We start from the raw sequence: 52,930 nt of genomic DNA, 5'->3' as shown, positions 1-52,930 counted from the left end.
CACCCTAGACTATAAGCTCAATGTGGGCAGGGGATGTATCTGTTTATTATTATATTGTACTGTCCCAAGTGCTTAGAACAGTGCTTTGCACACAGTAAGCGCTAAATAAAAATGATTGGATTGAATTGAACTGTTATAGTGTACTCTCCCAAGTGATTAGTACAATGCTCTGCACACCGTAAGCACTCAATAAGTAATGGTGTTGTTAAGGTCATCTCTGGTTTTGTGAAGATCAGAAATTATGATGTTTGGCCAGAGATGCTAAGAGTGTTTCTATGCTTAAGAATAAAGGAAGTAGAAGTAAAAAGACACAGAAGCTATTACTGCAAAGCAAAAGTTCATATCTTAAAAGAGAAAGAATTTGTCAAGAATGCAAAGAAAGTGGAAGAAAGCAGAGGAGAAACTAGAGAGAGAACTGCTGGAAGCAGGAGCGTCGGAGAGTGCAGGGAAGAAACTGAAAGTGCACACAGAGACATTGAATATGGTGTTCTTAACTTTCTTCCGAATAATGAAGAAGGCCCAGAAATCAGCTCTCCTCCCAACACTGCTAGTAGCTCTTGCTAAGCAAGGGCTCTGGAGTTTCTGTCTTTAAAAAAAAAATCCCAAAACTTAGACATTTGGGAGTGTGTTCAGTTGTTGACATCATCACTGTGACCAGGTATCAGTGATTGGGCAGGTGGCTAAAAAGTGTGCCCCACTCCTTGGGCAGAGCCTTATGCCCACTAAGCTACCAGCACCTGCCTGTTACAGAGGGACTGGGATTTCCAACTTTAGCTAGTCAGCTGGTGTCCATGGGTCCAAACATCACAAATCTCCACTATACCTTAGACCCATTAAATCACATAAGTAGAAGGAGTTTTTATGCAGCACTGGCTATGTGCAAAGCACTGTACTGGCACTAGGAAAAACTTACACAGATGAAAAATAGACCTCAAGGTGTTCACAATCTAAGAATAAATAGGATGGTTGATCACAGACACTCAAGGAGCATAAAAACAGAAAATAGCATACAACAGCAAAGACAAGAATGAATAGAGTATAGGCCTCAAGACTGTAAGCTCATTGTGGGCAGCTTGTTGTGTTCGTTTGTTATACTGTTTTATTTTATTTTATTTTGTTAATATATTTTGTTTTGTTGTCTGCCTCTTCCTTCTAATAATAATAATAATAATAATGGCATTTATTAAGCACTTACTATGTGCAAAGCACTGTTCTACGCACTGGGGAGGTTACAATGTGATCAGGTTGTCCCACGGAGGCTCACAGTCTTAATTTCCATTTTACAGATGAGGTAACTGAGGCACAGAGAAGTGAAATGACTTGCCCAAAGTCACACAGCTGACAATTGGTGGAGCTGGGATTTGAACCCATGACCTCTGACTCCAAAGCCCATGCTCTTTCCACTGAACCACGCTGCTTCTAGACTGTGAGCCCGTTGTTGGGTAGGGACCATCTCTATATGTTGCCAACTTGTATTTCCCAAGAACTTAGTACAGTGCTCTGCACACAGTAAGCGCTCAATAAATACGATTGAATGAATGAATGAATAATGATTGATTGAGACCGTAAACTCATGGGCAGGGAACATGTCTGCTACCTCTGTTGCACTGTACTCTCCCAAGCACTTAGTACAGTGCCCTGCACGTTGCAAGTGCTCAATAAATACCATTGATGATGATGCTGTATGACCTTGGACAAGTCACTTCACTTCTCTGTGCCTCAGTTGCCTTATCTGTAAAATAAGGATGAAGACTGTGAGGCCCATGTGGGACATGGACTGTGTCCAACCTGATTAGCTTGCATCTTGTCTTATGTTGTTGTGTCGTCTCCGCCCTGTAGCGATGCCATGGACATATCTCTCCCAGAGCACCCCACCTCTATCTGCAATCATTTTGGTGGTGTACTTATAGAGTTTTCTACCCCAGCCCTTAGTACGGTGTCCGGCACATAGTAAGTGATTAAACAAATGCCATAAAGAAAAAAAAATTCACCAGCAAAGGGTTTAGAGGAGAGGAGACATGAGGTCAGAGAGTCGCTCCAGGAGTAGGATTCCTGCAGCTCAGTCCTTCCGTATTGCATCACTGGAGATTGATTTGGAAGTTTCAATGTATACATTGTATCCATGGCCACCACAACTCTTGAGCCATCCACCCAGTACTTACATACACAACTTTAAACTCAATTGCTTCCTCCTTACTGGAATTCACTTTAGTGGCCAACTCCTCACCTGGACAGTAGGGCAGAGATCACATCTTTTTTTAAAAAAAGTATTTGTTAAGTGCTTACCTATGCCAGCCACTGTACTAAGTGCTGGGCAGATATAGGCTAATCAAGTTAGGTGTCAGGGGTCCAGGAGACCAGAATACGGAATTGATGGAGAAAGTGGGGAAAAAGGAGAAAGGAAAGAAATGTCGAAGGTTGGAAAGGAGAAAAACAGAGTTCCATATCCCCCCAAATCCCACATGTACCTCCAAAGCCCAAGTAAAAAAAAAACAAAGGTGAAAATAATATCTTTATTATAATAAATACACTAATATTTGGTATCCTTAATCACCCCACCCTCAGCCCTGCAGCACTTATCAGTTAAACAGTTAATGGTATTTATTGAATGTTTGCTATGTGCAGAGCATTGTACTGATTATGTACATATCCCTAATTAAAGTATTTATATTAATGCCTGCCTCTATTTCTAGACTGTGAGTTCTTTGCGGGCAAGGAAAACGTCTGTTTTATTGTACTCTTAGAAGTGGTTAGTACAGTACTCTGCACACAGAAAGTGCTCTATACAATTGATTGATTGATTGATGATCTGCTGATTCTGATGAGATGGAGATGGTGACGATGATAGCGACCATCAGGGACGATGACTGTACTGTTCATGCTGGAGGTGTTCTCCGTATCCTAGCAACCCACCAGTTGGCTCTTCAACGACAGTCAGCTCTCGAAAGAGGAGAAATCACTTGGAAAAGATAATAATAATAATAATAATAGAATTTGTTAAGCACTTACTATATGCCAAGCACTGTTCTAAGCACTGGGGTAGATACAAGTTAATCAGGTTGGACACAGTCCCTGTCCCACATGGGGCTCACACTCACACTCTTAATCTTCTTATAGAGAAGCAGCATGATGTAGTGGATAGAGCACGGGCTTGGGAGTCAGAAGGTCATGGGTTCTAATCCCGTCTTCACAACTTGTCTGCTGTGTGACCTTGGGCAAGTCACTTCACTTGTCTTGGGCCTCAGTTACCTCAACTGTAAAATGGGGATAAAGACTGTGAGCCCCACGTGGGACAGGGACGGTGTCCAACCTTATTTGCTTATATACATCCCACTCACTTAGTACAGTGCCTGACACATAGTTAAGCGCTTAAAATGCAATAATAATAATAATAATCATTATTATTATTAATCCCCACTTCACAGATGAGGTCACTGAGGCCCAGAGAAGTGAAGTGACTTGCCCAAGGTCACACAGCGGACACACGGGGGAGTTGCGATTAGAACCCAGGTCCTTCTGACTCCCAGGCCCATTCTCTCTCCACTAAACTGAGAAGCTCCAAGAAGCAGTGTGGCTCAGTGGAAAGAGCACAGGCTTGAGAGCCAGAGGTCGTGGGTTCTAATCCCAGCTCTGCCACTTGTCAGCTGTGTGACTTGGGCCAGTCAGTTCACTTCTCTGTGCCTCAGTTACCTCATCTGTAAAATGGGGATTAAGACTGTGAGCCCCATGTGAGACAAACTGATTACCTTGTATCTACCCAAGTGCTTAGAACAGTGCTTGGCACATAATAAGCACTTAACAAATACTATTATTATTATTGTTATTAAGCCATCCTGCTTCTCTGGATAATGATCAAGAATGACAAAACAAGGGGAAATTCAACAGCTCCACTGACCATCAGATAAAAATGACAGCTTTGCTGTCAGGTAATGCAGAGAGGTCAAGCCCATCCCCATTCCCTGACATATTTTGACATATTTTGTTAATATGTTTTGTTTTGTTCTATGTCTCCCCCTTCTAGACTGTGAACCCACTGTTGGGTAGGGACCGTCTCTATATGTTGCCAACTTGTAATTCCAAAGCGCTTAGTACAGTGCTCTGCACACAGTAAGTGCTCAATAAATACGATTGATTGATTGATTGATTGACTGATTGACCCACGTGTCTGCCTGCCACCGACTTGGGAGGGGGGCAAGGAAGGAGGCCGTTGCCTTCAGGTGTCTGGGAATTATTGATAGCGTGGCTTAGTGGATAGAGCACAGGCCTGGAAGTCAGAAGGTCATGGGTTCGAATCCAGACTCCACCACCTGTCTGCTGTGCGACCTTGGGCAAGTGACTTCACTTCTTTGTGCCTCAGTTACCTTATCTGTAAAATGGAGATCGAGACTGTGTGAGAGGTAATGTGTTCAACCCGATTTGCTTGTATTCACCCCAGCGCTCAGGACAGTGCTTGGCACAGAGTAATCACTTATTCATTCATTCCTTCATTCATTCTACCATATTTATTGAACTCTTACTATGTGCAAACATTGTATTAAGTGCTTGGGAGAGTACAATACAACAACAAACATACATATTTTCTTTCCACAATGAGTTCACAGTCTTAACAAATACCGCAATTATTATTATTATTATTATTATTATTATTATTATTATTATTATTATTGTTATTATTATTGCCTCCCCTCCTCTTTCTATAGGACTGTGACTCCTTCCCTGGTCCTTTACCTTACATCTTTTTTTCCACAAAATTGATTTTTCCTCCAGAAGTTTCTAGATGAAGTAGACGATCAAACCAGCCACCAGGCCCAGGACAGGCAGGAAGGCGCAAAAGAAGCAGAAGACTGCAGCTGAAAGAGAAGAGAAGTAGCATGACTTAGTGGAGAGAGCTCGGACCTGGGAGTCAGAGGACCTGGGTTCTAATCCCAACTCTGCTACTTGTCTGTTGTGTGACCCTGGACAAGTCACTTTTTTATGTTATCTGTTAAGTACTTACTATGCCAGGAACTGTTCTGCTGGAGCAGATACAAGCTAATCAGGTTGGGTACAGTCCATGTCCTATATAGGGCCCAGTCTTAATCTTCACTTTACAGATGAGGTAACTGAGACCCAGAGAAGTGACTTGCCCAGGGTCACACAGCAGAGGAAGTGGCGGAGCCGGAACTAGAACCCAGGTCCTTACGACTCCCAGGTCTATGCATTGTCCACTAAGCCATGCTGGTTCTTCACTTCTCTGTGTCTCAGTTTCCTCATCTGTATAATGGGAATTAAGCCTCTGAGTCTCATGTAGATCACGGACTGTGTCCAGTCTGATTAGCTTGTTTCTACCCCAGCATTTATTACAGTGCCTGGCAAATAGTGAGCGCTTAACAAATACTATCTCCCATCCAGACCAGGATTCTGTCTCCATGGCAACCAGACTTTTCCCAGGTCGTGTGTGTGTGTGTGTGTGTGTGTGTGTGTGTGTGTGTGTGTGTGTGTTGCAGCTGTCAAGGGAGAGACAGGAAAGGTTGTCCCTAGGTCTCTGCACCTGGGGGTCTCTCTCCCAGATCACCCAGCCCCCGACTGTAACAACCATCCATCTGCTCTCAGTCCTGGCCTTGACCATCCCTGATATACACACACAGGTGGACAAATTGGGACCATTTTCTCCCTCATCTCAGGGTCAAAATCCCAAGGAAATCCAAAACCTTTCTCCGCCAAAGCTTGGGTGGGCTTGTCCGACTCAGTCTGAGCCAGCAGCTTGGAAATGAAAGGGAGGACCTGAGGAGAAGTATGGCCTAGTGGCAAGAGCACAGGTTCTAATCCTGATTCAACCACTTTGCCTCCTGGAGCACTGCATCACATAGGTGCTCAATGAATACTGCTCTTACTATTAATACATATGTACATGTACATAATTTGTTTCCTTATAATATTAACAATAATAATAATGACATTTGTTAAGCACTTACTATGTGCAAAGCACTAAGTCCCTTATAATACTTATTTATTATTTTAATAATTTGCCTAAATTTATACTTATATGTAATTTATTGAATCAATAAGAATTTTATCTAAATAATTATTTTCATTCATTGAAATAATAGTTTATTTATTTATTTATATTAATAACTGTCTCCCCCTCTAGACTACAAGCTCACTGTGGGCAGGGAATGTATCTACACACTACAGTGTTCTGCAGACAGTAAGCACTCAAATACAATTGATTGATTATACTGTATTCTCCCAAGTGCTTACATTCATTGAAATAATTGTTTATTTATTTATATTAATAACTGTCTCCCCCTCTAGACTGTAAGCTTGCGGTGGGCAGAGAATGTATCTACACACTACAGTGTTCTGCAGACAGTAAGCACTCAAATACAATTGATTGATTATACTGTATTCTCCCAAGTGCTTACTACATTGCTCTGCACTGATTGATCAATAGTACCACTGCTCAGGACTGAACTAAGTGCTTGGGAGACTAAGCAAACTCAATCCCTGCACTCAAGGAGTTTACAATCAACCAATACACTATACTAAGCACTTGGGAAGTGTATAAGAATATAACACAGCTGGTAGACAAATTCCCTGCCACAGTAAGCTTATGGTCTACAGTGGTAGAGAGACCCAGAAATACTGGAATTCCCCACAACTGCCCTTTTGCTTATTTACCGTTCAGCTTCTCGATGAGATAAAAGAGAGAGGTCACAACCATCAGCACAGACAGAATCACGTTTGTAGGTGACACCAACCAATTGTCTTCTTTCCTCGGGAAGAAGGGATTTGAAATAAACGTCCTCGTGAGTTACAAGCTAGCGATAACTGAGGCCCACCCCAGCCCTTTCCCCTTTCCCTGTGCTGTTTGAGCTCTCGGAGGAGGGGCTGGTAGGTGGATTCCTGAGACCCCTCACCCAGCCCATGAGACCCTGCCCTCTCCAAAAGGAACTAAATATCTGGGCATGGAAGAAATGACAAGCAGCGTAACCTAGTGGAAATAGCCTGGGCCTGGGTGTCAGAGGACCTGGGTTCTGACACCAGCTCTGCTAAATTCTTACTGTCTTACTGGACAAGGCACTTAACTTCTTGGTGCCTCAGTTTTCTCATCTGTAAAATGGGCATTAAGGCTGTGAGCCCCATGTGGAACAGGGACATAGCTTGTATCTACCCCAGCATTTAGTACAGTGCCTGGCACATAATAAGCACTTAACAAATACCATAAAAAAAATTAAAAAGCCTGTTGTCCCTCCTACTCAGACTGTGAGCCCCAAATGGGACAGGGACTGTGTCCAGCCTAATTGACTCATACCTACTCCAGCACTTAGAAAGGTGCTTGAGACATAGTAAGCAGATAATAATAATAATAATAATAATAATAATAATAATAAATGGTTAAACCAGACAGAGTAGGTCCAAGGTGGCTCCATCCTTTGGAAGGGGGGATGGGGACAGAGGGGAAGATAAGGCAAAATAGAGTGACAGTCAACATCTCTCTCCCAGTCAAAATACAGGAGCCCCACAGACCTCCCGCACCAAGTTGGGGGAGCGGCCAGAACGGCAGTCCTTGCCTCTAGCCTCAGTTTCCTGCTCCCTGCATCTACAATTCCATACACTCTGGGCTTTGCTCGGTTCTTCCAAACTTGAATCCACAATGAACAAAGAAAGGGCCACTTCCCCTCTACCTCTCCTGGGCCATGTCTACACTGGCAGAGACCTCCCACCGTTAAGAAATCTCCACTTGTGGGTCTGGGAGTGGGGAGTGACACTGACCTGTCATGGAAATCGCTGACACCTTTCGCCCCCAGAGGAGGGGGTTCCGGACGGAGCAGGACATCTGGCTCACGAAGTGGAACGGGACTGCCACAGACGCGGCCACAATGTACAGGCCATCTCCGGCTCGGAGTCGGCGCAGAGATTGCGACGGGATGACCCTCCCCCTGTCGTCTCTCCACTCCAGCTCAGGCTCTGGGTACCATCCGGACGACTCACACTCCAGAACGAGCACTTGGTCCGTGTGCCCCTTAACGTGGAGCCGAGGCCCAGTGCCCTCAACTGGGGAGGGAGAGTTGACAGTCAATTGTATTTATTGAACGCTTACTGTGTGCAGAGCACTGTACTGAGCTCTTGGGAGAGGACAATGTAACAATGTAACAGATACGTTCCCTGCCAAAATGAGCTTACAGTCTAGAGGGGGAGACAAACACTCACATAAATAAATACAATTACAGATATGGACATAAGTGCTGTGGGGCTGGGAGGGGAGAGGAATAAAAGGAGCAAATTAGGGCAATGCAGAAGGGAGTGGGGGAAGGGGAAAGGAGAGCTTAGTCAGGAAGACCTCTTTTCATCCATTCATTTATTCATTTAATCGTGTTTATTGAGGACTTACCATGTGCAAAGCACTGTACTCAGAGCTTGGGAGAGCATAATATAACAATAAACAGACACATTCCCTGCCCACAATGAGCTTGTAGTCTATAGGGGGAGACAGACATTAATATGAATAAATGAATAAATAAACAGATGACAGATATGGACATGTGCCATGGGGCTGGGAGAGGGGATGAATAAAGGGAGCAAGTCAGGACAATGCAGAAGGGAGTGGGAGAAAACGAAAGAAGGGCTTAATACGGGAAGGCCTCGTGGAGGCGATGTGCCTTCAATGAGGCTTTGAAGGAGAGGAGAGTAATTGTCTGTTGGATAGAGATCTTTCTGAGTCCTCCAAACTCTGCCCTGAGGGGGTCCCTGTGACTGTGGGGTCCAGAGAAGAGCAGGATACCCCCAACCCGAATAGGATTGGGCTGGTGGGGAAATGCAAGACAGCTTGAGAGAGGGTCAGGGCCAAGCCTGGAGGCAGGGGGAATGGAAGCGAAGGGGGAGATTTGAAGGCAGCACCATCTGGTATGATGGGATGTTTCTGTTTTAAAAGAGGAGGAGCAGCAGAGAAACAACAGAGGACAAGGGTCATGAGTCGATTCTTCTGGCCTATGGGACGTCGTTCTTTGGATGTTCTGTTTGCCCCAACCGTCTTCAGATCCTCTTGACTGGAAGCTTGTTGTGGGCAGGGACTGTGTCTATCAACTCTATTGTATTGGATTCTCCCAAGCGCTTAGTAATGTGCTCTGCACACAAACACTCAATCCATACCATTGATGAAATTGAAACAGGCCTTCTCATCCACTCTCCTCTTCCTGCCCTTCCCATTAGTCACTAACACCCTGGTCCTCCCCGTCCACTAGCACCCAGCCAGGGTATCACCAATGAGGTCATCATGGATGACATCATCATCATCAATGACATCACCCACTCATCTCACAGATACAGTCCAACTGGGGCCTCCCTGTTCTTTCCCCAGGATCTTTCACTGAACTTGCCCTTCTCTCTGGACCCCTTAACCCCCATCCTGATATAACCCTGATATAACCCATCATCTCCCGGCTGGATTAAAACACAATCTCTTTCCTGGCCTCTCTGCCTCCAGCCTCTCCTCTCTGTCTATCGCATGTCATACAGGGAGCACATTTTCTCCTTCTGAATATGCCCCAAGGGCCAGAGGAATTGCTCAGGACTCAGTAAATGTTCCACCAATCCTGGTGATTATTGCAAAGGTTTAAAACTTCCCAGGTTCTGGCTTAATACCATCCACATTAACAGCACTTCCCTGCATTTGAGCATTGACACTCAGGATCACTCTAGAAAAATAATGAAACAGATCTGCTGTGTGACCTCGGGCAAGTCACAACTTCTCTGTGCCTCAGTTATCTTTAAAATAGGAATTCAAACTGTGAACCCCATGTGGGTCCTGGACTGTGTCCAACCTGATTAACTTGTATTATCCCCAGGGCTTGGTACAGTGCTTGCACATAGTGAGTCTTAACAAATATTAAAAAAAAAAAGACCAGGGTTGAAAGGGACCCCCTGAGACAGTTTCCCAGAAAACCCTGCCCCAAGGAAGGCTGCTCATGGTCCAGGGTGGGACCCCAGGCCAGAAGAGTGGATGGTGTGCATATTCCAGAGCAGAAGAGGATTCTGAGTAGGGCCCAGACCATCTGCTTTGCTGCCTGAGAGAAACAACACCAATTGGTCTCAGCGAGAAACGGTCACAGGACAGAAACAGACACTCACCTGCCACCTGCAGCTCCACGGTGGCTTCATCGTGCATTCGGCCATCTCGGAAAAAGCAGCGATATCTTCCCTCATCAGACACTCTGATGTCATATAGTCTCAGAGTCACATGGCCATAGTCTCTCACTAAGTCCGTCCTTTCTCGATACTCCTTCATCTGTTCTCTGTTCTGGTCCTGGCCATCTTGATAAACGTGCACAGCCTGGGAGAATTTGGATCGGAACCACCTCACCTCCATGTGCTCAGTGCTTTTCTTGGGGACTAGGTGACAGGGTAACTCGATGTCTTCCCCCACCAGGGCCACTATGGGCTTATCAGGTCCAATCACGGTAAACTGAGCTAGAACAAAGGGAGACATACTACGTGTTTGGGAGAGTAAAATATAACATAATTAGCAGACAAGTTCCATGTCTGGAGGGGGAGACAGACATTAATATAAATAAATAAGTTATATTATATAATTTAAAGATATATACATCAGTAGTGTGGGTTTGGGGGTGAGATGAATATCAAATGTCCAAAGATTCCAGATCCAAGGTATATAGATGATGGAGAAGGAGAGGATAGCTGAAGAAAATTGGGCTTAATCAGGGAAGGCCTCATGGAGGAGATGTGACCTTAATGATTTGAAGGTGGAGAGAGTGGTGGTCTGGCATATTTGGAGGGGGAAGGAGTTCCAGACTAGGGGGAGGACGTGGGAAAGAGGTTGGCAGCAATATAGATGATACTGGGGCGCAGTGAGTAAGTTGGCGTAGAGGAGTGGAGTGTGTGTGCTGGGCTGTAGAAGGAGATTAGAGAGGTGAAGTAGGAAGGGGCAAGCTGGTTGAGTGCTTTAAAGCCAATGATAAGGAGTTTCTGTTTGATATGGAGGTAGATAGGCAACCACTGGAGATTCTTGAGGAGTGGGGAGACATAGACTGAATATTTTCGTTGATAAATGTTGATAAACCCTAGTGCTTAGTACAGTGACTGGCATGTAATAAACACTTAACAAATGCCACAAAAAAATGGTTAAACTGGCCAGAGGGGGTGACTCCATCCCTCAGAAGGGTGGACGGACACTGGAGGGAAGGTGGAGGGGGGGGAATGGGGAGAGGAGTGGGATGGTCTCTTCTCTTTCCGAGTCACAAATGCAGCACTCCCCCACAGACCCAAACACATGGCTGAATGATTCCTCTTGGCCCTCCCTGGGAGGTGTCTTAATAATAATGGCATTTGTTAATCACTTACTATGTGCAAAGCACTGTTCTAAGTGCTTTGTGCTTGTTAATTGTTATATCATACTCTCCCAAGTTCTTAGTACAGTGCTCTGCACATGGTAAGTGCTCAATAACTCTGAGTGATTGATTGATTGACTGACCAGCTCCCCAACCCCTTCACCTGCCACAAACCAAAACCAACCTCCTCTTCCTCCCTCCTCCACTCCCTCCTCTTCCTGCCTTTCCCATCACCTTCACTAACATTCCAGTCCCTCCCACGTACCAGCACTCAGGCTGATGACATCATCATAGATGACATCATCGATGACACATCCATTCATTCATCACATTCAGCCCAGCTGGGGCCTCCCCGTTCTTCCTCAGGTATCTTTCCCAGAACTTTCCCTTCCCTCTGAATCCCTAAACTCCCATCCCATTATAAATCCTCATCACCTCCCGGCTGGATTCGTACACAGACTCCTTCTTGGGCTCTCTGTCTCCAGGTTCTCCTCTCATATTTCAGGTAAGGAACACATTTTCTTCTTCCAAATGTGCCCCAAGGGCCAGGGAAATTGCTCAGGACTCAATAGGCGTTCTATGAATACTGGTGATTATTTCCAGTATCTGAATGATGGCAAATTCTGGCTTAGTGCTCTCCACATTAACAGTGCTTCCCCGTACATTTTCATTGACCCGCAGGATCGTTTTAGAAGAGCAACAAGGAAACAGACCCGAGATGAAGGGGATCCACTTATTTTTTTCTTTCCTTTTCCCTTATCCATCTCCCTATGTTCTGTCACTAAGTGTAAGCTTTTTCAGGTTACACACATGCTTATTTTTTAATGTCTCTAAAGACTGGGGAAGCAGCATGGCTTAGAGGAAGGAACACGGACCTGAGAATCAGAAGATCTGGGTTCTAATCCGAATCTGTCATTTACCTGCTATGTGACCTTGAGTAAGCCACTTCACTTCTCTGTGTCTGTTTTCCAGTTCTCCCTCCTGCTTAAACTGTGGTCCCAAGTGAGACAGGGACCGTGTCCCGACCTAATTAGCTTGCATCTACCCCAGCACTTAGAACAGTGTTTGACACATAGCAAGCGCTTAACAAATACCATTAAAAAAAATGAGAAGGTTTCCCAGGAAACACTGGTCCAAGAAAGGGCAGAAAGGACAGTTGGGTGGGCCCAAGTTGGAAAACTCAGTACTGCCACAGAGCCAAAGGGGATTCTGGGTAGAGCCCAGAGTCTGCAATACTGCCTGAGACTGGGAGAGCAACGACACAGTGAGGAATAGGGCAGAAGCGACTACTCACCTGCCACTTTCAGTTCCAGGGTGGCTTGAGAGAAATGTTCTGGGCTTCTAATGAAGCAGAGGTACTGTCCCTCATCAGACTTACGGACATTGTATAGTCTCAGAATCACACGTCCATCAGTGATGGAATCTCTCACCAGCATCGTTCTACCTTGATACTCCTCCATCTGCTCTCCATCCTGGTCCTCCCCTTCATCGTATAGGTGCACGACATTAAAATACTCAGACCGGGACCACCTCACCTCCATGTGCTCTGCATTCATTTCGGGGTCCAGGTAACAGGGTAAATCAGCATATTCCCCAACCAGAACCACAATTGGCTCAGCTGGTCCAGTTTCGGCCAACTGAGCTGTAACAAAAGGAAGCAGTCAGAGAATAGCTGGCTCTGAGGCCCTGGTGGGAGGGGGGAGACACCCATTCCTATGAGATGGGGACCCTCCTCTCCACCCTGAGAAGAGAGAGGATAGGTATTTCCCTCAATTCTGCTCTCTGGAGAGAAATAGTCCCACTGAGGACAGTTTTCTTCCTCTGAGAAATCCCCGTGGAGCCCACAAGAGTGAGAAGTTACCCTTACCTGAAGACCGGGGGGACAGCTGGAGGAAGATGAAAAAGGAGATGAGGCTGCCAGGCCCAGAGCATTCTGGGAACCTCACCATCTCCGTCACTGCTTGGAGCAAACTCGTGGGAACACCAGGCTGGAATGGTGATCTAGGAGCCAAGCAGGAAGGAGCCTGAGGGAGAAGGCATCCATAGTAACTGCTCTACAAAACCCTTCAGGGGCTGATGTCCTGTGCTGGTCACCACTCCAAGCTGAACTCCCACAACCCGGAGCCACAGAAAGTGACCCTCTGACAGTGCTGATTTCCAGGTCAGAGAGTCCTTCAGGGCTGAAAGAACCTCATGTCCCCCAGGATTGTGGCAAGGCCAGGGGGCAAGGGAAGAAACAAGACCCAGCCCTGCGCTGGGCCACCCTTAGGGGAAGACAGGGAGGAACAATTAACCTAGGCCTCTCTCCCAAAGGCCCTGCCCTTCCCTAAGGAACCAAATTTTCCTGGAACTACAGATTCCTAGAACTTGTTCCCCCGGAGGTAGGGGTTGAGCGATGGAACTAATTGCTGCAGTGCCCACAGGTATTCTGCTCAACCACCCTGACTCTGCTCCCCCAGGGCCAGCCTGAATGGGGCTGAGAAACAGCAGGATACTCCCACTCAAGGGGGTCTCCGCTCAGCCAGGGGCTGCCTGTCTGTCTGTCTGTTGGGCTGTTCGATCCAAAAGGCCTTCCCAGACTTCCAAGAGGCCTTCCCAGACTGAGCCCCCTCCTTCCTCTCCCTCTCCCCATCTCCCCCGCCCTACCTCCTTCCCCTCCCCACAGCACCTATATATATGTTTGTACAGATTTATTACTCTATTTATTTTACTTGTACATATTTACTATTCTATTTATTTTGTTAATGGTGCGCATATAGCTTTAATTCTATTTATTCTGACGACTTGACACCTGTCCACATGTTTTGTTCTGTTGTCCGTCTCCCCCTTCTAGACTGTGAGCCCATTGTTGGGTAGGGACTGTCTCTATATGTCACCAACTTGTACTTCCCAAGTGCTTAGTACAGTGCTCTGCACACAGTAAGTGCTCAATAAATATGATTGAATGAATGGATAAATACAGACCAGCACACTGCCTTCCAGATGAATCATACATGCGCGGTTCAGGCCCGGTGGAACCTCTGAATCCATCCCTTCCCCTGCCAGAGCCTCCATCACCCCCAAGGACAGAGGAGAATTTATTGAGCATTTACTGTGTGCAGAGCACAGATGCCTCCATCCATCTGTCTCCTCACAGACCCACTCCCAGGGCCTCCCCTCAGCTTCCCTCCAAGATACTCACGTTTCTGTGCCTCAGGAAGATGACCCGGGGGTCCGATCTACCCCGCTCCAATGAGCTGAATACAAATGACCTGAAGGAAGTGGATTGCCAGAGGGGTAGAGGGTCTGGGGACCAGGGTCCACAGAAGGTGGGAAATGTTCCAGAACTCCCCAAACCTGGGCTTCTGTTCCTCTCTCCCGCTCCTCCAGTCTGAGGAATGACAGGAGTCTGAGGCAGAAATTGGACTCTGGACTGAATACCCACCACATCCTTCTATGATACGGAAGGAAGAATAATTCTAAAAAGAAAGTAACAAAGTCCTTTGGTTACTCTGACTCAAACTCAAACTCAGCTCTGAGTCACGGAGGGGCCCTTTTGCTGACCTGCCTGATGCTGGGAGAAGGGGAAGCAGAAAAAAAAACTGCACCTTCCTTCTCTTCTCTCCACCCACTCCTAATGATTATTGCACTTAGATTTGTACCCTTTTATTCACCCCACTCTCAGCCCCAACAGCACATATGTCAATATCCTCAGTTTATTTTAAAGTCTCCCTCCCCCTGTGGACTCTAAGTTCCTTGTAGGCAGAGAACAGATCTACCTACTATTAGACTGTACTCTTCCAAGCGCTTAATACATTGTTCTGTACACAGTAAGCGCTCAATAAATATGATCGATGATTGCAATTTTCCTGTACCAACTGAGATGCAGGATGGGCTAGTGGAAAGAGCATAGGATGGGGTATAGGAGACCTGGGTTTTAATTCCGGCTTGGACTCTTTCCTACAGGTGGATTTTGGACTAGTCACTTAACCTACCTGTTATATGACTGGATTAATCACTTAAACACTCTGGGCCTCAATTTCCACATCTGTAAAATGGGGATAAATACATGTTCTCCCTCTTATCTAGACTGGGAACCCCATGCGGAACAGAGACTGCATCCAATCTGCTTATTTTATATCCCCCTCAATCTCAGCACGTAAACATTTATTCAATGTCAGTTGTACTTATTGAGCACTTACTGGCTTAGTGGCAAGAGCATGGGCTTGGGAGTCAGAGATTGTGGGTTCTAATCCTGACTCTGCTACTTGTCTGCTGGGTGACCTTGGGGAAGTCACTTAACTTCTCTGTGCCTCATTTACCTCATCTGTAAAATGGGGATGAAGGTTGTGGGCCCCAAGTAGGATAACCCGATTACCTTCTATCTACCCCAGTGCTTAGACCACTGCTTGGCACATAGTAAGTGCTTAACAAATACCATTATTATTATTATTATTATTACTGTACATAGAGCACTGTACTAAGCGCTTGTGAGAGTACAATATAACAGGCTGGTAAATGTGTTCCCTACCCACAACAAATTTACAGTCTAAAGACTTCTTAAGTATTATCAGAAAGAGAAAAAAAAAACCAATAGCAAGAATCAAACACTCACTGAAAGTTGGGAACCAACCAGGTAAACAAATGCAGTGGAAATAAAACATAACTGGGAATGACACTTTGTACTCCATTCCTTTTTCCTGGATCAGAGGCTGAGAAGGTTAAAACTAATATAAGCTGTTCCCCTGGAACCTAGTGAGCACTCAATAAATACTACTGCCTGGTTGGTTTCATTGATCGTTTGGAAGTTAATACTCTCCTATAGCAGATGATATAATTGCCAGATACGAAAACAGCCCTTTGTTGGAACAGAGGAGACACTAAGTGGAAGTTTCTGGCTATTGCAGTGCACATAGGCCTGGCCTGAGGAATGGATTCCCTGAGTTTGTGTCCATCATCAGAGGGAACAGAAGGAGGAGGAAGAGGAGGAGGAGAGAGAAAGAGTGGAGGGGGAAGAGGAGACGGAGAATCAATCAATCTGTGGTATTTTAGACTTTTAGATTTTAGATTTTAGACTAAAATCAATCTTTTAGACTGTGAGCCCACTCTTTTAGACTGTGAGCCCACTGTTGGGTAGGGACTGTCTCTATGTGTTGCCAACTTGGACTTCCCAAGCGCTTAGTACAGTGCTCTGCACACAGTAAGTGCTCAATAAATACGATTAATTGATTGAGTGAGTGAGTGCTTACTATGTGCAGAGCACTGCACTAAGCGCTTGGGAGAGTACAATAAAACAGAATTAGCAAACAGAGTCCCTGCCAATAATGAGTTAGGAGAAGGGAGAGGAGAAGGAGAAAAGGAGAAGGGAGAGAAGGAGGAGTCTAAATAGGCGGGAGATACCACTCATTAATTCATTGATTACTACTAGTACTATTATTATTCCTGTTACTCCTTAGTACAATGTTTGGCACATAGTAATAATAATAGTAATGATGATGGCATTTATTAAGCACTTACTATGTGCAAAGCACTGTTTTAAGCACTGGGGAGGTTACAAGGTAATCAGATTGTCCCACAGGGGGCTCACAGTCTTAATCCCCATTTTACAGATGAGGTAACTGAGGTGCAGAGAAGTGAAGTGACTTGCCCAAAGACACACAGCTGACAATTGGAGGAGCTGGGATTTGAACCCATGACCTCTGACTCCAAAACCTACGCTCTTTCCACTGAGCCACACTGCTTCTCTATCCCTCTCTATGCTTCTCTGTGCTTGACGTGACTCAATCAATCAATCAGTGGTATTTATTGAGCACTTGCTGTGTATAGTGCACTGTACTAAGTGCTTGGGAGGTACAATATAACAGTCAGTAGACTCATTCTTTCATTCAATCATATTTATTGAGCGCTTCCTGTGTGTAGAGCACTGTACTAAGCTCTTGGGAGAATAGAATATAACAATAAACGGACACATTCCCAAAATACGATCAAATCTCTCAGAGTGGTCGAGCAGATCCTGCCTCGGATATCCCCATGTAGCGCTTTTCCGATTCTCGGACAGGATGAGTTGGGGATGAGCCGTGTCTGGATCCAGAGTGACATCCACTGCAGAGAGAGTTCAAGGGTCAGTGCTGAGGGCTCAGCATGACTTGGGGTCAGTGACTGTGGGACCCCCTAGAGCCTGTTCCCTTGTTTCCAAGGGAAGGACTGCAGGCCCAAGACCTTGAGTGAGGAGCCCGCAACACCGTCTTTGTCTTCCCCCTCCCTCATAGAGTGAGCCAAGATGGTGGCCCCAAGCACCTCTCCCAGGCCTCTCCCCATGGGTGGAGCAGTGCATACTGGGCGTGGCCATTTAGGACTGGGGAGAGAGGGAAAGTGAGCATGTCTAACAGACACATGGCCTGGTGTTCCAGGCTGATCCCTCCCGCTGACTCCGGAGATGGAGACAGGAAAGGTGTCGAGGTCTCTTGGGGAGGGTGGGATCAGAGCCTGCGCATGGTCAGCAGGACCACTTACCCTTATGTGCCTTGGCCCGTCTCCAGGCTGGAAGGAAACAAACAGAGTGGTGAGTTTTATCCCTGCATTCGGCCCCGCTGTGGCTCTCCCCTCGCTGTGACCTCATCCCAACACCGAGGTTCTGCCTTTCTACCCCTCCCCCCACCCTCAAAATCCTCCACCCCCAGTCTCGCCCAAACCTGCAAGGCCTTAGTTAGAGGTGTCTGTACTCCCTCTCACTGTCTCCTTCCCCAGCCCTGCCTCAGCCCACCAGTGAAGGAGACCCAACCCCACTGACCAGCACATGGCAGCCCCACACCAGTCAGCACCCAGGGTTCAAGAACTCAAACTGGACCAACCTTCAGGAGGACACCAAGGGAGTCCAATTATATTGCCCCATGTCCCCCCGCCTCCATTCCCCAGCCCTGAAGCCCTCTGGACTTACAGCCCAAGTCAGTAACTACACCCACCAACCCCAACCAGACTGTCCACACTCCCACTTGGGAACCGGTGAAAACACAGAACTTACTGAGCTCAACAAGCGATGACTCTGAAAAGGGAACAGATAGAAACCGGTTATCCAAACAGAATGGGGGAAGCATCAGAGCCTGGGGTCAGACAAGGTGGCCAGCCCTGCCTCTTAAACAGCCCCGCTTCTAAAGGAGTGCTCCAAAATTCAAAATGACAGCCTTTGTCCCAATAAGCTCCAACAAGTCTTTCTGGGTTGGTTATCAGGGAGTGTCTCCCTGAATCCAGAGTTCCATCCTCCAGGGAAAGTGGAGTCACGTTTTGTGACTGCTTCGAGGAGCAGGGAGGATGAAGGAAGGTTGTGCTTGAATGGAATGAGGGAACTGGGGCTCCAAATTCTGAGTTTGTCCTATTCACCGCCCTCCCCTACATTCAGTCTGGTCTCCAGCGGGGACTGGGATTGGATTGCCCTGCCTCTCCTCCTTTACCTTTCAACATGCATTTGGCTCTCTTATTCTCTATGCAGTTTCCAGATGAAATAACCAGCACAGACGATGAATGGTACGAGGAGAAACACAATCACACACAGCATCACCACCACCCAGGTAGAGACTCGTAGGTAGAAGGGAACTGAAACATGGTAACCAAAACACACCTTTAATGAGAAAAATGGGCAAACCCAGACTGTGTGGAATGAGATGGTGGGTTCCTAAGTCCCTTGGTCTCTCCCCCAGCCCACTCAATCCCAGTTCCTCCAGAGGAAATGGAGAATCTGAAGTGTCACTAAGGGAAAGATGGGAAGGAAATGTTTACATTGGCCAGACTGGGCCCAGAGTTGACTCCATCCCTTGGAATAATGGATGGAGACTGGGAGAAAGATGGGGCAGAGGATGGGGACAATTCTTTCTCTCTCTAAGTCACAATACAGGATCCCATACACCCAACTCTGTTGTATCTTACTCTTCCAAGCCCTTTGTACAGTGCTCTGCACAAAGTAAGTGCTAAACAAATATCATTGATGATGACCCAACACATGGAGCTGGAGGACGGGACAGATGATCAGGGCTCTATCTGGACTCAGTTTCTCTCTCCCATCTATAATTCCACACCCTGTGGACTTGACTAGATTCTTCCAACCCACAATTCACAGGGAACCAGGAAATCACTGCTTCTGCTCAGCTTCCCTGGGCTTCCCTGCCATAAATCTCCATTTCTGAATTTGGGTTTGGGAGTGGCACTGACCTGCTATGGAAATCTCTGCCTTCTTCTCCTGTTGTAGGAGAGGGTTCTGTATGGAGCAGGACACAGTCCCCTCGGAGCCTTCTTGAACCAACGCGGATGTCTCCACAGCAAACAGGTCGTTCGAATCTGGGGATCGGGACTCAGACAGGAGTGGGACCGTCTCTCCCCTGGCATCTGTCCACCGCACCTGGGGCTCTGGGTACCATCCAGTCGACGTGCACCCCAGCCGGATCCCTCTGATCTCGTGCCCCTCCAGGTGGATTTGGGGTTCAGAGCCCACAGCTGGGGAGGGAGAGATCTGGGTGGGCACTCCAGCCCCTGCTCTTTTGGGGGCTCCATGGATGTAATAATGATAATAATAACAATAATAATAGTAATAATGGTATTTGTTCAGCGCTTACTATGTGCCAGTTACAGTACTAAGCTCTGGGGTAGCTACAAGACATTCAAGTTGGACCCAGTACCTGTTCCATACAGGTCTCCAAATCTCAATCCCCATTTTGCAGAAGAGGTAAATGAGACATAGAGAAGTGAAGTGATTTGCTCAAGGTCGCACAACAGATGAGTGGTGGAGCCAGGATTAAAACCTTAGGTCTTTCTGACTCCCAAGCCTGTACTCTACCCAGTAGGCCTCGCTGGGGTCCCAAATAGTGAGATGAATGGAAGAGAAGGATCCCTATTGTATTGGTTGGGGAAACTGAGAACCCAGAAGAGGTCCCAGGCTTATTAGCTTGTTGTGGGCAGAGAATGTATGTGAACAGTGCTTGGCACATAGTAAGCGCTTAACAAATACCATCATCATTATATTATTATATTGTACTCTCCCAAGTGCTTAGTACAGTTCTCTGCACATAGTAAGTGCTCAATAAATAAGACTGACTAACTGAATACCTCTAGTGGGATAGAATACAAGGGAAAGTCCAGGCTTCTAGCTATTTTTTTAAGGCATTTGTTAGGTGTCTACTATGGGCCAGGCAATGTACTAAGAAGTAGCGTGGCTTGAGAAGCAGCGTGGCTCAGTGGAAAGAGCCTGGGCTTTGGAATCAGAGGTCATGGGTTCAAATCCCGGCTCCGCCAATTGTCAGCTGTGTGACTTTGGGCAAGTCACTTAACTTCTCTGGGCCTCAGTTACCTCATCTGTAAAAATGGAAATTAAGATTGTGAGCCCCACCGTGGGACAGCCTGATCACTTTGTAACCTCCCCAGCGCTTAGAACAGTGCTTTGCACATAGTAAGTGCTTAATAAATGCCATTATTATTATTATTATTATTAAGAGCTGGAATAGAAATAAGTTAATCAGGTCAGACACAGTCCCTGTCCCACATGGGACTCACAGCCTTAATCCCCATTTTACAGATGAGGTCACTGAGGCCCAGAGAAGTGAAGTGACTTGCCCAAGGTCACACAGCAGACAAGTGGCAGAGCCAGAATTAGAACCCAGGGCTCCATCCAGTAGACCCTATTACTTCACCCAGCTGGAATGACGGGGCAGGGAGAGTTCAGAGACTCAGACATCCAAGTTGAAAAGGGAAAATATGGAAGCAGAATTCAGGCCAGATAAGACAAGATTTTGTCAAAATAAGTGGATGAGGGGTGAGAGATTGAGGTATGTGGCAGTGGAAGTGGGAAAGGTGGTAGGTAGAAAGAGTTAACTGCAGGTAGCTAGAGAGAGTTAACTGCAGGAAGGGCTATGAGAGGTTGGGGTTTTCCCAGCTGGCTTTCCCCCTGGCATTTTGGCTGTCAAGGGGACAATAAGAAGGAGCGTGACCTAGTGGAAAGAGCACAGACCTGAGTCAGAGAACCTGGGTTCTAATCCCGGCTCAGCCATTTGTCTACTGTATGACCTTGGGTGAGTCACTTCACTTTTCTGAGCCTCAGTTACCTCATCTTGAAAATGAAGAATAAATCCTCCTCCCTCCGACTTGGACTGTAAGCCCTATGTGGGACAGAGACTGTGCAACCTGATTTCCTCGTAGCTAGATCAAGTGCTTAGAACAGTGTTTGACACATAGTAAGTGCTTCTTGTCTTGCCTTATGTTGTTGAGATATCTCTGACCCACAGCAACTCGATGGACATATCTCTCCCACAATGCCCCACCTCCATCTGCAATCATTCTGGTAGTGTATCCATAGACTTTTCTTGGTAAACTTACAGAAGTTGTTTACCCTTGCCTTCTTCCACACAGTAAACTTGAGTCTCTGTCCTCGACTCTCCTATGCTACTGCTGCCCAGGACAGGGGAGTTTTGACCTGTTGCAGATTGCCTTCCACTAGCTAGTCACTGCCCAATCCAGGAATGGAATGGGATAGAGTACTGGAAACTCTCCAGGTGTGATCCTGAGAGGGACAGTAAGTGCTTAACAAATGCCATAAAAAGAAATGGGGCAGATACAGAAGGAACCCCATAGCACAAAGTAAAATTGGATTTTCTGATGGAGGACAGCTTCACTCATGGTGTTTAACGATCACCTGACCAGAACACTGAACTAGGCTCTCAGGAGAGTACAACAGAAGCAAAATATTTGTGTGAGTAAATATTTTTCTGCTTTAGATCCAAATCTTCCCACATTTATTAAGTGGGAATTAGAGCCCAAGTAGCTTTTTTTAGCAGAAAAGCAGCGTGGCTCAGTGGAAAGAGCATGGGCTTTGGAGTCAGAGGTCATGGGTTCCAATCCCAGCTTTGCCAATTGTCAGCTGTGTGACTTTGGGTGAGTCACTTAACTTCTCTGTGCCTCAGTTCCCTCATCTGTAAAATGGGGATTAAGACTGTGAGCCCCCTGTGGGACAACCTGATCTCCCTCCCCAGTGCTTAGAACAGTGCTTTGCACAAAGTAAGGGCTTAATAAATGCCATCATTATTATTATTATTTTCTCCAGTCACCTCCATCTGCACTTTAATCTTAACTTGTCTGAAACTGAACCTGAATCCTCCAAAAGCTCTCTCCTTTTTATCCCCATTCTCATCAAAGTCTCCATCCTTCCTACTATACCGACTGACAATTTGGCAACCATCTTTGATAACTCTCTCACAATTCCTCCCTCCCTCACTCTCGAAATCCCATGAGTTCTTCTACAGTAACATTCCCCAGATCCTCTAGATCTTCACAATTAGCGACTGAAATATTCTCCCAGCTGGAACAGCCTCCTGACAGGTCTCCCTGTCTCCAGCCTCTCCCCTCTTTGGTACCCACCAAGGGCAGAAATCACATCCCATATCTTTCTGAAGTTCCTTATGCCCCTAATTCACAGCGCTTTCCAGGCAGAGGATATTCAGTGCCTCTGGTAATGGTGCCTGAGTTGTCACAAAATCTGGGTTATTTGGGTCCCAATTGATGAAGTTTTGTTTTGGGGAAGCAGCTTAGCTGTGTGAAAAGAGCACTAATCTGCAAGTCAGAAGACCTGGGTTCTAATCCTTGCTCTGCCACTTGTCTTGTGTATGACCTTGGGCAAATGACTTATGACCTCTCCTCCAAGAGACCTTACCTGAATAAGCCGTCCTTTCCTTTTCTCCCAGTCTCTTCTGCATCACCCTGACTTGCTCCCTTTTTCATACCCCCCCCCACATCCCAGCCCCATGGCACTTGTGTTCGTAGCTGTAATTTATTTATTTATCTACCTATTTATTTATTCATTTATTTATTTATTCAAATGGTCTGTCTCCCCATCTGAACTGTAAGCTCATTGTGGGCAGGGAATATGCCTGTTTATAGTTGCATTATACTCTCCAGAATGGTTAGTACAGTGCTTTGCACACAGAAAGTGCTCAATAAATATGATTGACTGAATGAATGAATGCACTTAGAAAAGCAGCGTGGCTTAGTGACAAGAGCACGGGTTGGGAATCAGAGGATATGTGTTCTAACCTTGGCTCTGCCACTTTTTGGGGTGTATATTTAGTACTTGTTAAGCACTTACTATGTGCCAAGCACTGTTCTAAGTGCTAGAGTAAATACAAGCTAATCATGTTGGACACAATTCCTGTCCCACATGGGGCTCACAGTCTCAATCCCCATTTTCCAGATGAGGGAACTGAGAAACCGGGAAGTGAAGTGACTTGCCTTGGGTCACACAGCAGACAAGTGGTGAAGCAGGGATTAGAACCCATGGCCTTCTTACTCCCAGGCCCGTGCTCTGTCCACTATGTTATGCTGCTTCTCACCTGTCTGCTGCGTGACATTGAGCAAGTCACTTAACTTCTCTTTGCCTCAGTTACCTCATCTGTAAAATAGGGATTAAGGCTTTGAGCCCCACATGGGACAACCTGATTACCTTTGTATCTACCCCAGGACTTAGAATGGTGCTTGGCACATAGTAAGCAATTTAAAAATACCATTATTATTATTATTACCTTCTCTGTGCCTCTTATCTCATCTGTAAAATAGGAATTCAATCCTACTCCCTCTACTTAGACTGTGATCCCCATGTGGGACAGAGACTATGTCCAATCTGAATATCTTGTATCTACCCCAGCAATTAGTACGGTGCTTGGCATATAGTAAGTACTTACCAAATCCCATATTTTGGTATGCATAAAGCATGTTTGAAGGACCTGGACTTCATCTAAATGATGGGATTTTGAGCTTCCTGGACAAAGTAATCCTGGATACAGTCACAAGATGAGAAAGACCTAGTGAAATGGTTTCCAAGGAAACACTGTTTGTCATTGTACTCTCCTAAGTGCTTAGTACAGTGTTCTGCATGTAGGAAGCACTCACTAATGATAATAATAATAATAATTGTAGTAGCTGTTAAGCACTTACTATATGCCAGGCACCTTAAGGTTGGCTTGAGGTTGTCAAGCCAAGAAGGGTCACAAGGTCAAACCAGCCATTCACCTGTCACCTGCAGCTGCAGGGTTGCATCATCACTATCTTCCCCATCTTGGAAAATGCAGCGATACTTTCCATCATCGGAGACTCTGACATGGCTTATTCTCAGAGTCAAGTTCCCATCAGTGATGGTGTCTTTCAACAGCTCTGTTCTCCCTTGATACTCCTTCATCTGCTCTCCGGCCTGGTCCTGCCCATCCTGATACACGTGCACGGCCGGGGATAACTGGGATCGTAACCACCTCACCTCCATGTTCTGAGCATTCATCTTGGGTTCCAGGTGACAGGTTAATTCAGCGTCATCCCCCAATTGGACCACGATGGGCGAATGAGGTCCAATCACTTTCATTTGATCTGTAACTAAAGGATACAGTTAAAGAGGGGGTCCTGGTGGGAGGATAGGATCTCCCATACCAAGAAGGACAAAGTCACCCCTTGCTATCTCTCTCAAGGACCCAGGACATCCTGGTAGAGGGAATGAACATTTTTCTCATCAATTCTCTTTGAAGAGAGACATGCTGAGAAAGACATGAGGTGCCCTTGGGGGACCAGAAAAGGTCTTACCTGAGTTCTCCAAGGGTAGCTGGAGAAGAAAAAGGGAGAAGATGCAGCAAGGCAGAGAGGATGCTGGGAAACTCCCCATCTCTGTCACTGCTGGGGCCTGAAACACCTGGGGAGAATCGGACAGAGATTAGGATCCTGAAGGAAAGGCAGGAAGGTGTCTGGGCCAGAGAGGAGATATTCAGGGCAACTGCAGTAAATCCTTTTTTTTTTTTGGAACAGTGACTGTTAAATGCTGCTCCTTGCCAAGACCACTGGTGGCTATCAGCTGGATGGGGGTGCTACAGCCCAGTGTCGGCTCTGTGCTGCGGTCACTTTGTCCATCAGCGGGGTCTGAACCCTCCTCCCCATGCTACCCTCCTCTCATCCACTCGCTCAGCAGGAATAGGCAGGAACAAGACAGCATAAGCAGTACTGACCAAGCACCCAGCTCTGGGACTGCTCTGAAAAGCAGTGTTGCCTAATGGATAGGCACAGGGCTGGGAGTCAGAAGGACCTGGGTTCTAATCCCAGATCTGCCGTGTGTCTGTTGTGTGACCTTGGGCGAGTCACTTCACTGGGCCTCAGTTCCCTCATCTGTAAAACGGGGATTAAGACTGTGAGCCCCATGTGGGACAAGGACTGTGTTCACCTGATTAGCTTGTATCTACTCCAGAGCTTAATATAGTGTCTAAAGCATAGTAAGCACTTAACAAAACCATTACTATTAGTATTATCATTATTATTCCCCCAAGCAAGTCCTTGGTCCTGGAGCCTCAGGGCTAGGGCTGGTCTGCCCTTCTCAGTGGGAGACCCCATCCTGTACCATGGGCCACGCACAAGGAGATTTGGGTCCTGACACGGGGGCAGATTCCCTGCTGCCACCAGCCACCAACGGCCCACCCAAACCCCCGCCCCCCAAAGCCACAGATATCAACCCTTTGGTTAAACCCACACTCCTCTGCATCACCTTTGCATTTGTATTTGCACACTTTATTCACTCCACCCTCAGTCCCACACCACTTATGTCCCCGTCCGCAATTTACTTGTTTATATTTACTTATTTATATTTATTTTATTTATATGTCTAAGCTGTAAACTCACTGTCGGCAGGGAATGCGAATTACACTGTTATAGTTTACTCTCCCAAGTGCTTAGTTCAGAGGTCTGCACCCAGTAAGCGCTCAATAAATACGATTAATTGACTGATCCTTGGTTTTTCCTCACATCGGCCCAAGGTTCTCATGCCAAATATCTTCTCCCATAATGCTCCTGGATCACTCCCTCTCCTGCCCCCGGATCCAACCCAATTCCTGAGCCACGACTGGCTCAGCTCTGGCGATGGACTGGGGGGCGGGGGGTGGAGCGCTCCTCCTTGGTCCATTTTCCCCCAAGGCGGCAAACGGCTGCCGTGAATGTGCCAAGGCCAACCCATGGCCGCGCACCGGTTAGTTATCTCAAGAGCCAGCTGGAACAGGGCTGGGCGGGAGGGTGCAGGGGTGGGGTTCTCCCCGGAGATATTGGGGAGAGGGGCGGGTGGTTAGAGGCCTTCTCCCTGCCCCTGTGCCCCAGGGTGAGAGTTGGGCCACCACCCTGAAACAACCATAGGATTCAAGCAGTTTAAATGGAAGGAGAAAGTGAAGGATGTTGACATCCCCTATCCCTCCTTCCCTCTTTGACCACTTGTCACTCCTGGCCCCACCCAGCATTGACCCCCTCTGTTGCCCAGCTTGGAAGCTTGCAAACATGGACAGCGTCCAACTTCTAGACTGTAAGCTCATTGTGGACAGCAAACGTGTCTGCTTATTGTTGCATTGTACTGTGCCCAGTGCTGAGTACAACGCTCTATACAAAGTAAGTGCTTAATAGATATGATTGAATAAATGAATAAACCTTATTAGCTTGTACCTACCCCAGCACAGCACAGTGCCTGGCACACTGTGAGCAATTAATAAATAGCATTAAAAAAGGGGGGAGGAACATAAAGGGGAACTGAGTCTGCCAGGGCCCCAGGAGTCTGAGCCCAGGCTGATCCAGAAGCCCCCGCCCCTACCCCACATCTCTGTGGAATAGCCAGGCCCCCTGTGTCTGCTTGATGTCTGCCCGAGTCTTCCTGCCTCTGCTTTCAGGTACCTGTAGTTTCCCCAATCAATCAATCAATCAATCAATCAATCATTGGTATTTCTTAAGCACATACTATGTGCAGAGCACTGCACTAAATGATGGGAGCATAATACTAATAAAGGTATTTGTTAAACATTTACTGTGTGTCAGGCATTGTACTAAGCAGTGGGATGAATACAAGCAAGTCAGATTGGACACTACCAGAGAATACTACACAGAAAAATTAGCAGATACATTCCTTGTCCATAACGAGCTTACAGAAGAGCTTAGGTTGGGGAGGTGGAGGGAGTGAGAGGAAAGGACAAAACCAGGACCAAAGGGAGACAGAGAAGCAGGACCATCCCCTAACACACCCCTGAAGACCCCAGACTCATCCCTGTGGCCTCCACCACCCAGCTGCCAAGCCACCTCCGCCTGGCCCCAAACCATCTAACTCACCTCACCCTGATCGTCCACGAGGAGATTCTGTCTGGGCACCAGGAGGTGGGGTTCAATGTGACCTGGGGAAAAGATGAAAGGAAAAGTGAGGATGCCCAGGGGGAGAGAAAGGAAGAATGGGAGGTGGGGAAGAGGAGGCAGAGGAGACTGTGGGGGAGGAGCTGGGCTGAGTCTGGGATTAAACCCTAGTTGGGGGTGGGGGGAGGCCTCTGGTGACATCATCCATATCTACACTGGGGATTGACTAGGCAGTCCAAGGAGGTGGGAGTGGGATGGGGTGTGAGATCTGAAGACAACTATCTGTCTGGGCAGAGCAGGTGTGTGGTGAAGGAAGCGTTCCTCTCACCTCAGGAAGCAGCCCCATCTTGCCTGTTTTGAGTGGGTTTGAAAGGCAAAAACAAGAAGTAGTAGGAGTAATAGTTGTAATAATAGTAGCAGTAGTGGTAGTAGTAATAGTAGCATCAGCAGTCGTAGTAGTAGTAGTAGCAGCAGTAGCAGTAGTACCAGTTTTAGTAATAGCAGTAGTAATAACAGTAGCAGGCAAGGAATGTGTCTGTTTATTGTTGTAGTGTACTCCCCAAGTGCTTAGTACAGTGCTCTGCACACCGTAAGCACTCAATAAATATGACTGACTGAATGAATGAATAGTAGCAGTAGCAGTAATAGTGGTAGTAGCCGTTTTAGAAATAGCAATGGTAGCAGTTTTAGAAGTAGCAGTAGTAGTATCTGTAATAGTAGCAGTAGTGGTGGTAGTTGTTGTAACCAACAGGGAAGCTAGCTGTGTTTGCAGAAAGGGGGCATCTGAGTGTTCAACTCCCCCCAAATAGCATGGTCTAGTGGGTAGAGCATGGGACTGAGAATAAGTACCTGCGTTCTAATCCCAGCTCTGCCACTTTTCATTCATTCATTCAATTGTATTTACTGAGCGCTTACTGTGTGCAGAGCACTCTACGAAGTGCTTGGAAAGTACAATTCGGCAACATAAAGTGACAGTCCCTACCCAACAATGGGCTCACAGTCGAGGGGAGACAGACAGCAAAACAGAACAAGTAGACAGCTGTCAATACTTTCAAACTAAATAGAATTATAGATCTGTACATATCATTAATAAATACACTTGTCGGCTATGTGACCTTGGGCAAGTCTCATCGCTTCTCTGTGCCTCCGTTTCCTCACCTGTAACATGGGAATTAAGACTGTGAGCCCCATGTAGAATAGGGACTGCATCCAACCTGGTTAAGTTGTACCTCCCCAGTGCTTAGTACAGTGCATGGCACATAGTAAGCACTTAACAAACACCATTAAAAAAATAAATCCAAATTCCCATGCAGTCAGAAACCGCACTGGTAGGGGAAGAGAATAAAAGAAGCCAGTGGATGTCTTGCAGCTCAAACAGCTTTGATGGACATGGAGCCTTCCCTTTTCTCCCTCCGATGGAACCCCGAGATGATGAAATTGATTAATCAATTGATCAATGGTATTTATTGAGCATTTACTATGTGCAGAGCACTATATTAAGCATTTGGAAGGGTACAATATAACAGATTCGGTAGACAAATTCCCTGCCCACAGTGAGCTTACAGTCTAGAGGGGGAAACAGATGTTAATATAAACATTCTGCTTCCGGGTCCTCTTTGCATTGACACAAGCCCCTTCTTTGTCCTGCTCAAGGCTTGCTGTGCCTCATTCGCAGTTTCCGTCGCTCTCATGTCCCATCTGAAGCACAAATCAGTGCCTGTCTGTTCTGTGCAGAGAAGTTGGGGGTGGGGGGTGAATCTGCATTCTTGAGTGATAAGGGGAGCATTCTTGTGGCATCATCACTGTTGTGCAAAAGTGCTTTCCCTTCAGCCAGGGTGGCTCCCCTTTTCACCTCTTCCTGCTCATTCCTAATACATACGCACCCTGGATAATTTTCCTGCACCCAATCCTAAATCAATCATCAACAGCTATATCACTTCTAGGAGACAGGAAGAAAAGTGGTGCCATCTCCAGTGATGGGAAAGTCAGGGGGAGGACAGGGAAGCTCAGGGTGGGAATGGGATGTTGGTGGGGGTCCTTTTAGAGGTAACATTTTGACCTAGGCTTATCCCCCTCTAGGGCGTAAGCCCCCCTCTAGACCATAAGCTTGTGGGCAGGGAATGTGCTGTTTATTGTTCTCTCCCAAGCACTTAGTACAGTGCTCTGCACCCAGTAAGTGCTCAATAAATACGAGTATTCCTGTTCTCTCCTCTGTTGGCTCTGTACAATCCTTCCTGGTCCTCAATTCCAGTTTCCAAAAGTCCAAATGACCTATGGTCCTGAGCTCCTGGTTCTCAGCTATACTGCATGTCCCCTTAGCCTCCCCTGCTTCGGAGATCAGCAAGAGCGTCCCCGTGTCCCCACTCCTCTCTGCTCCCTCCATGGTGGGGACCCTTCACCAGAGACCCCCCCCCCCCTGCCCCCCGGGCTGGGCCTGCCCCGAGTGGGCAGCAGAGGAGGCGGGGACACAGGTAGCTGTTGCCCTGGGAGGGTATGGAGAGCTGCAAGGAGCAGAGTGCAGAGTACAGAGAGCAGGTGGGTGGCTCCCTAAGGGGCAAGAGGTACCCTGGGGCTGGACTTGGTGGGGAGCAATGGGGCATTGGTCCCAAGTAGGGGATCCCCATCCTCAGAGCCTGAGGCTGCTCCTACCCCTGGTGGTGTCACTGTGGTCTTCTAAGAGGGGCCAGTGGCAGGATTGAGTCCCCCTCAGCCACTCTGGGCACAGAGCAGATGGTCAGGGGGGTTGGGTCTTCGATCCAAAGATGGAAGAGAGGCCGGAGGATCCCAGAGAAGGTGGCATGGGAGAAAGTGTAGATGTGGGATCCATCAGTCCCACTGTAGAATGAGACATATCCATCCTCATAGTCCAGGTAAACCCCAACTCGGCGAAGGGGCTGAGATAGGAAGAGAGAAGTCTTGGGATAGGTGAGGGCCCAGTATTCTTCTGCATAAAAACCCACAACCCAAAATTTTTGCACAGACGATGATGTAATCATCCCCTTTCTACTCAAATTTTCCGTAGTAACACCCAGACCCCAACCAGTGTTCAGTCCCACTTCCACCTCCCAATAATGTCTCCCAGAAGCGAAGCCTTCACGACCCAGCACACAGGAAATACGATCAAATCTCTCAAGGTTATCAGGCAGATCCTGCTGTGTGTCTCCCCATGCTACACTTTTCCGATCCTCGGACACGATGAGTTGGGGATGAGCCGTGTCCGGGTCCAGAGTGATGTCCACTGCAGAGAGATTCCCGGGGTCAACCCTGAGGGCTCAGAGTCACCGGAGTCAGTGACTGTGGGACCCCCAGAACCTGTTCCCTTGTTTCCAGGGGAGGGGCTGTAGACTGAAGGATTCCCCAAGACCCTGAGAGAGGAGTCCACACACTGTCTTTCCCCTCCTTCATAGAATCAGACTAGACTGCAGCCCCAACCTCCTCTCCCAAGCCTCTCCCATAGGTTGAGTAGAGCATGCTGGGAAAATCCATGTTTGGATTATGGGAAGATATAAAAAGAGAGGGTACATGAGTGAGCCCAGCACACATTGGGCCTCTTTCTTCCACTGACTCCAGAAATGGAGACAAGAAAGGGGTTGAAGCCCCTAGGGGTCAGACCCCTGGGACAGGCAACAGGACTACTTACCCATATATGATCGGGCCTGTCTCCAAGCTGGAAAGAAAAAGACACAGAGATGAGGTTTGTCCCTGCACTTGGGCCTGGGTTGGCTCTCCCCTACCTGTAACCTCACCTCTACCCTGAGGCTCTGCCTTTCTACCCTCCCCAGCCCAGTCCTTGAAGTCATCCACCTCCCTAATTCTGTGCTCTACCCAGTTCCCCACCCAAACCTGCAGGGCCTTAGTTAGGGGTGTCTATATTCCCTCTCACTGTCTCTCTGTCTCCCCCCGACCCCACCCTCAGCCCCCCAGTGATGGGGACCCAACCGCCCAGCACCCAGCAGTTCCACACCAGCCAGCACCCAGGGCTCGAGACTCAAACTGGAGAAATCTTCTGGATGAAATCAAGGGAGTCCAGTTATATTGACCCATATTTCTACCCCCACCCCTCAGCTTAAAGCCCCTTGGGCTTCCAGCCTAGGTCAGCATCCATCCCCACCAATCCCCAAATGGACTGTCCACACTCCCAAGTGGAGACTGGAGAAAATGGAACTTACTGATCTTGGCAAGGAACGACTCTGAAAAGGGAACAGAAAGAAACCAGTTATCCTGACAGAATGGGGAGACATTCAGGTCTGGGATTGGACAAGGTGGCTGCCCTAGCTGTAAGTATCCCCACTTGTAAGGGAGTGCTCCATAAGTCAAAATGGCAGCCATTGTCCTAGGAAGCGCCATCAGGTCTCCCTGGGTTGGTTATCAGTGAGTGTCTCCCTGAATCCAAAGCTCCCTCCTCCAGGGGAAGTAGTGTTTGGTGACTTTCTGGTACAGCAGGGAGGCAGATGAGAGGTTGAGCTTGATGCAGAATGAGGGAGCTGGGACTCGAGTTCTGAGTTTGATTCACCACCCTCCTCCACAAGCACCCTGGTACCCAGCAGGGACTGGGATTGGATGGCCCTTTCCCTCTACCTTACCATTCAACATGCGTTCTTTCTCTTTTTCTGTCCGTTCGTGCTCTTTCTCTCTGTGAAGTATCCAGATGAGATAACCGGCGCCAGCGATGAGCAATACCAGGATAATCACAATCACACTCAGCACCACCACCCAGGTAGAGACTTGCTGGTGGGAGGGAACTGAAACATGGTAACCAACAAATACCTTTAATGAGAAAAATGGGCAAACCCAGACTTTGTGGAATGAGAAATGTGGGTTTCTAATAATAATAATAATAATTGCGGTATTTGTTAAGTGCATACTATGTGCCAGGCACTGTACTAAGTGCTGCGGTGGATACAAGATAATCAGGTTGGACATAGTCCCTGCCCCACATGGGGGCTCACAACCTTAATCCTCATTTTACAGATGAGGTTACTGAGGCCCAAAGAAGTGAAGTGACTTGCCCAAGGTCTCACAGCAGACAAGCAGCAGAGACAGGATTAGAATCCAGGTCCTTCTGTTTCCAAGGGCTGGGCTCTATCCACCGAACCCTACGTCTTCTCTGTTTCTGTGTTCCTGCTCCTCTCCCCCAGCCCACTCAGCCTCACTTTCTTCAGAGGAAATGAAGAACTTGAAGTGTCACTAAGGGAAGGATGGGAAGGAAATCTTTACATTGGCCAGACTGGGCCTGGGGTTGACTCCATCCTTAGGAGGGGTAGATGGAGACTGGGGGGAAAGTGGGGCAGAGGAAGGGGATAGTCCCTTCTCTCTAGAAGCCACAAATACAGGACTCTGCAGACTGAACTCTGTTTTATCATACTCTCCCTAATGCTGAGTATAGTGCTCTGCACAAAGTAAGCACTCAATTAATACCATTGATGATGATGATGATGATGATGATGATGATGATGATGACCCAATGCATGGAGCTGGGGAAGGGGACAAATGGTCAGGGCTGTGCTGGACTCAGTTTCCCTCTCTTCCATCCATAATTTAACACCCTGTGGACTTGACCAGATTCTTCTAACTCAGAATTCACATTGAACCAGGAAATCACTGCTTCTGCTCAGCTGCCCTGGGCATCCCTGGCCATAAATCTTCATGCCTGAATTCGGGTTTGGGAGGGACACTGACCTGCTATGGAAAGCTCTGCCCCCTTCACCTGGTGAAGGAGAGGGTTCTGGACAGAACAGGACACGGTCCCCACGGTGTCATCTCGGACGAACACGGATGCCGCCACACTGAACAGGCCATCTGCTGCTCGGCGTCAGGACTCAAACAGGGATGGGACCGTATCTCCCCTGGCATCTGTCCACCACACCTGGGGCTCCGGATACCATCCAGTCGACGTGCACCCCAGCCGGATCCCTCTGACCTCATGCCCCTCCAGGCTGATGTGGGGGTCAGAGCCCACAGCTGGGGTGAAAGAGACCTGGGTAAGCACTCCAGCTCCTGCCCTATTGGGGGCTCCATGGATGTAATAATAAAAATAATATTAATAGTAATTACAATTGTCGTGTTTGTTAAGTGCTTACTATATGCCAGTCACCATACTAAGATAATCGGGTTGGTCACAATCCCTGCCCCTCATAGGGCTCCCAGGCTCAATCCCCATTTTACAGATGAGGTAACTGAGGCACAGAGAAGTCATGTGACTTGCCCAAGGTCACCCAGCAGACAAGTTGCAGAGTCAGGATTAAAACCCAGATCCTTCTGATTCCCAGGCCCATACTCTATCCACTTGGCCAATCAATTAATGGTATTTAGTAAGTGCTTACTAAATGCAGAACACTGTACTAATTGCTTGGGAGAGTAGAATGACAAGACAAATTCTTTGTGTCTCACCTCATCTATAAAATGGGTATTCAATCCTTCCCTCTACATAGACCTTGAGCTGCATGTGGGACAGAGACTGTGTCCAATCTGAATATTTTATATTTACCCCAGTACTTAATACAGTGCCTGGAACATAGTAAGCGCTTAACAAATCCTTTTGGGGTTTTTTTGGATGCACAAAGCATGTGTGATGGCCCTGGACTTCATTTAAACACTGAGATTTTGAGCAAACAGACAAAGTAACCCCTGATACAGTCATGAGTTGAGAGTCACTCAGTGAAAAGATTTCCCAGGAAACACTGCATGTCATTCTACTTTCCCCAGCAATTAGTACAGTGTTGTGCATTTAGTAAGCACTTACTAAATACCATTGATTGATTGTCCAGGAGGAGTTTAAGTGGGGGACAGGCTGGGGCCTTGGGCAGGAGGAATTGACACTGTGAAATGACTTGGAGCTGAAGGGGATTCTGGGTAGAGACTAGACAGGTGAAGATGCTGCCTGGGACTAGGAGAGAAATGTCCCCAATTGATCACAACCAAGAAGGGCACAAGGTCAAACTAGCCATTCACCTGTCACCTGCAGCTGCAGGGTGGCTTCATCCTGCTGTTCATCATCACGGAATAAGCAGCGATACTGCCCATCATCGGAGACTCCGACATCGCGTATTTTCACAGCTAAACTCCCATCATCGATGGCATCTTTCAACAGCTCTGTTCTCCCTCGATACTCCCCCATCTGCTCTCCGGCCTGGTCCTGCCCATCCCGATACACGTGCACAGCCGGGTAGGACTGGGATCGCAGCCACCTCACCTCCATGTTCTGAGCATTCATCTTGGGTTCCAGGTGACAGGGTAATTCAGCATCGTCCCCCAAATGGACCACAATGGACTCATCAGGTCCAATCACTTTCATTTGAGCTGTAACTAAAGGATATAGTTAAAGAGGGGGTCCCGGTGGAGGATGAAATTCCCCATCACAAGGAGGACAAAGTCACCCTTTGTTGTCCCTCTCAAGGACCCAGGACATCTTAAAATACGGAATGGACATTTTTCTTATCATTGTTCTTTGAAGGGAGATGTGCAGAGAAAAATCCTTCTTCTGAGGTGCCCTGTGGGGACAGAAAAGGTCTTACCTGAGTTCTGTAAGGGTAGCTGGAGGAGGAAGAGGGAGATGAGACAGCAGGGAAAAGGGGATGCTGGGAAACTTCCCGTCTCCATCACTGATGGGGCCAGATACATCTAGGGAGAAGTGAACAGAGATTGGGATCCGGAAGGAATGACAGGAAGGTGTCTGGGGGAGGAGATATTCAAGATAACTGCAGTCATTCATTTTCTTTCATATGGTGACTGTTGAATGCTGCCCTCTGCCAAGACCACCGGCAGCTATCAGCTGGGTGGGGGCACAGTGGCCCAGCATCAGCTCTGTTGCGGTCACTTTTTCCGTCGCTGGGGTCCGAACCAGCTACCTATCCCTCTAAACTGTAAGCTCATTGTGAGCAGGGGATTTTGTCTGCTATATTGCTGTACTTTGCTTTCCCAACCACTTAGTACAGTACACTGTACACAGTTAGCTCTCAATAAATATGATTCACTGATTACTACTGCTACTACTACCACTACTACGACAACGACCTCCAGTCTTACTACTATGACTACTACTACTACTGCCACCAATCAATCACATTTAGTAAGTTCTTACAGTGTGCAGAGCACTGTACTAAGCGTTTGGGAGAGTACAGTATAACAGAGTTTGCAGCTACGTTCCTTGCCTATAAGGAACTTACAGTCTAGAGTTACAGACACCAGTACTGCTACTACATCTACTACTACCAGAACTATGAGTATTGTTACTACAACTAATGACTACAATTTACTCTAAGCAGGTCCTCATTTCTTCTTCTACCATTCCCTTCTGTGTTATCTTTGCACTTGGATTTTCACCTTCTATTCACCACTATCCTCCGCCTCACAGGACTTAAGTATATATCCATAATTTACTTATTTATATAAACTTCTGATCCCCCTCTAGACTGTAAGCTCACTGTGGGACAGGAATGTGATTGTTATATTGTACCCTCCCAAATGCTTAGGACAGTGCTCTACACCCAGTAAGCACTCAATAATTGCAATTGATTGATTGACTGATCCTTGGTTCTTCCCCACATCAGCCCAAGCTTCTCCTGTCAAAAATCTTCTCCTATGATGCCACTGGATCCCCCCAGCTCCTGCCCCCGGTCCCAACCCAACTCCTGTGCCACGACTGACTCTGCTCCGGCGATGAAGTCGAGGAGTCTCCTCTTTGGCCCTTTTCCCCTCCAGGTGGCAAATGGCCACCATGAATGTGCCAAGGCCATCTCAAAGCCGCCCAATGGGCAGTTATCTCTGGAGCCAGCTGGGGCAAGGCTGAGTGGGGTGGAACACGAGAATGGGTTTTTCCCCAGAGATAGCAGGGACAGGGGCAGGTGGTTAGAGGCTTTCTTCCTGTCCCTGTGCCCTAGGGTTTGGGTTGGGCCACTGCCCTGGGACAAACACAGGATTCAAACTGCTTAAACGGGAGGAGAAAGTGAAAGACGGTAACCCCCCACACACACACTTCCCTGTTTGACACACACTCCTGTCTCCCCCAAACTGACCCCCTCTATCCCTCAGCTTGGAAGCTCGCAGACATGGACAATGTCCAACCTCTAGTCTGTAAGGTCATTGTGGGCAGGGACTATGTCTGCTTAGTGTTGTATTGTACTCTCCCATGCACTTAGTACAGTGTTCTGCACACAGTAAGTACTCAATAAATACGACTGAATGAATGAATGAACTTGATTAGCCCAACTCGGCAGAGCGCCTGGTACATAGTGAGCACTTAATAAATATCATTAAAAAATGGATGGAACATAAAGGGAATCTGAGTCTGCCAATGCCCCAGGAAGCCCCTGCCCCCAACCCCTCCCCGCCACGGTGCCATGGAAAAGCCAGGTCCCCTGTCTGATTGACATCTGCCCAAGTCCTCTCGCCTCTGCCTTCCGCAGCCTGTGGTTTCCCCAGTCAATCAATCAATGGTATTTATTGAGAAGCAGAATTAGCAGACATGTTCCCTGCCCCTATCAAGCTTACAGAAAAGCTCAGGTTGGGGAGATGGAGGGAGTGAGGGAAGAGGACAAAGACAGGACCAAGGGGTGACAGAGAAGGCGGACCAACACTTAATACACATCCCTGAATAATAATAATAACAATAATAATGGCATTTGTTAAGCACTTACTATGTGCAAAGCACTGTTCTAAGCACTGGGGAGGATACAAGGTGATCAGATCGTCCCCTGAGGGGCTCACAGTCTTCATCCCCATTTTACAGATGAGGTAACTGAAGCCCAGAGAAGTGAAGTGACTTGCCCAAAGTCACACAGCTGACAATTGGCAGAGCCGGGATTTGAACCCATGACCTCTGACTCCCAAGCCTGGGCTCTTTCCACTGAACCACGCTGCTTCTGAAGACCCCAGACTCACCCACTGGTCCCCCCGCCCCCGGCCACCACCACCTCAGCCCCAGCTGCCAAACCATCTCCCTCTGCCCCAAACCATTTGTCTCACCTCACCCTGATCTTCCCATGAGGAGATGCCACCTTGGCATGAGGAGGTGAAGTTCAATGTGAACCTGAGGAAAAAATGAAAGGAAAAGGGGGGATCCCCGGAGGGAGTGAGAGGAGGAATGTGAGGTGGGGGAGAGAGGGCAGAGGAGACTGAAGGGGAGGAGCCGGGCTGAGTCTGCGGTTAAATTCTAAGGCCTCTGGTAACATCATCGGTATCTAGACTGGGGTTTGGCCAGGCAGTCCAAGGAGGTGGGAGCAGGGTGGGGTGTGACGTCTGAGGGCAACTATCTGTCCTTTCCTGGGCAGGGCAGATTTAGGGTTAGGGAAAGGTCCCTCTCAACCCAGGTATTTGCACCATCTTGTCTGTTTCGAGTGAGTTTGAAAGGCAAAAACAAGTAGTAGGAGCATTAGTAAGAATAGTAGTAGTAGTATGAGTAGTAGCAGTATTAGTACTAGTAGTACCAGTTTTATAAGTAACAGAGTAATAGCAGTAGCAGTAATAGTAGTAACAGTAGCATTAATAGCAGTAATAGCTGTTTTAGCAGTAGGAATAGTAGCAGGTCAACAACTCCTGATGTCACCGGTCACCAGCTCTCCTGTCCCCAGGAGACCCAGATAATAACCCTTTGATCTCGCTGATTCCCCAGGTCAAGAATTCTCTAAAAGCTAGGGTAACCTCGTGTCTCCTAAGATTGTGGCAGAGCTGGTGGGCATGGGGGGAAGCAGAGTCCAGTACACTTCACTGACCATGGTTGGCAGAGCACCATACTAAGCGCTTGGGAGAGGACAATACAACAGAGTTGGTAGACTTGATCCCTCCCCACAAGGAGCTTACAGGCTACTGGGGGAGATCGACATTAAACGAATTACAGATAGGAGAAATGGCAGGGTGAAAGGCTATGGGTGTAAGTGCTATGCCCTCGGAACACACTCCCCTTCATAAACCCACAAAATATATGTTTATATACCGACACAGGCACAGGTGTTTGTAGAAAAAATCATAAAAACCATAAAATCGCCTCCACCACCCCACCACCACCCCCCAAAAAAGTATCTAAACCTGTTTCAAGAAGTTTGCGTTGACTCTAGCTAGATGCCCGACTTTCCCATCACTTTATCTGCGGGCCATTAGCAACTGAATGACAACTGTTTACACATTACTGGTGGTAACTGTTACCATAAGTAACCACTACCACAAGAAATGGATAATGAGAATCTGGCAGGGTTTCCAGGCAAACCCCTGGGTGTTGCTAAGGAACCACTGATGCAGTAATAATAATAACAATTAATAATTATGGTATTTGTTAAGTGCTTACTATGTGCCAAGCACTGTACTAAGCCCTAGGGTGGGTACAAGCAAATCGGGTTGGACACAGTCCCTGTCCCACAAGGGGCTCACAGTCTCAATCTCCATTTTCCAGATGCGGTAACTGAGGCACAAAGAAGTGAAATGACTTCACCAAAATCACACAGCAGACAAGTGGTGAAGCCGGGATTAGAACCCTCGACCTTCTGATGCCCAGGCCTGGGATCTAGCCACTAGGCCATGCTGCTTGAAGAACACCCAGACCCCCAAACTAGGGAGAGTGACCTCACTTTGAAGTGACAGGGCAGGATCACCACGGCCCGGAAAACACAGATTCTCAAAACCATCCATGAGGGATCAAAAAAGTGTCCAGAACATGAGCCGAGGTGCCTCAGCCCTTTAGTTGGCAAAACTGTGCTTCATTATCATCAATGGTATTTATTGAGCGCATAGTATGTGTAGAGCACTGAACCAAGCACTTGGGAGAGTACAATACTACAGAGTTGGCAGACACATTCCCTGCCCACCATGAGCTTAAAGTCTAGAGGGGAAGACAGACGTTAACATAGATAAATACTGGCAAGAAAAGCCTGGATTCATATTCATATTTAGGTAGGTACCTCATCTGGGAGATACACAGATGAATACAGATGTACCCCAGAAACACAATGCGCACACGATCACACATTTGTGTATACTCAAACACCTCCAACATCAACCCCCACACAAACACAATACATTGACGATGGCTTCCCTTGCCAAAACTCATGAACACATATTCATTCTCTCTCTCTCTCTCTCTCTCCTCTCTCCTCTCTCCTCTCTCCTCTCTCCCTCTCCCTCTCCCTCTCCCTCTCCCTCTCTCCCTCTCTCCCTCTCCCTCTCCCTCTCCCTCTCTCTCTCATTTTCCCCAACCTCAAATAACTTTATTCCCCCTCTCTGGGCCCCAGTTTCCTCATCTGTAAAATGGAGTTTCAATGCCTGTTCTCCCTCTCCCTTAGACTGTGAGCCGCATGTGGGACAGGGGTTATATTAAGTCTGATTATTGTGTTTCTTCCCCAGCACTTAACATAACTGCTTGGCACATAGAACGTGCTTAGCAAATACCACAATTATAGTCTTTCTATTAGGCGATTAACAAGTACCGCAATTACTGTTATTCTAAGCACTTAACAAATACCACAATTATAATAATTATAGTAGTGCTTAGCAAATACCATAATTATAATCATTATAGTAAGCGCTTAGCAAATACCACAATTATAATCATTATAGTAAGCACTTAGCAAATACCATAATTATAGTCATTATAGTAAGCGCTTAACAAATACCATAATTATAATCATTGTAACAAGTGCTTATCAAATACGACAATTATAATCACTATAGAAAGCGCTTAATAAATACCACAATTATAATCGTTATAGAAAGCGTTTAACAAATACCACAATTATAATTATAGTAAACGCTTAACAAATACCACAATTATAGTCAATATAGTAAGCACTAAGCAAATACCATAATTATAATTGCTATAGTTGAGTGCTTAACAAATACCACAATCATTATTAGTATTATTCGGCTCCATTATTATTATTAATAATAATAATAATAATAATAATAATGGAGACGATAATGATGATAATCAGATAAAAATCTCCCCCATCTTGGTTGCCTGGGGCTCTCAAATTCAGCAAACTCCTACTCTTTTACTTTTTCTTTTGAAAAAGGTTTTTCCAAAAGAATCAACCTGTCCGGTAAGCCGAGCGGGTTTCGGCTTCGTGAGTTTCCTGCCTCCTCTGAGTTGCTGAAAAAAGCGAGTTTAGAGGAGCCTGGATCACAGATTTGGAGGGGAGGAAGGTGAGGGAGGGAGGGAGGAGGAGGGAAAGGGTATAGCTCGCTGAAAATCGATCCTGCAGCGCTGCCTTCTGCCCACATACGGTCATTGCCTTAATCTGCACACAGTAGGTGTCCAATAAATACAAATAGGAAGTTCTGGGAGTTATTATTATTATTATTAATAATAATTGTTAAGTGCTTATTATGTGGTAAGAAGTGTACTGAGCTCTGGGATAGATAAAAGATACTCAGGTCCCACATCGGGTTCACATTCTAAGTAATAATTATTAGTATTATTATGGTATTTGTTAAGCACTTACCCTGTGCCAAGTACTGTTCTAAGCGCTGCGGTAGACACAAGGTAATCAGGTTGTCCCACGTGGGGCTCACAGTCTTAATCCCAATTTTGCAAGAGGGATAACTAAGGCACAGAGAAGTTAAATGGCTTGCCCAAGGTCACACAGCAGACAAGTGGCAGAGTTGGGATTAGAACCCACAACCTCTGACTCCCAAGGCCATGCTATTTCCACTGAGCCACACTGCTTCTCCAAGTAGGAGGAAGAGCAGGTATTTGGAATCCCTAATTTCTTTAGACTGAAAACTTGCTGTGGGCATGGAAAGTGTCTACCAACTGTTATATTGTACACTCCCAAGTGCTTAGTACAGTGCTCTGCACACGGAAAGCACTCAGTAAATGCAACTGATTTTGCAGATGAGGGAACTGGGGCTCAGAGAAGTGAAGTGACTTACTCATCAGACAGGTGGCAGAGATGGGATTAGAATCCAGGTCTCCCTCCTCCCAGTTCCCTGCTCTTTTCCACTAGGCCTCGCTGTTTTCCGTGAATTGTGTATTTGCACCTACCCCAGTGTTCACCGCCTGTCAATCAATCAGTGGTATTTATTGAGCAATTAATGTGTGCAAAGCACCATACTAAGCGCTTGGGAGAATTAGCAGATCCAGTCCCTGTGTAATAACAAGATGGGGTATCCTGTTGAGAGCAAGGGAGGGACGTCATTCAACGCTTGGAGTGCAAATATGGGGGGGCTGTAAACCAGTTTGAGGGAGAGATCAGCCCTGCCTCTCTCCCCCTCCTCTTTTCCAGGCTAGACACCCTCTCCAACATAATAATAACAACTGTGGTATTTGCTAAGCGCTTACTAAGTACCACACGTTGTACTAAGCACTGGGGTGGATACAAGCAAATCGGGTTGGACACAGTCCCTGTCCCACATGGAGCTCAGTCTCAATCCCCATTTGACAGATGAGGGAACTGAGGCAGAGACAAGTGAAGTGACTTGCCCAAGGCCACACAGCAGGCAACTGGTGGGGCAGGGATTAGAACTCGTGACCTTCTGACTACAAGGCCCATGTTCTTTCCAATCCAATACGCTGCTTCTCATCTCCCCTAACCTCAGTTCTCTCCCCCCTCTCCTCTGCCCTGAGCCGCGGGCACAGCCAGCCCTGCCCCCAAGGACGCCCACAACCCACTTTGAGAAGAGGTGGGCAAGAACTTATTTCTGGGCTGAGGAAATAGCCCCCTCCTCACTCCCACTCTAGACTGTAAGCTCGTTGTGGCAGGGCTGTTTAATATTGTATTGTCCTCTCCAAAGCGCTTAGTACTGTACTCTGCATACAGTAAGTACTCAATAAATATGATTGAATGAATAAATGAATGCACCACCAGAAGAGGAAGGTGAAAGGGGGATGAGAGGAGGAAAGGAGAAGAGGGGGAGAACGAGGAGAAGGAAGGAGGTAAGAGAAGAAGAAGAGGAAGGAGGAGAGGGGGAAGAAGAGGAAGAGGAGGAGGAAGAGGAGGTGCTTGGAGCCCGGACCCAGATCGAACCTGCCCGTTTCAATGACACAGCTGAATTCATGTTAATACAATCACTCATCCTATCCCTCCTGGATTACTGCATCAGCCTCCTTGCTGACCTTCCAGCCTCCTATCTCTCCCCAGTCCAGTCCATACTTCACTCTGTTGCCTGGATCATTTTTCTACAGAAACGTTCAGGCTGTGTTTCCCCACTCCTCAAAAAACTCCAGTGGTTGCCCATCCACCACGGCATCAAACAAAATCTCTTCACCAATCTCTTCTATCTCCCAAGCCACGTCCTGCTTCTGGCCTGGAATGCCCTCCCTGCTCAAATCCGACAATCACTCTCCCCTTCTTCAAAGCTTTATTGAAGGGACATCTCCTCCAAGAGGTCTTCCCTGACTAAGCCCCCCTTTCCTTTTCTCCCTCTCCTTTCTCCGTTGCCCTGATTTGCTCTTTTCGTTATTCCCCCCTCCCACCCCCACAGCACTATTTGTGTATTTATATTAATGTCTTGTCTCCCGCTCTAGACTGTAAGTTCGTTGTGGGCAGGAAATGTATCTGTTTATTGTTGCATTGTACAGTCCCAAGCGCTTAGTACAGTGCTGTGCACCACAGTAAGCGCTCAATAAATACGATTGAATGAACTAACTCAGTCCCACCAGGTTGGGGGGGGGCGCTTACTTGAACAATCCCAGCTGAGAGCAGTTGTGAACCCAGGGGACAACCCACACCGAGCTAAGCACTGAACCAGCATCCACCGCAGGAATCCCCCGGCCTGCGAGCTCCAGTCCCTCCAGAGGAACCCTACAGCGTGGCCGAGCACTCTCCAAGCTTCACCCCACAACCCCCATGGGCCCCGACCCTCTGGACTGCTATCTCGTAAATTATCTCTCCCTTCAGTTTATTTGTTTCCTCTTCCCTTCTCACTTGCAATATGGGGGGCAGGGCAGGAGGAGGGCTCCCTCTGCATGCCCCACCCAAGGAGGATTGGACAATTCTCTTGCTCAGTTGCCCCCCAGACTCTGGCAGAGGGGGAAAAAGAGCCAAGGGAAATGGGAAGGGGCAGGGTATGAGAGAGGGTCAGTCTCCTAGGGAACGGGGTCAGAGCAGGACATCACAGTGATAATGATATTTGCATTCGACAGTCACTCTTTCCACCTTACTGAAGGTACATCTCCTTCAAAAGATCTCCCCCAACTAAGGCCTCATTTCCTTTTCTCCCACCCCATCTGCGTCACCCTTGTACTTGGATTTGCTCCCCTTATTCACCCCTCCCTCAGCCCCAGAGTGCTTATGTCCATATACATCACTTATTTATATCAATGACTGTCTCCTCTGTAGATTGTAATCTCATTATGAGCAGGGAACGAGTCTACCAACTCTGTTATACAGTGCCAAGTGCTTGTGCTTAGTACAGTGCTCTGCACACAGTAAGCGCTCAATAAATACGATTGAATGAATGAATGAATGAACTCTCCCAAGCACTCAGTACACTGCTCTGCACACAGAAAATGCTCAATAGATACAATTGATTGGTTGTCAAGCACTTCCTTGGTGCTAATAATAATAGCCATATTTATTAAGTTCTTCCGCAGCGTGGCTCAGTGGAAAAAGCACGGGCTTTGGAGTCAGAGGTCATGGGTTCAAATCCTGGCTCCACCACTTGTCAGCTGTGTGACTTTGGGCAAGTCACTTAACTTCTCTGGGCCTCAGTTCCCTCATCTGTAAAATGGGGATGAAGACTGTGAGCCCCACGTGGGACAACCTGATCACCTTGTAAATTCCCCAGTGCTTAGAACAGTGCTCTGCACATAGTAAGCGCTTAATAAATGCCATTAAAAAAAAAACAATGTTCAAAGCAGAGAGGCAGTCACTAGATGATCATTTCACAATCTAAGAGAAAGAGAGAAGAGGCATTTTACCCCCATTTCTACCAATGAGGAAACTGGGGCCCAGAGAAGTTTAAGTGACTTGCCCAAGAACACACAGAAGGCAAGGGACAGATCCTGGATTAGAACCCAAGTCTCTGAGGGCATGGATCTTGTCTACTAGTTCTACATTACCTTCCCAAGTGCTCAGTGCAGTGCTCTGCACAGAGTAGACACGTTTCTTCGAGGGTAGGGATCTCGTCCACCAACTCTATGGTACTCTCCCTAGAGCTTAGTTCAGGCCTCTGCACCCAGAAGATGCTCAACCAATACTACTGATAGGCGGATGGCACACAGTAGCGTTCAGTAAATATCACTGATTGATTGATTGATTGGTTGAGAGACAAAGGGAGGAAGACAAGATAATCAACACCCAGGTCCTGGAATTCAGTCAGTCTACCTGCCAGGACGCAATCAATCAACTGTATCTACTGAGTGCTTACTGTGTGAAGAGCATTGTGGTAACCACTAGGGAGAGTGCAATATAAAAGAATTGGAAGACATGTTCTCTGCTCACAATGAGTTTACAGTCTAAGGGGGAAACAGATATCTATATGCCCAAATAAATTATGAATATGGACATGAGTGCTGTGGGGGTGAGGGAGGGGGTGAATAAAAAGTGCAAATCCAAATGCAAAGGTGACGCAGCAGGGACTCAGAGAAGAGGAAATGAGTTGGGGAAGGCCTCTTGGAGGAGATGTGCCTTCAGTACGGCTTTGAAGCTGGGGAGAGTGATTGTCTGTTGGGTATTCATTCATTCATTCATTCAATTGAATATATTGAGCGCTGTGTGCAGAGCACTGTACTAAGTGCTTGGGACATACAAGTTGGCAACATATAGAGACGGTCCCTACCCAACAGCGGGCTCACAGTCTAGAAGGGGGAGACAGACAACAAAACAAAACATATTAACAAAATAAAATAAATAGAATAAATATGTACAAGTAAAATAAATAGAGTAATAAATACGTACAAACATATATACATATATACAGGTGCTGTGGGGAGGGGAAGGAGGTAAGGCAGGGGGTTGGGGAGGGGGAGGAGGGGGAGAGGAAGGAGGGGGCTCAGTCTGGGAAGGCTCCTGGAGGAGGTGAGCTCTCAGTAGGGCTTTGAAGGAAGAGAGCTAGCTTGGCTGATGTGCGGAGGGAGGGCATTCCAGGCCAGGGGGAGGACGTGGGCCGGAGGTCGGCGGCGGGACAGGCGAGAATGAGGCACAGTGAGGAGATTAGCAGCAGAGGAGCGGAGGGTGAGGGCTGGGCTGTAGAAGGAGAGAAGGGAGGTGAGGTAGGAGGGGGTGAGGTGATGGAGAGCCTTGAAGCTGAGGGTGAGGAGTTTTAGGTTGATGCGTAGGTTGATTGGTAGCCACTGGAGACTTTTGAGGAGGGGAGTAACATGCCCAGAGCATTTCTGCACAAAGACGATCTGGGCAGCAGCATGAAGGATGGATTGAAGTGGGGAGAGACAGGAGGATGGGAGATCAGAGAGGAGGCTGATGCAGTAATCCAGTAGGGATAGGATGAGCGATTGAACGAGCAGGGAAGCAGTTTGGATGGAGAGGAAAGGGCAGATCTTGGCAATGTTGCGGAGGTGAGACCGGCAGATTTTGGTGACGGCTTGGATGTGAGGGGTGAACGAGAGAGCGGAGTCGAGGATGACACCAAGGTTGCGGGCTTGTGAGATGGGAAGGATGGAAGTGCCATCAACAGTGATGGGAAAGTCATGGAGAGGGCAGGGTTTGGGAGGGAAGATAATGAGTTCAGTCTTGGATATGTTGAGTTTTAGATGGTGGGCAGACATCCAGATGGAGATGTCCTGAAGGCAGGAGGAGATGCGAGCCTGGAGGGAGGGAGAGAGAGCAGGGGCAGAGATGTAGATTTGGGTGTCATCAACGTAGAGATGATAGTTGAAGCCGTGGGAGCGAATGAGGTCACCAAGGGAGTGAGTGTAGATAGAGAACAGAAGGGGACCAAGAACTGACCCTTGAGGAACCCCTACAGTAAGGGGATGGGAGGTGGAGGAGGAGCCCGCAAAGGAGACTGAGAATGAACGGCTGGAGAGATAAGAGGAGAACCAGGAGAGGACAGAGTCCGTGAAGCCAAGGTTGGATAGCGTGTTGAGAAGAAGTGAGTGGTCCACAGTGTCGAAGGCAGCTGAGAGGTCGAGGAGGATTAGGATAGAGTATGAGCCATTGGATTTGGCAAGCAGGAGGTCATTGGTGACCTTTGAGAGGGCAGTTTCCGTGGAATGTAGGGAATGGAAGCCAGATTGGAGGGGGTCGAGAAGAGAGTTGGCATTGAGGAGAAAGTTGGCGTTGAAGAGGAAGGGCGTTCCAGGGAGGATGTGAGCAAGGCATTAGAGGAGTTAAGTGCTGTAATAGGAAATCAGGGAGGGGGTAAATTGATCGAGTGCTTTAGAGCAGATAATAAGGACGAGCTGATAATAAGGAGTTTCTGTTTGGTGCAGAGGTGGATGGGCAGCCACTGGAGGTTCTTGAGGAGCGGGGAAACTTGGACCAAACGTTTTTATAGAAATATGATCTGGGCAGCCAGGTGAAGTATGGACTGGAGTGGGGAGAGACAGGGGGTAGGGACATCTGCAAGGAGGCTGATGCAGTAGTCAAGGCAGGATAGGATAACGTGGTAGCAGTTGGGATGGAGAGGAAAGATGATTATCTAACCCTAACATTTTAGCGATGTTATGAAGGTTGAACCAACAGAAATTGGTGACAGACTGAATATGCTGGTTGAATGAGAGGGATAAGTCGAGGATTGCGCCAAGGTTATGGGCTTGTGAGACAGAGAGGAAGGCAGTGCTGTCTACACTGATGGGAAAGTCAGAGGAAAGACAGGGTTTGGGTGGGAAGATAAGGAGTTCTGTTTTGGTCATGTTAAGTGTGAGGTGTCAGTGGGACACCCAAGTAGAGATGTCTTAAGGGGAGAAGGAAATGTGAGGCTGAAGAGGAGGAGAGAGATCAGGGCTGGAGAAGTAGACTTGGGAATCATCCACAGAGATGGTAATTAAAGCCATGGGAGACACTGAGTTCTCCAAGGGAGTTGGTGGTGTTGGAGAATAGAAGAGAACCCAGAACTGAGTCTTGAGGGACTCCCACAGTAAAGAGGTGGGAATCAGAGGAGGAGCTCGCAAAAGAGACTGAGACTGAGTGGCCAGAGAGATAGGAGGAGAACCAGCGTTTAGTACAGTGCTCTGCACACAGTAAGTGCTCAATAAATATGAATGAATGAATGAATGAACCAGGAGAGGACAGTGTCAGTGAAGCCCAGCGTGAAGAAGGTTTCCAGGAGAAGGGGGTCCTCCACAGTGTCGAAGGCAGCTGAGTGGTCGAGGAGGATTAGGATAGAGCAGAGTCCGTTGGGTTTGGTGAGAAGGAGATCATTGGTTACTTTTGGGAAGGCAGGTTCTGTGGAGTGAAGTGGGTGGAAGCCAGATTGGAGGGGGTCAAGGAGAGATTTGGAGGAGAGGAACTTGAGACAAGGGTTATAGACAACTCGTTCAAGGAGTTTGGAGGGGAAAGGTAGGAAGGAGATGGGGCCATAACTGGAGGGGGCCGTGGAGTCAGGGAGGGTCTTTTTTTTTAAATAGGGGAGAAATAGGCCTGTTTGAACCCAGTGGGGGAAAAGCCACTGGAGAGTGAACAGTCGAAGATGGCAGTCAGGGAGAGACGAAGAGAAGGGGCAAGTGCTTTGATAAAGTGCAAAGGGATGGGGTCGGAGTTTGTGTGTGGATTAATCGATCTTATTTATTGAATGCTTACTGTGTGCAGAGCACTATACTAAGTGCTTGGGAGAATACCATTTAACAGAGTCAGTAGACACATTCCCTGCCCACAGCGAGTTTACAGCCTAGGCGGGGAGACAGACGTTAATAAATTCATTCATTCAGTCAGTCATATTTATTGAGCACTTACTGTGTGCAGAGCACTGTACTGCTTGGGAAGTACAAGTTGGCGACATATAGAGACGGTCCCTACCCAACAACCGGCTCACAGTCTAGAAACGGGCTCACAGTGATGGATACGGACATAATCCTGTGATCAGTGACCTATACCCCAACTTCAAACAAAAGGAAGTCTTCACTGTGGGTAAAGAATATGTCCAAACAACTCTGTTGTACTGTACTCTCCCAAGTGCTCAGTACAGTGTTCTGCACACTGTAAGTGCTCAATAAATTCGTTTGATTGACAGTGTGAGGGACGGAGGTTGGAGATGTCTCCTGGGGTGGGGTGGGCGGGATGGTCTCCAATCTTCTCTCCTCTGGAGTTCCAGAGACGCCCCTCCACACCCGGAGGCATCAGCCTTGATGACCGCTGGTCCCCACCCAAAGACTGAGTTGGAAAGAAACCAGTCTCTGATCCACCCTGCTTCCGTTCCAAGAAGTTCAAACGACGCTGACGCTTCGCACAAAGCCTTGGAGGGGCTGAGCCAAAATGAGGCACAGATTGAAGCCCCCTCCCCGCTTCCAGGACCCTGCCCTTGCCGGGCCCAGCTAGGAGCAGACGCGGCTGGTGGGAGAGACAGCAGTCACAAAAAGGAATTGGGGGGGGGGGGGCGTCTGGGAGCTCTGCACACAGTAAGCGCTCAATAAATATGATTGAATGAATGAATGACTGAATGAGGAGAGGGAGCGCCTTTCTCCAGAAACCAGGGTCTCCCCGCTCGTTCTGTTCCTCCCTCCTTCCCCCAGTTCTCCGGGGAGTGATAAATAATAATTCCCAGCCCCCTCCCCCCCGCTAAAAATAAAAGGGGAGGGCAGCCCCCTCCCCCATCGCGCGGGCTGGGCCACCATCTCTGCCGGGACTCGAACCCGGAACCTCTGGATTAGAAGTCCAGCGCGCTGGTCCATTGCGCCACAGAGACCGCACCGCACGCGCTGCCTCGGCACCAGAACTGAAAAGGCACGTACCTTCTGCATCATCGCCTCGGTGTCGGCATCCCCCCTCCCCTTCCCCGCTCCCGGAGGGTGGGGGGGGACCGGGACAGCTGGAAAATCTGGAGTGGATGATTCACCCGACCCCCCCCACCACCACCACCACCCACCACTCCCGAGCCACTCTTCCTCTCCCCTCCCCTTCTCCCCTCTTCCCCACCGCCTTGGGCCCAGGTGAATCCGAGAGACGATGGGTCTTCGGCTCCTGCTTCCGCGGGCGCATCCCTGATGGGGGAGAGGACCAGTCTGGGGCTCGAGCATCCTTCGGCGGGCGCGGAGGCCGGGATGCAGCCGGGATGCAGCGAGAGGAGGATGGAGAGGGAGGAGGGAAACGGAACCCTTTTCTTTCTCATGCAAATGGATACGGCATCTCCCGCCCGGGAGAAATCGCGACGGAGCCGAGGATGGAGCCGGCCCCGGGTCTGCTCACCGAGGGGCAGTTTTGAGGATGGCGGGGCGGGCCCGGGGAGTTGGGGGTGGGGGCTGCGGCTGGGGGAGGGGGCCGGAGGTGGAGAGGACGTTGCTCGGAGCCCCTCTCTGGGTAACAAAGGGAACCGATTTCATCCGAAGATGGGTGAGAGCGGTATGATGGAAGCGGTGATAATGTGGGGCGTGGAGGGGTTCGGGGGGAGAGGTATAGCCAGAATCCAGAGCTCGGATTTAGGCGCTTTTGTCGAGGGATGAGGAGTCGGGGGCTCCGTCCTGAATCCATGTTAGGATCGGGGTCGGGAAAGAGGGAGTGGGAAAGCCCCTTCCCTAGTGACAAGAGCCGGAGCGTCTGGGGAGAAGTAGCAGGATTGTGGAGGAGAGACAGAGATAGGGACGGGGAGAGACCGAAAGAGACAGAGACGTGGGGGAGAGGGAGAGACAGATATAAAGGGAGAGAGACAGAGATAGCGGGAGAGAAGAGACAGAGACAGACAGACAGAGATAGAGGGAGAGGGGAGACAGGCGGAGTGAGAAAAAGAGACAGATAGAGAGGAGGGAGAGGGAAAGGCAGGAGAGATAGAAACGGGGAGAAAGGGAGAGAAATAAGGAGAGAGGGAGATACAGAAGGGTGAGAGGGGAAGGCAGAGAGATGGAAGACAGGGAAAAAAGTGAGTGGGAGACACAACAGAAAAGGGGAAAGAGGGAGAGACAAAGGAAGGGAATAGAGGGAGAGAGAGGGAGAGGAGAGGCAGACAGAGACAGAGAGAATAGGAAAGATAGGAGGAAAACGAATGACATGGGGAGAGGGAGAGACACATAGGGGAGAGACATAGACAGGGTAAAGCATCGGGGGATAGACAGAGACAATGGGCGAGACAGGTGCAAGGGTAGAAGGGGTAAAGGGGAGAGAAACAGATAGTGGGAGAGAGAGAGAGACAAAGACAAGAATAGAGGGAAAGACAGATAGGGCCCAAGCCAGAGAGAGAGAGACAGGGAGAGAGACCCAGATGGGGGAAACATTGAGACTGTGAGAGAAGGGGAGACAGGAATAGAGGGAGAGACAGAGCGAGACAGAGATAGGGAGCGAGACACAGACGGGAAAGAGATAAAGAGAAAGTGAAAGAGAGGGGGATAGACAGAGGGAGAGACAAAACGAGAGGAGCGGAGGTAGGGAGAGAAAGTGATGGGGGGGAGCTAAGGATATAGGGAAGAAGAGAGTTCTGGGTAAAAACATGTGTGTCTGGCCAGACAATCCATAACGTCTGGCCTACCAGCCCTCAGGGTAATGTTAATCTCTCATCCTTAGGGATTTTTACAGCATCGCCCAGGTTTCCCTTGGGTCTAACCCCAATTCCTCCTACTGTCTTCCAAGAACACATCACCCTGGAGGGTCATCGCAGAGGGTGAAAGGATCCAGAGGAAGCCCTGTATACCCGACTTAGAGGGCTTCCCCGACTAAGCCCTCATTTCCTCTTCTCCTACTCCGTTCTGCCTCTCCCCTGCCCTTGGTTTTGCACGCTTTACTTACCCCTCCCTCAGTCCCACAGCACTTACATCTATATCTATCATTTATTTATATTAACATCTATCTACCCCTAAGCTCATTGTGGGCAGGGAACCTGTCTACCAACTCTGCTGCATTGTACTTTCCCAAGTGTTTAGTACAGTGCTCTGCACAGTGAGCACTCAATAAATATCACTGATGGATCAAGTTGAACTGACCATCTGTCATTCCCATCCTCCCCTGACACCCAAGCCTTCACTGACCTTGTTTCAGTTTTCACATCACTGTTCATTCAATCGTATTTATTGAGCACTTACTATGTTCAGAGCACTATACTAAGTGCTTGGGAGAGTACAATACAGCAATAAACAGGCACAGTCTCTCCCTACAACGAATGGATCCCATCCTTGACTCCAGACACATCTCCAACCCTGAGAGGGAGGACCATATCCAAGTTGAAGTCCACCTTCCCCAAAAACCTCACAAGATGGTAGGGTCTAGAACCCCCACCATCCAGCCGCTATCCCCACAAAATCCATCCAACATTAATTCATTTATTCATTCAATCATACTTATTGAGCGCTTACTGTGTGCAGAGCATTGTACTAAATGCTTGAAGTTGGCCTTTAATGCTAGACACACCCAAACCAAGCACTCTAAACTTTCACTCGCTGCCCCTTTCTCACCCTCCTCGACCCTCCCAAAATCAGCATGACTGAAAACCGAATGCTTTGGGCTGAGATAATGCCTTCCCAGGATGATCTTGAAACCATCTGACCTGCTGAGATCAATATGTTCTGTTGTTATTTATAATCATTATTTTATTTTTACTTCATTTTTATGTTGTGGTCTATTATTTCTGGCTTAGGGTTCATGCTATTGTTTATGGAAAATAATAATAACAATAATAATACATTGGAATTTTTGAATAGCACTTTTATTTTTCCAATTTAATCTCATTTACTTCTCACAACAGCCCTGAGAAAATAAACTTGTCTGCTTGGTTTTCTATTCTTTACAAATATATAAACGTGGTTGGGGATACAGGTGAAAGTATACAGGGGTACAGGTATCTATCTATCTATATATACATATACAGTTAGAATCAGATGCCTTGGAATTCTGACAGGACCCTCTCAGTGTTTAGGAAACATGGTACATATTGCAAATTTCATCCAATTAATCAGTGGCATTCACTGAGCACTTACTTTGTGGTGAGCACCGTACAAAGTACTTGGAGAGTACCACAGATTTAGTAGACACAATCCCTGCCCTAGAGTAGCTAACTTTTCCCATCTACAGACTTTCTACAGAGGAGAGGGCTTCCAAGAGTTCTCTCCCAAGATCCCCTCCAGAATTCCTCCCTCAGTCATCATTTCAGGCATCTGCAAAACACTTCCGTCCACTGGCTTCAAGACTCTCCAATAAAAAATTTGATCGATGGTATTTATTGAACACTGACTATCTGCAAAGCACTGTACTGAGCACTTGGGAAAGTATAATAGAGTTGATTATTCTCATCAGCCAGCTCCCTGTAACTATCTTGTCTCAGTTTTCCTGTAGGAGATCTTTGCTCCTTCCCAGTGAACCCAAATCTACATCTCTGCCCCTGCTCTCTCTCCCTCCCTCCAGGCTCATATCTCCTCCTGCCTTCAGGACATCTCCATCTGGATGTCTGCCCGCCATCTAAAACTCAGTATGTCCAAAACTGAACTCCTTATCTTCCCTCCCAAACCCTGC

The 52,930-nt window shown here is 47.7% G+C and overlaps 2 protein-coding genes, 1 non-coding gene and 1 pseudogene across 3 annotated transcripts; all 4 read right to left on the bottom strand.

Annotated features, from left to right (window-relative positions):
• Window positions 1-2,801: 2,801 nt before the first annotated feature.
• On the bottom strand, window positions 2,802-18,768 carry LOC119946976 (butyrophilin subfamily 1 member A1-like). The gene is made up of 9 exons (XM_038768456.1): window positions 18,755-18,768; window positions 13,195-13,328; window positions 12,622-12,969; window positions 10,111-10,449; window positions 7,756-8,037; window positions 6,661-6,750; window positions 4,729-4,850; window positions 4,362-4,366; window positions 2,802-2,959 (listed from the first exon to the last, which is right to left on the bottom strand). Exons 1-7 carry the CDS (start codon window positions 18,766-18,768, stop codon window positions 4,774-4,776), a joined length of 1,284 nt encoding a protein of 427 aa, XP_038624384.1. The 3' UTR covers window positions 2,802-2,959; window positions 4,362-4,366; window positions 4,729-4,773.
• LOC119947295 (butyrophilin subfamily 1 member A1-like) lies at window positions 17,366-27,555 on the bottom strand. Its single transcript, XM_038768920.1, has 8 exons — window positions 27,441-27,555; window positions 24,903-25,008; window positions 24,345-24,698; window positions 19,509-19,790; window positions 18,755-18,896; window positions 18,328-18,348; window positions 17,820-17,846; window positions 17,366-17,408 (listed from the first exon to the last, which is right to left on the bottom strand). The coding sequence occupies exons 2-5, from the start codon at window positions 24,979-24,981 to the stop codon at window positions 18,778-18,780; spliced, it is 834 nt and encodes a 277-aa protein (XP_038624848.1). The 5' UTR covers window positions 24,982-25,008; window positions 27,441-27,555; the 3' UTR covers window positions 17,366-17,408; window positions 17,820-17,846; window positions 18,328-18,348; window positions 18,755-18,777.
• A 2,609-nt stretch (window positions 27,556-30,164) lies between these two features.
• On the bottom strand, window positions 30,165-35,057 carry LOC119946975 (annotated as a pseudogene).
• A 14,056-nt stretch (window positions 35,058-49,113) lies between these two features.
• On the bottom strand, window positions 49,114-49,187 carry TRNAR-UCU. Its single transcript has one exon. It is a non-coding gene; the product is annotated as a tRNA-Arg (tRNA).
• Between the last annotated feature and the right edge of the window lie 3,743 nt (window positions 49,188-52,930).

The sequence above is a fragment of the Tachyglossus aculeatus genome, chromosome Y4 (genome assembly GCF_015852505.1).
Source record: "Tachyglossus aculeatus isolate mTacAcu1 chromosome Y4, mTacAcu1.pri, whole genome shotgun sequence".
In the NCBI taxonomy this organism is placed as follows: Eukaryota; Metazoa; Chordata; class Mammalia; order Monotremata; family Tachyglossidae; genus Tachyglossus; species Tachyglossus aculeatus.
The sequence above is the reverse complement of the archived record's forward strand: the minus strand, read 5'-3'. Positions and strand labels throughout refer to the sequence as shown.

Bases quoted from the DNA above. Each gene is read 5' to 3' on its own strand.
- LOC119947295 (XM_038768920.1), bottom strand. From the start codon at position 24,981: ATGGGGAGTTTCCCAGCATCCTCTCTGCCTTGCTGCATCTTCTCCCTT. The intron at 24,699-24,902 runs GTAAGACCTTTT...TGTATCCTTTAG, and splicing joins GCTACCCTTGGAGAACTCAG to TTACAGATCAAATGAAAGTG. The intron at 18,897-19,508 runs GTCAGTGCCACT...ACCATGTTTCAG, and splicing joins GGCAGAGATTTCCATAGCAG to TTCCCTTCTACCTACGAGTC.
- LOC119946976 (XM_038768456.1), bottom strand. The intron at 10,450-12,621 runs GTGAGTAGTCGC...CCTTTGTTCTAG, and splicing joins CCTGGAACTGAAAGTGGCAG to CTCAGTTTACCGTGATTGGA. The intron at 8,038-10,110 runs GTGAGTGTCTGT...CTCCCTCCCCAG, and splicing joins CGTGGAGCTGCAGGTGGCAG to TTGAGGGCACTGGGCCTCGG.